This window comes from Colias croceus, chromosome 11 (assembly GCF_905220415.1).
Source record: "Colias croceus chromosome 11, ilColCroc2.1".
In the NCBI taxonomy this organism is placed as follows: Eukaryota; Metazoa; Arthropoda; class Insecta; order Lepidoptera; family Pieridae; genus Colias; species Colias croceus.
The window spans coordinates 4,810,397-4,882,485 of record NC_059547.1 but is presented as its reverse complement, the minus strand read 5'-3'; the positions used below and the strand labels follow the sequence as shown (position 1 = coordinate 4,882,485).

Below are 72,089 nucleotides of genomic sequence, written 5' to 3'. Positions count from 1 at the left end.
GAGGCATGATTTCAAATAGCACGACGTTTATACATCTCAAACGCTACAAAACGTTACCACGCCACATTTCTAGGGCATGTTTTTCTTGGAAATAGTAACAAGCAGGACGCCTCGCAATGTAAGACACGTCTTTTCCCATTTTCTTCCGCGGCAGGATTTAAAGTGAATGTGAGTGAACATGCCCGGCTTTTGTGGAGTTTTTTAAAGAAAACATCGCGTAAACGAAGACTAACTAGCGCTCCTATACATTCATTATTCAGGCCGTTAGGTCGTAAGTGCTGTACGGAGACAGTATGTCGAGGTCCGGTCAGTTATTGTGAGACGAATGTTTTAAAAATTAAAGGACGGATTGTTTGCGTTCGTCTTTTGTTCATTTTTGGGAATATTGCTAGTTGCGTTTTATTTGAGTGTGCTATATTTTTCGTGAGTTGTGAAAGAAAGTGTTTGTTTTCATACTCTTTTGTATTTTTATTCTGGCACGTGAACCTACACGTGTATTGAAATTGTATAAATGGATTCTGTTAAAAGCATTTTTAGGCGTACCTTAGCCATTTTAAAATAAGAGTTATGAAACTAAAAGCTCTTTGTAATAATTCTAATTAGAAAAGTCATCAACTTTATAGCACAATGCGAAATATAAATACAAGATAAAGTACAAAATAGTTCTTAATAGTTGACGACGCGGTTGGCGCAGTGGTAAAGTAACTGCCTACTGAGCCGACGGTCCCGGGTTCGATCCCCGGTCAGGGCAAATATTTGTGTGATGAACTCAATTATTTGTTCTTGGGTCTGGGTGTTATTATCTATATATTATGTATTTATTAAATATTATATTTATCGTCGCCTAGTACCCAAACAAGCCTTAATTGAGCTTACTGTGGGACTAGGTCGATTTGTGTAATAATGTCCTATAATATTTATATTTATTTATTTAGTTCTAACATTTATATCGCGAATATTTATATATGAAATATTGAGATATCGCCTCCCCGCTTGCACTAATATTTGACATAATTCAAAGTGTCGGATTGAAAAGCTTTGCACAGATACGGAACGGCAGAAATTCTCAGTCGGTACCTATCAGTACTGTCGGAGATATCTTGAATAGCGTACAAACGTGATAGTTGTCCTTTATATAATACTATGTGAATGCAAATGCTTATATCACGAACGAATTGACATTTCGCTGGTTTCCAGTTTCCACCTGTTATTACGTTTTGTTCGCTTCAAGTAGCTCTTTTATAACTCGCCTTTGTTTAGTGTTTGCTTTATAAGTCAGTTGTTTGGTTTATAAGGTCGGCATTAAATATTTGAAAAGTTTAATTAACGTTTCCGTGTACGAGCTATAAATAAGAGTGTTAGTATTAAAACTTAATTGGCAACCTAGTTTTTGAGTACATATTTTTATGAGTGGGAATTGGGATACAGCCTTGCTTTTGTATTGCAAGTGAGAATATGAAGTTCATTTGGATTATTTTATTTTATTTTATGGCCTTTTTTAATAAATACTCTAATTTTTGGTGGTTTGATTCGCTTGTCATGAACATTTGCAGCGAGAACGCTAGTTCCATCAATTTCACAGCTTTGCTAAACGTACAGTAACCCGGTACGGTTTGTAACGATATCGAATTTTCTATAATGTGTTATTTATACGGTTATTGGTTAAGTAGTTTGTATTACATAGAATACGGCTTATTCATTGTGCGTAATATTATAATTATATTTTTTAGATCTCTCATCTTCCATCACTAATATTAGTCAAACGTTTAGTCAATATTTGTACATTGATATTCCACCATAAACACACAAAATCTATCATAAAATATTACCAGGTAACTATTAAGCCTTTGCTGCGAAGAATTATAACTGTTCATATATTAAACACTGCAAGATAAATCATAGGGCGACAATGACAGATCGTGCGGACACTGCGTCCAGTACGTTGTAAATAAGATTTGTTTTAGATAAGTTGTTGTAAATCCCTTGCAGTGTTTTGTGTTTGATAGATCTTGTTTATAGACTACTTAACTACTGAAAAGTTGTTAAACCTGTTTTAGATTGTCAGTACCATCCATAATTTAAATTAGAAAATGTTATTTGTTTATCGTTGCGCAACTTCCTACCTACTTAGAGTGATTTTTAATTTAATTGTCAACATACAATTATAATGGATTAGAAATAGAAATGTAAAAATCATCCGTTTTGTATAATTGTAAATATTTTACTTAGTGTGGTATATTAAATTGATCAATAAATAAATAAATAAAAATGTGACAATGAACAATCGTTTAAAAATCTCTATCAGCCAACCCGTAATTCCCGGCAAGAACCTACACCAAAAAAAAACAACGAAGTTAAACACAGAAACCAATAATTAAATTATTTTCAATTGGACGGGGATCCGATTGCATGATAGGAATACACAGGGTAGGAGATATCGAAGTCCCCTCACCCCGTGTATCACGCAATTTCATAATTTCATTAATATGATACCCCAACAACACTGATCTCTAACATTATTAGCGCGGGTTCCGTAGAGCAAGCAGCATAGCAAAGCAATTAAGGCATGATGAAATGTGGGTGATCATCATCATTGGCAAACAAATGACCGTCAATAATCACGGCACGGCCCGACCCCTATACCCATACCTAGTGTGTGTAGCAGTGGTTATTTACAAACACATTTCTCGCTACACATTCTCGCTTATTATTGGTGGAAAAGCACCCAGAATGCGTAACTCGGTCAGTGTAGACGTGGATGTCCGAGGAAAATAGCAGCCATTGCTCGCTTCTTTTCAATTCGCGATTTGCGAGGCTGTTCACTCTGTGGGGTCCCCGGACCTGCCTATAAATGTATAAGCGAACACTAAACACGTCGAACATGCACAGTGGCTTCAGCCCGTGGATCTTAGTAAAAAAAACTTCTATCCATACTTTTATGTATTTACGCCAATTTCCGGTCAGCCGTTTTATTGTCTTGTTGTCATGAGAAACATACATAAGTCTATTATCTCCTAGCTATGGCCATAGGAATGGCGATAAATAAATAAAAAATATAATTTGTAGCGTTTTTTCCAAAACAATATAACTTTTTTAAATTATGAACACGTAACGATAGGACCCTCATGTTTCTCTGAATCATATACCTCTTTCATAATCATGTCATGAAATATATTACGAATGGAAGAAAACTTAGATAACAGCATTCATATTAAATCGTAACATATTTGTAATAAATAAAAGTAATTTAAATCTTTAATTTTGGAATTTAACCTACAGACGTTCGACATGAATAATTAAGTATTTTATTTTTAGTACGCAATATTGAAAATATGTGATTGTTTTAGTCATGTTTCAAATGAAAAGTTTCAAATATATTACAAGAATAAACAACATCATCATTCATTTGAATTTTAATCAAAACAATTAAAATTAACAAGCGCCTTTGCAGAATTTGGAGTTATCCAAGCATTACGTAACGAAACTATTTTGGGATAATAAACGGAATTTTATCACAGAATAAACTATCAAAATTATATCGTATCAGAGAGCGTGAACGAGTTTTTGTCTGGAGTGTCTCGTATAATTGGATTGTGTCTGTGCGAACACTTTGATGGCCAATAAAATAACACTGTGGGAATGTTTTTAATACGTCTAGTTACATTTCCAATAGCTTTGTATTTTGATAGTACTCTGTAATTATAGGAGCATTAAATGAATAGCATTTCGCAGTATTACGGGTTAATTTTTATCGGGAATCAAGGATTGGTGGGTGAAAACAGTTTTTAGTTTTGTATGAAATGAAATGAAATGAATTTTAGTTTTGGTGTTGTTGTAAAGACTGTGATAAAGATAATAACTTATTTAAATATTATAGATTCATTTTTTATTGTTTATTGGTTACAATAACACAAACTGAGTGTCGCCACCTATACACAACATGACTCAAGTAATTCAGTTATACCTTTATAATATACTTAGAGTTTGGTTGGTGTGGCCGTTGATGAAGCAGAGATTTTCGCAAAAAAAATTGTAGGCTCAATTAGAACCAAACTATATTGTATACTATTACTATGTCTTAGACGACGTATTAAAATATCTGTCGTTTTGCATACAATTCATGTGGATAAAGATGTCATAAAAAATCACAAAAACACACCATATACAAAATGCATGATTCTGACATAAAATTCAAATCCCATATTCATTTTCCGTCACTTATCTTCAACTCAAAGTGACAAAGAAATGCCGAAATCAGATTTCAGTTACCTCACATGTGGAGTAACAAGAAACTAAAGTAAAATAGGGTTTTCTTAGAATCCTCCTTTGTACCCATAAACTTAATTCTTACTAGCTGCAATGCAGGTTTTATTCGTAAGATGAGTTTTGTGGGAATTGCTCAATTGTAACTTAAGAGTGTTAATAAAGAACTTAATTATATTATTTTGTATTTGTTTTCCTATTACATAACTTGGAACGGTTATAGGAATATAAATACCTAACTCTATAGTCCCATATATTTAAACATGTTTATGACTTATTAAAGACTAGCTTCCGCCCGCGACTCCGTCCGCGCGGAAAGATTAAGAAAAATTAAGATTTTTTTTTCTACGTATTTTTCCGGGATAAAAAGTATCCTATATTATGCCCAGGATAATAAGGTATAATTATACCAAGTTTCATCGAAATCGAACCGTTAGTTTTCACGTGATGCCTGAACATACAGACAGACAGACAGACAGACAGACAGACAGACAGACAAAAATTTTTTTAATCACATATTTGGGCTTGGTATCGATCCAGTAACACCCCCTGCTAATTATTTTTTCAATATTTTCAATGTACAGAATTGACCCTTCTACAGATTTATTATATGTATAGATGTAAATAATTAAAATTCATAAACATGCTTCATTGAACTAAAACTATTGAATATTCAACCAAAAGCATGTGGAAGAGGTATAAGGTATTCTTAATTCTTATATGCTATGCTCAAAATCTTCATTATAATATAATCCATATTCAAAATGATAGTGATCGATTTTACATAACACGAATATAAATTATAATTTCATCAACTTCGGTGTAGTTTTGAGAGCTAATAAATATTTAGTCCCTTTTCATGACCAGCAACTTTGTGCAGAAGTTGTAAAGCTTTCGCGTTTATAAGCTATAGTGATAGCCTCGTAAACGTTATGTATGTTAATAATTTTCATCTAAATCGGATTTTTATAGAAGTTCCATTTGAAAATGTACTATTTTATGGTATATGAAAATGTTAAGCGTGTTTAATGAATGAGATAGATCTCTTTGAGCTTGAAGGTTTCAAATATGTATAAAATTTTGTCAATAACTTTTTATAGCGATTTGATATCGATATTTTAAAGAGTTTATGTTTAATCAGAACTTTAATTATTTTTAATTTATTAAGCGACTAGCTTCCGCCCGCGACTCCGTCCGCGCGGATGTCGGTCTTCGCGTGAATCAGGTTTATTTCTCCATTTTGAGTAACTCTGACAATGACATCTTATAAATATCTATTGGATCCAAATACGGCTAGGCATATAATAATACGCAACGCAACGCAACGTGTGTTCGCGGTTCTACAGAGCAACGTCTATGGATAAAACTGAAAAATTAAGATTAATTTTTTTCTTCGTATTTTTCCAGGATAAAAAGTATCCTATTTTACGCCTAGTATAATAAGGTATAATTATACCAAGTTTCATCGAAATCGAACCGGTAGTTTTCACGTGATGTCTTCACATACAGACAGACAGACAGACAGACAGACAGACAGACAGACAAAATTTTTTTTAATCACATATTTGGGTTTGGTATCGATCCAGTAACACCCCCTGCTATTTATTTTTTCAATATTTTCAATGTACAGAATTGACCCTTCTACAGATTTATTATATGTATAGATATTTGCGCAATTTCTGTCTGTATTCTAACTCTCTAGGTTGCTTTAAAAAAATAGCCTATATTAAACGTTAAATAAATTATTGCATTAATATCTAAAAATTACATTTATATCGATGCTGTTTTGGCATGAAAGCATAACTAATAAACATACAGACATTACAATGTTAGTATGGATTCATGTTTCGTATAAGCGTTTAGTGTATGTGACGTAAGCACATAAAATGACGTAGATGGTTTTCAATATCCAGGGTAGTATATTAGTAAAGTGATGTAAACTTTAGGGAACCCTCCGTCTCTGCCATGACGCATGAGGAATAAATTATATACAGCTTGTTGACTGTTTGTTGCTTGTCAAAGTTCAATAACCTCGATTGAGGAAGGGTAAGGAATACATTGTTACTATTTTATTGTGTTTAATTTTACGCGAGTTGTGAGTGTTATATATTTAGACAGAGACAGTTTAAGAACGCGAATAAAGTCAAATCACCAATCAACATTTAGTTGATACGTGTAATATTCAAGACCAAATATAAAAAATAAAATATATGTAAAACTTGATGATATTTTCGATTATACTGTCAGATCAAAAACATAAAATATTGAAATTGACTCGATAGAAAAAATTCACGAAGTTACCTCTAAATTTCACACTTTTACGTTTTTTACTTGACATGGTAATGCCTATTATGTTCTTTTTTTCATAAACAATTATATTGAAACATTTGTGAGAACTTTGTCCGACCACTTTTTTGTAATTACTTATAGTTTTGGTTTAATCACGATAAAACACTTTTGGCGCTTACTATATTTTTAATTACGCAAGAAATCATCTTGCATCGCACGTTCCGGGAGCTAAAAACATAATTCTATTTCATACATCAGACGCTATCGCTCCGTTGAGACGAGTAGACCATGCTCAAATTGCTGTGCCGCGCGCCGATTTTTTAATAATATTGTTTCAATATTGTTTTTTTGAAAATGGTACACAACAAAAGAACATTGAAACTTCAGAAACGAGAACTAAAAGAGATTCATATTTAAATGATATCTAACTAATTTTCGAAGATAAGTTAATATAGTATTGTAATCATATTATTAATAAATAATTATTAGTTATTTATAATAAATAATAAATTATTATTTATTAATATGTATTAATAAAAAATACCACTTTCGATTCATTTCAGAAACTTTATGCAGGTGAGTTTAGATATTACATAAATATGTAATATCTAATCACACTCACACGAATTTATGCATAAATTCGTTTCCGTGGGCTGAGTATTGACGCGACGATCTTAGGTATACAAACATATATATATATATATATATATATATATATTATATGGATACAAATATTTCATTCATAGTGTTACATCAATAAAATCAAGAAAGATTTATGGTATATTTTTTTATGAATTATTATATTATTACTTATTACCATTACTACTATGATTACCTACTACCTATTTGTAGATTCCTATGGTTGTTCCAGTAAATAACGTAAATAGGTTGTGAATAGTAGGTATATATAATATAATATATTCACAATCTGTATTACTAATCACTGGTGCAGTGATGAGTGAACTCCCATAAATAATTATTATAATCCATACTTATATTATAAATGCGAAAGTAACTCTGTCTGTCTGTCTGTTACTCAATCACGCCTAAACTACTGAACCAATTTGCATGAAATTTGGTATGGAGATATTTTGATACCCGAGAAAGGACATAGGCTACCTTTTATTGCGAAATATGTACAACGGGCGAAGCCGGGGCGGACCTCTAGTAAATTATAAAGTTATACCTGCTCATTATTTGAAATCTATCGTAAAATTAGTGTCAATAAAATTTCGTGTTTCGCGTTGTCACGTTATCACGTATTTTTTCAATTCTTTTTTTATTGTATCCCTTGAAGTACAAGGATGGTTCTCATGTAGAGAAAACGTAAATATGTACGGGCGAAGCCGGGGCGGACCGCTAATTACAAATAAAATACATATCATTCACTAGCTTTCCGCCTGCGGCTTCGCCCGCGTTTTCAAAGAAAAACCCGCGTAGTTCCCGTTCCCGTGGGATTTCCGGGATAAAACCTAGCCTATGTTACTCGTGGATAATGTATCTTTCGAATGGTGAAAGAATTTTTAAAATCGGTCTAGTAGTTTATGAGCCTATTCATTACAATCAAACAAACAAACAAACAAACAAACAAACAAAGTTTTCCTCTTTATAATATTAGTGTATGTATAAATAATTATAAAGTTATACCTGCTCATTATTTGAAATCTATCGTAAAATTAGTGTCAATAAAATTTCGCGTTTCGCGTTGTCACGTTATCACGTGTTTTTTCAATTCTTTTTTTATTGTATCCCTTGAAGTACAAGGATGGTTCTCATGTAGAGAAAACGTAAATATGTACGGGCGAAGCCGGGGCGGACCGCTAGTTACAAATAAAATACATATCATTCACTAGCTTTCCGCCTGCGGCTTCGCCCGCGTTTTCAAAGAAAAACCCGCATAGTTCCCGTTCCCGTGGGATTTCCGGGATAAAACCTAGCCTATGTTACTCGTGGATAATGTAGCTTTCGAATGGTGAAAGAATTTTTAAAATCGGTCTAGTAGTTTATGAGCCTATTCATTACAATCAAACAAACAAACAAAGTTTTCCTCTTTATAATATTAGTGTAGATTAGTGTAGACAAACACTATGAATAGGGTTGCCAACTTTTTTTACAAGAAATAAAGTACGTATATTCATAATTCATTATTCAGGTCTATGAAGATTATTAAACAGTATTTTAGCAAAACAAACATTATTTATTGTAGTGTGTGCCCTCTGACTAAATAAAAAAAATTGTGAGCGTCTAAATGTAACACATAATAATGTGTCTGCACTTTGATGCTGAAAACAGTCTTTTGTATAAGTACTTTTTTTTGTTAAACAGTAAAAAGTATAATTTAGTGAAAAACAAACAGTATTCTACTGAATACTGTTTGGCAGCCCTAAGTATGAATACACTCGCGAATGCAAATTCTGGTTTTGTGCGTGTTTCCACTTTCAACTATCAAGTGACGATTTATTTATTTGTTTTGTTTCGTAATTATTATGGTCAAATATTAATAACGAAACAAATTATTATGGACTCGATATTTTATTGTTTCACGGTAGTCGTCTTGTCGTTTGCTCAAGAACGTGAAATTGAATAATAATTTTTTTTTTTTTATAAAGTCAAAACCATTTTCTTTCAAATAAAAACTTGTTTTTATTGAAAACAAAAATCAGAGTGTTGCTAGGAATAAGTATAACATTAAATAGTAATGTTAGGATATCGAAACATTTTTGTATAGGCCTGAACGTTATAGTGGAAACGCGCTCTAAGATCTGAGTAATATACATGTCGTGGCCATATCGTAGATTTGCTCATTTCATGAAATGGCCAATTTAGTTTGGCCAGATCGTTAAATTGCCAACGTTTCACGATTTGGTCATCCACATTTGGCCAGATCGTCGATCTGGCCAAACGTGGATGGCCATTTCACGAAATTCGACCATTTTTGTTAAAGCGATTCGCTTCTGGCACTCGCCGGCCGCTGCCGCGGCACGCTCGCTTTGCTCGCTCGGCTCGTGCGTTGTTTATTAAAGTCTAACCTAACCTATATTTTATACGTTCTGGCCAAATGTCGATGACCAAATCGTGAAACGTTGACGATTTAACGATCTGACCAAACTATGTTGGCCATTTCATGAAATGAGCAAATCTACAATATGACCACGACATACACACCACTAGATATGCAAATATTTCTCCAAGCTAATTTACCTTGTACTTAAATTATACTAATGTTGTACTAATATTGTAAATATGTGAAAGTAACTCTGTCTGTCTGTCTGTTACTCAATCACTCCTACTGAACCAATTTGCATGTAATTTGGTATAGAGATATTTTGATACCCGAGAAAGGACATAGGATAGGTTTTATCCCGGAAATCCCACGGGAACGGGAATTATGCGGGTTTTTCTTTGACTGCGCGGGCGATGCCGCGGGCGGAAAGCTAGTATATAATAAATTTAATATAAACACAACAATATAACATTCATTCAAATCATACAAACAAACAGACATAAACACACAGGCAGAATTTTTTTACGGATTCGTGCTCTATACTGTTTCCCTAATATTGTTTTTTTGAATATATTACATACATACTTACTTTTTTACTGTTTTATTATATACGTATAGATTATCATCTTCACTGTTTTATATAATTATTTCATTAATATACTAACTACCGAAAATACGCGTAGAACGAGCGAAGAATATTGTGTTTAATTTAGCGTCCGATGAACTTTACGTAAGTACGATGAGCCGGGTGCGGAGTGTATGATGGAAGAAAGATTGCGCGCGGCATGGCGCGCTAGGGCGGGGCCCATAACTTTAGAAATTCTCTGCCTTTATGCCCACTCTTAACGAGTTGTAAGTAATTCGTAAACTTGATTTAATTATATTTTATACTGAGATTGAGTGATAATAATATAATAGAATTAATAAATTAAAATCTCTTTAAGAATTTTGAAGTTATACTCCTTTTGGCGCGATGGAGAAAAAAGATAAGAGTGAATTTTTACGATGCGCGCGCACACCAACACCTAAATTTAACAGCATGAAGTTAGTTCTAGGTGGTATGAAAATTGATAACTATGTTCAAGTTGTATATTCTAGTATTTTTTCCATACGCCAAGAAGTATAACTTCTAACGCGTGTACATAAGTACACACACTCTTTTTTATTTAATTATTCATGCCATTCAAAGATTTTTCTTAATTAATAAAGTTTACGTTTTATGTACCAATTATTGAGTTAATTATTATCACAGATAGATACAGAATAATGTTTCATAACAAAATAATTTGATTTCAACAGATATAGATATCAAATACAAATAATGCTCTAATTGGAGTATCCATTTCCTTGACCAATTAGGCGGGTAGTTAGTTGTTAGTTGATCAATCATTTATTTAAATTTATCGTAAAAATTATGGTTTCTGATAGTTAATGTTACATGTAGATACAAAATAAAAAAAAATATGTTATTATAATATATGTATATAGAATGTCCATTTAAAATAATTAATTAAATAATTGTGTTACATAGTATCTGAAAACGGAAAAAAATATAACAAAAAAATATTAGAAAGAACAAATACTCAAAATAAGAGTCAATCTAAACAACTTTGCAATATTTGCCGTGTTTTTACACATATCTTAAGCTGAGCAATTTTCCATACCGATATTAATATTAAGCGATTAATGAAAAAGTTCAAACAATGTGAAACTCGACGTCGTATACAACTTCTTTAAACATGTCACGAACAGGCCTCCAAGATTTTCCTTATAAACTCAATCTTGCTCCGGATATAAGCAATACGCTCCAATCAAGAGACAATAAACAAGGATTCTAATTACTTATACAATACATTGTTGAAGCGAAATCGATCACTCAAATCTTCGGGCGCGAAAGCTCTTTATTTACAACTTTTCACTTAACGATTTCATTGTAACAAACTCATTTTATCAATTGTCAAAGTTTAAAAACTTAATCCACTTAAGGACCCTTTTGGGGTGGTCGCAGTGCGCATGACTTTACCCTAGCGGGAAAACGAAGGACATTCAGTGTTAGAGCTTCGCGCGCGTAGCACGACCCGACCCGGCATTCTATGATGGAATACGAGCGTGAGCGGTGACTTGTAAACAAACTCCAAACAATTTCAAATACAATACAAATTCTATTCCCCTAATTCCAAAGATGCGTAAAAATTATGTTTCCCTTTTAAATAATGGTTGATAAAAACTTCATAGTGAAAGTGTGACTGTTGAGCTTAAACTAAGTTGTGGGTGAACGGAACGATTATTATGTAAATACGGCGATATATATTGATACAGCGAAAATGAAGATACTAACTCTGTTTATGTTGTGTGGTAAGTGCAGAGGAAGTTTTGTTAGTTTATTTAAAATAATAAAAGTCAAAATACACATCAGAATTAAGTAGGCTGTAAATTTTTAAGGGCATACTGACAGTTTACAGAAAGGCAAAGTTTTTTATTTTTCTAGAAATTCTAGAGTAATAATAGCCTGTGAATTGATGTTTTATCGTACAAGGGATATAATTATAATTATAAGATCTCTACAATGAGACATACGAGCACATAACAACAATATTTGATAACCCCATTCCAACCAATCCAACCAAGATGATCTTATCACTTGTTATCTACATTAAAATATGGCGGATTCCTTTTAAATTATTATTATTAGCTTAGCACGATATCCTTAAGGACCTTATCCTCCTTATTTATGTGTATAAACTATAAACTATACATTTTCTTAAGGAATATATTTAATAAATAATTCTTGGTCCGTCAGGGTTGTAATAAACAATAATTTGTTAATTTATTTTTGACCGTAACTCTACACGGGCCTAACTTTTTCCTAACCAAACTCTTTCTTATTTTTCTTAAAATTAAGAATTTATATTTTATGTAATCCAAACATATATTTACCTACATTTCTTAAAAAAAAACTTAATACGACACGACCTTCTTTGCGGTAGTTTTTATTGGATAATATTTTATTTATTAATTTAACACTTTATTTTGCAAGAAACACAATATAAAAAAGCTCAAAGGGCGTCCCTATTCAGAGTGAATACAGTGATCTCTGCTATGCAACCACGGGGAGAAAGGCAAAGAAGCGAAATATTATGATTGTTCAACAAAATAAAAACAAATTTTTAGAAGAGTAGAAGTAATTAAAGAATACAATAAAATATATACACGTAAGACATATATAAATACAATTACAATAAAGTAATAAACATACTGAACTTTAGCAGTTAAAAAAAATTCACAACCAACGTTCCTAGCACATTTTCAACAAAAGGCTCCCAGGTCCCAACTTCGTTCCCAATAAAAAATATACCATCATGTGAAAATAAAAAGCAATTTGAGAAATTAAATTTAAATTCGTTTTATTATTCGCGCCACATGCGAATGAAAGATTAACACGCTATTTACCGGTCCGAAACGCCATCGGATATAAAATTGAAACGTAGGTATATATGAATCTTTTACATGGCAAAATGTAGATTGATACAAATTCCAATGATATTTTTAATTATATATTCATCTTTTTTACTACTATGGATCGTTATTATTGTATTTTGCTAGTTTTACTTTCATATTTAATTGGTTTTAGTAGATATATCAAATAGTAAATACTATGTACTGTTTTCATAGTAATTTACTAGCTGTGCCGCGCGGTTTCACCCGCATTTTTCGCTCCTGTTAGTCTTAGCATGATGTATAGAGCCTTATGGCTTTCCTCGATAAATGGGCTGTCTAACAATAAAGATTTTTTTTTAAATCGGACCAGTAGTTCCTGAGATTTGCGCGTTCAAACAAATAAACAAACTCTTCAGCTTTATAATATTGTATTATAGATAAGTAATTGATGACTTACGAACGATCCTTCGAATTAGGAACAGCAAGAAAACCACATTAAAATATGATAGTGTCGGAATGGTACCGAGTATTTTTAAATCAATTTATTTATTTATTTATTTATCGATTTTATATATTGGATTTTTGTAATCGTTGAATTTCACAGCTAGTTAATATTTTTTGGCGACGGAAAATTCAACTAGGTACATAAACTTAATTTAAAATTAAAATTCATAAGTATGATTGATAACTGATAGGTAAATGAAGGAATACTCACCGAAATGAATAATCCATACTTAATATTAGATATAAATGCGAAAGTAACTCTGTCTGTCTGTCTGTTACCCAATCACGCCTAAACTACTGAACCAATTTTCATTAAAGTTGGTATGGAGATATTTTGATACCCGAGAAAGGACATAGGCTACTTTTTATCCCGGGAAAATGACGCAATCCCGGAAATCCCACGGGAACGGGAACTATGCGGGTTTTTATGTGAGTGCGCGGGCGAAGCCGCGGGCGGAAACCTAGGGTTCATTTCGGTGAGTATTCCTTAACTGTAAGGTACTCTAAGGCGTTCAGAAGGATATTATATACTTATATAGTTGATATTCCTCGTGATTCCTCCTGTAAGAACTCGTAGCTTTGAATCATCTTTCCTGATAAAATTAGCGACGGAATGGAGTTCTCTCTCAGCTTCTATTTTTCCTTTGCACTTTAACATGGATCTCTTCGAAGCTAGGATGAAATGTCTCTTTCCAAGCAATCGTGCCCTTATAGACATCATATCCACTTTTAGTGGGATTGCGGTCCAATATCTGCCTCTATACCATCTATACCTAAATATTAAGAATATAAAAAATAGGAAAACTGGCCAATCGGCTAGTCTTAATAAAAGCGGTTTGGAAACAATTCTCAGTGCAGTTTATTTTGTACTTATTTTATATCCACAGAATAGTACAATATAAAGGTAGAAGAGCAATGTCATAATTAAGTTATTAATTGCCACTTTTGTTTGTGCTGGAGTATAATTAAACAATAGGTAGACAAAGCAAATAAATAAAATACCGTGCATTTCTCTGTTAACTCCAAGGTTCAATTTATATTTCAGATAAACAAACTAAAATAAATTTTTTATTTGTAAGTTTATTTAATGTAGCAGATAATAATTAAATGAGTATTTTGCGTGCGATCATGTCTTTCCATATCTGTATAAATGTTACGAATTTCGTCATATAAACAGATAATATAATAATATGATAGTGCCTATACTGTGATATATATTCACCATCCTATACCTACATAATATATTTGGTTAAATGCAATCAATCCGTGTAGGCTTTGCTAAGGCTGTACAAATATCGGTTCCGTACCCTCACAGGACAAGATAAATAACTTTCGAGACAGGCAACTGTTGTTATACACAATTATAACATATAGGCACTAAACTTACTGTCTTTATACATATTGTCGTAGCGGTATTATAAATTATTAATAGTCGTTTGTTGATTAATGAATAATATACAAAACAGTAGAATGTATGAAATTTTAAACAAAATGTATAATCTGGATTATACATTGCATACATTTAGACTCGTTCTACCCGGACAAGCCGTAATGGCTAGCCCAGTTTCGGAATAAAGTATATATAATTTTTCTTTATCTTTGTTTTAATAAAGAATAGAATATAATATGCATTGTTAACAAGAAAATAGGTAAGGAATATAGTAGTCTCGCGTTTACATTTTTAATACAACGAGGAATGCAATTAAGTGCGCCCTAGTTTTATGGTGATAAAATTTATTGCAGTCACAGCGCATACATATTTTTCATTTCTCAAATAAAATGAATCTCGAATAATTGAAATGAAATTTTAATAATTTTATAGCGTTTATTAAAAAAGGAGTATAAAAGTCAAATGCTATACAAATACAGCGGCCCAGGAGATTTCATTAAAATTTTTGAACTCTTTGAAGCGGCTCACTATTATTACCGCGTTGAGACTACCTCAAATAGGCTTTTAGGCTTCAGACAAGCTCCATTAACAGTGCATTTATATTTGCCTACTAAAGTCGGTCGTCTAGTAACCTAAATCTCTAACCCGAGTGTGTATCGGGACCCAGTGCCAAAGGTTAAGTTTACTCCGCTCATAAAATATTTCACCATGAAAATATTAGATTAAATGAAGGAAAATTTACTGCAGTGCAGTAAATATTTATCATGTCCTGTATGGAAGAAGTTTTACAATGAAATGTGCTTTTCGTAACAAATATGCACATAAAATACACATTTATGTTCATGTTCTGTTTTAATGGAAGTGTTATATAGCTTCTCACGATTTATACGTTTGTAATGAATAATGAATTAGAGCTTTCACAGATATGACCTTTTAGTAACGAGTAATGAATAGTCATAAAATATTAAATAAAATATTATGTCATAATATGATCAACAATTTAATACAATAATAATAATCGGATTATACATTTAATAGGTGGTAATACAATGGGAATAATTATTACAATCATTATCGAGTTCTTGGTTTTATGTCAGGATACCGATAGAAATGTCCAATTGGCTTCTTAGTGTTTCCTCACCTTCCCGTTTGATCAAATGAAAATACTTTATCAAAGGTTAACAAATATAAATATCAGATCTGAAAATGATGTGAATTATTGATGTTATAAATTGCATACGATTGTTAGAAGTTGGACAACTTAAATAACCTAATACGTAACTTGGCCCTAGAACTTGTCTAACTTTATAATAGAGAAAGTGATAACACCCTAACTTTAACGTAAGCCACGGATATTTGACGTTGCAGGTTTTGACCTAAATTGATATTGCAATATAAACTTATATTTTAAAGCCACAAGAGAAAGTTTTATGAATTGCTGCAAAAACGTAATTGAATTTTAGCTAACACATTTTATTATGCTTCCCTTTTATTGAAATTGCAAAATATATTTCGATTACTAGCCACTAGCTCTCTATATAAGTACGGCTCTATATGAGCTATGTACTAAGCTCGTAACAAAAAAAATGTCACTCAGAAATAAATTAAAAATAACATCAAAACTAGTCAGTACGAAAAATGTAATCAAATAGAGTTTTTATATTATTTGTATTGTATAGTACGGGAGCTAGCAACGTTTAAAAAAAAGTCATTTTAGTATAGTTGGGTTTTTGATATACTGTTTCTCTTGCTATTTCGGTTAGAGTCCGGGCTGTCTGGCTGGCCGCAGTGGTTGCGTTTATTAGTGCGCATCTTATCTGCACAGGAAAATATCCTTAATTTAAAGTCATTTTTTAACGCGTAATTTTTAATCTTTTGCCTTTAGATAGATCCATCAGACATAATTTTTTTATTGCAAGACGTTTTTTTTGTTGTAAAATAGGTGCCATACGCAATTTTTATTTCAAAATAACTAAAATGTCATCAAAATAAGTGAAATTACATCAACATGAGTCCGCTTAAAAGGACGCTTTAACTTTATTATTTATATTATATTATCCTTTTTTAATACTTATATTGAATAATTAGTAAACTAATATTTTTAATAGATGGTTTCATATTTATTACACTTTTGGGTATAAATATGAATTTGATGATATTTTTATTTTCTAGTGTTTGATTTTACGCGAGTATTATACATTTTGAAATTAAAGACTTGAGAAAATAATACAATGAATAAATCGCGTTTAAAATCCGTTAAAAAGTCTTTAATTTCTTGATGATATTTGGTTTTTATCAAGTTTACATTAACGTCCTATTTGAGGTTCGTTGGGAAAAAGGAGGCGATATGGTAGATTATTGCAAAAAAACTGTAAATAGTAAAATGAATATTATATATAGTATAAGTAACACAGTGATTACTTATCCTTCACTGGGACTCATGTTGATGGAATTTCACTTATTTCGATGATATTTTAATTATTTTGAAATAAAAATTGCGTCTGGCACCTATTTAACAACGAAAAAAGCGTCTTGCAATAAAAAATGTATGTCTAATGGATCTATCTAAAGGCAAACGATTAAAAATTACGCGTTAAAAAATGACTTTAAATTAAGGATATTTTCCTGTGCAGATAAGATGCGCACTAATAAACGCAACCACTGCGGCCAGCCAGACAGCCCGGACTGTAACCGAAATAGCAAGAGGAACAGCATATCAAAGAACCAACTATACTAAAATGCTCACTTGTCAACGTTGCTACCTCCTAGAATAGTAGTACAATCACGTACAATAAATTGTAGATTTAATGTCATACTGACCTATAAGTACAATAAAACAAATAACCCACCTATGAAGTTTTTTATTCTATTAAAATGAATAAAATCATAATACTAATATATATACATATATATACATAGCTTAAAACATGTCATTCGATAACCATTCAAATAATATTGCTTGGTAATGGACCTTTTTACTGATATTCCTCTGAAAGTCTGAGGCTCAGTTGTAAGATGAGCAATTCTTTTCTACAAGCGTGATACGATTGCAAAACGATCGGCTGTGAATAAGTTTAGTATTCGTTTATCGAACTCTTACGTTAAATTCGTGTTATGTATGAAGTTATGTATTTTTTTAAATACGACTACATGTTGGTATTGAACATCCCATAGGTATAAATTCATCATTTTCGCTTCAGGATTCCACGCGTAAGAAAGACAACAAATAAACAAAATTTTCTATGTTCTAACTAAATTTTCTAGGCTCAATGGGTACCTAAATAAGGAATAAAGTAAGGCTAAATAAAAACAATAGCTATAATTAAGCTCGGAACGTGCATATTATAACAGTTTATCATCCTTAATATCCCATTGAATTTACTTCGTTAGTATTTCAATGTTCATACATAATTCGTCAATTGTAGGTGAAATTGTACAGTGCTTTTCTGTCTTCGCGACGCAAGTTGCCTGGCAGTCGGCCAGCGTTCGTATTTTTCATTTATTCTTTATGTATTCACAAACAATGTGCTTTGGGTAAAGTAACGGTTAAGAGAATCAGATTTACGTGCTCTAAACTCGGTTGAAACTATTTTTCTTTCATGTAACTTCCATTCTACCTTCACTATTTTATCCTAACAATGAAATCGTTATATTATAAAGGTGATGGATGAGTTTCGAATGGCTCCGTTTTATTAATTTTATGTCTAAATATTGTCGTATTGTTAGATATTTCTACTTTAATTTAATAAAAAAATGTTTCACGAAAAAATTTCTTCATTTGGTAACGGGCTATATTCATTACAAGTAAATTACGTTTTTAATTTGGGTAAAATCAAACATAAGATTATTGTCATTCTAACTTTAATTTTGGCTGTAGAGATTTATTCACAATTCCATTTAAATGTAATTTACTGGTGTATAAGTATTTTCCTCCAAATTTTATTGTGATGGAAAATGTTCTATCTTACCTGCGACAAGGGGAAGTTCGAAGTTATTATTTACTTTTCTCTTTTAAAAAGTAATCAAGTCTTACATTTGAAAATATTTTCCTGCTGAAATTATTCATGGAGCTGAAATTACGAATATAATTGGCCTTATTATTTGTGCTACGAATCTAAAATTGAACAAATGAACCGAACTAAATTAAATTTAGTTTGGAGCTGAATAAATAAGAGGAACTAATAAAAGCCACTATTTATCCGTTTTGGTAATGCTGACTCAAGGTTGCACTGCAAAAACAAGAGGACGTTGATTGTATTAATTAGTATTTCCGTGACTGATAGATCGCTAATGATAAGGAAAAGTAATCGAATAGAAAGAGGCTATACAACTTGACATTTCTCGATGTGAAGGAAAAATTAAGGAACACATTTTGTAGATTTACCTACCTACTATTTGAGACTTATAACATAACATAGTAGAAGTAGTAAATAAGCGAAACAATTGCATGTGATTCTGTGATATTAGGGATAGTTTGAATTTTTGTGGCGTTTATTTTTATTGTATTTATTTTACCCAGTATTTTAACGTTTGTTCAGTATTGTAACATTCTATTTGATATTTTTAATTTTAATTGATCGTAATGTAAATAATTTTAGTTTTCATTTATTATGTGGATTTAAATTGTGTTTTTGTTTATAAATAAAATATGAAAATAATGTCTCTGGACAATATTCCAGAGGTGGCGCGAACACCATGTGACGGCGGGTGCCTTTACCAAAAAAAAAAAAACATAATATTGAATTATGAAAAAATAACATTATACTTATCGAGTGTCTGATAAATCAAAACGCTTTCCTCATCATTTTATAGGCTTTTAAACTATAACGACGATAAACAGTTTATGATTTTGGCGATTAAAGCGTAAATGTATATAGGGCCTTTATTCTTTAAAGGGCTCTTCACACAGACACTTCGACAGCCCTTCTTGTCTGCTATCCCTCGTAGTGAAACATCCTTAACGAGACTTCGTCAGCAGTTTGCTGCTAAACCTTATTTGGGATGCTGATATATAGGTATTAAAACGTGCCTTAAACGGTTCTTATGAGGTACTCTTTACACTAAATAAGCATATTTTATTTTTAGCATTGACACGGCAATTTATACTCCTCATTACATGTAAAATTGGTATTCGAATAGTAAAGGTAAGAGGGAAATGCTTAATTTACTCATAGCTATTTTCAATGTACCGCTTTTGATATCTAATTTACTTATGAATGGAAAATAAACGTTTTTGTGTCGGTAAATTTTCCAAGTATAAAACCATAAAAGTAACTTACCAGCGTAAATTCGTCGAGCAAATTTTAAGCTAAATATATTTCAGTATGCTTTTGCGAGAGACAATAGGAGACGGCGAGACAATCGAGTTTGTTACAACAAAGGCGTCAAACGTTTTAAAATCCAAATACCGAAACGGTTGTCTACATTGTTACAAAACAAATGCAGTTTTATTTGTTACTGCCATTGACAAACCCGTCGATTGGCTTCGATTATAGGTTAAATTGTTAATTCCATTGAACCGTAAGAAATAGGAAACCGCCACGAGTTGGCAAGCGGCCAGTCGACGATTGTGTTTTACTGTGGCGATTATTTTCTCGGGTGCTCTGTTCTCTGAACCGACTTGCTAGAGAAATTTCACATGTAGCCCGCTGTAATGACGAACCTTCATTTTTAAGATGTGCTCGTGAAAAACAAATGAGAGTCTGGCAATTCTAATTTTAGTACTGATGAACTGGGTTTTAAGAGTTTGGTAGTGTGTCAGGGATTTGTAGTATTTAGAATATTTTAGGTAGGTACTGCTTAAAATAAAAAAATAAAAATTTTAGAAACAAATTTCAGTGTATGGTCCATACTAATATTATAAATGCGAAATTAACTCTGTCTGTCTGTCTTTTACTCACGCCTAAACTACTGAACCAATTTTTATGAAATTTGGTATGGAGATATTTTGATACCCAAGAAAGGACATAGGCTACTTTTTATCCCGGGAAAATGACGCAATCCCGGAAGTCCCACAGAAACGGGAACTATGCGGGTTTTTCTTTGACTGCGCGGGCGAAGCCGGGCGTGAAACCTAGTAAAAAATAAATAGAAGTGCGTATATCCCTATATATTATGTTTTGTCCCAAACTTGTTTGTTAAAAAGGCTTCTTCTCGCAATAGATATAAGAGGCTTACAGCTATCGGTGTTCTTACAGATTGTTTACATTTAAAAGAAAACGTTTGTTCCCTTTTAACAATGCAAACACCAATTTTACAAACAATTCGAAGTTGGTCCCTTTTCCTACTTTACATCAGAAGCTTACATATTTTCCGTCCTTAATCCCATGTTTTGAAATGGACAACATTATTTACAGTGTCATATTAATGTTCCCATTCAAAGTTGTTATCATTGTTACAATTAAATTAAAAAAATAAGGAAAATAATGGGGTCCTAAAAATTTTTGTTTTTAAAATTGCAAAATGCTATTGTTTTTTACTAGGTTATGACTATGAATACACTTTTGAAGAATAAACATATAATTTCCTTTTTCTACTTTTTATTTACCTTATTGTCTTTCAATATTTAGATAAATAAAACTGAGCAACATTTACATTTTTATGTAGAGGCAATTAATCAAGTAGGTTGTAGCAAATTCATATCTTGAAACCTGAGCTTGAAATAAACATTATATTTATTTAAATAAACTACGCGAGTACCTACAAAGACACATACTTCATCATTATAGAGCTTGTATATGAATATTTATTACATTATTTTCACATGATATAGAAGCATCCAGAACAACAAGCATTACGACAAATTCGTCCCCCCGTACATTATGACAAATCCCACGGGAGGCACAAATGTGAGTCCCATGTATAATTAATTTTAATCTATCCTTTAAGATAAGTCACATTACCACCTGACAGAATTACGACGTGGTTTTGGACTGAGTAATCCTCGCCATAAAGCTGTGACGACACTAACTCATACAATTTTCAACAAAACACGACAGTGGCATTAATTTTACAGTTTCATGTCCTAATTAACCCGTTTTACAATGTAGGGGTCATAACCCTTTGTAGTACAGACTAAGGTGAACTTCAATCTGTGTGAGGTCTACGAAGGTCTTGTAATATACGAGTTTATTGTTTGAAGAATTGACTGACTGATAGGGATTGGCTTTATTGGATCTATTTAACTTTGTACATTTGGAATACAAGATAGACAGTTGTCATAAATTAAATATTACGTAGGTAGCTAATTTATGGGTTTAGGTGGATGTAAAACAAAAGGAAAATCTAAAATTTTTATGTACCTATGTATGCTATAGTTAATTGATATTCGTTACATCATACATGTTCAATACAATGCTTTTAGAAATGGTTCCATTTATTTATATAAAAAAAAATTTCATGTGCACTTTTTGTTTCCATTATATTTATTTGCTAGAATTTCTGATATAAAATTTACGTCTCTATCGGATTACCGTGGACTCGTAACACTTTTATAGGATTAGAATAACGTACTATACTTGGAAATAAATGTTAATATGTTCAATATGTAGGTAAAATAACTATTTTTATTTATTATCAAACAAATTGTACATTTTAATTATATTCGAAAAGTGATTTTTTTCTCTATAATGTCTTCACCATAAATCAATTACTTTTAACAAATGAAAATAGTTAATAAAAGCTTGTTATATAAAATTTTAACTTGTACCCCTATTACTACGTAACATAAAGAGGAAAACTGAAACCAATATTGAAGGTTTTTAAAATAAAACTGTTATTACGATTTCATGGCAATAAATCTTACAGAATAATGTATTTTATTACAATATGTATTTTGTATCGTTGTCAGGGGAAATATGCGGGATTCGAATCGATACGATATCAGGTTAACTGAGTGATGAAAATAAATATTATTTTTATGTAAAATATTGATTCTCATTCATAATAGGAAAATAATTCCAACTGAAAGGATTCCAATATAATCACGGACTCTTGATTAATTTTGTACGTATCGTAATTTGCGAAACGAGGATTTTGGGTAACATTCTTACAGAAAATCTGTTACTAACCAAAGATAATTATTAGATTCGGAAAATTGTATTTATTTGTAATTATTTCTAAGAAATATTTGATTTATTACATATCTAAAATGTTTAGTAAAAAGGCTGGTAAGAAAAAATCTTGTAAAGTTATCGTTTTGTATTTTTTTTTTATGTAACGTTATGTACGACATTAATTAGTGATTTTTTTAACTCAAACTTGAAACATTAATTATTTACGCGTGAAAGTCAATTACTTTATTTTATTTCATACTTAGATATTTTATGATACACCTCACTTCAAATAGATAAATTACTGGAACTTTCTAAAGAAGTTTAATCAGCCCTGAGATGAAATGACACTTTCAGAGAGATAGCGTTAAGGCTTTTAAATGGTTTGTAAATATTATGCATTATCTTCTTGGAAATTAATTAAAACTTATAATTTTAAACTTAAAATTTTAATTAATTAAACTTATACGAACTTTACTGTATAATTTTCAACCTTTAAAAAAAAGAAAGGTTTAAAATAATACTCAAATTCTAGGTTTAATGAACACAATATATTCAAATTCAAGAATATTTTTATTTCAGCGTAAATCTAAAATAAAATCTGTCCATAAAGAAGAAGAATGTACCTATAGTCCTCTGATATCGCTTATTGTAATAAAATTAAAAACTTATCGTTAATCCACGAAGTAATTCATTAAAGTAATCCATAGGCTTTATAAAATATCCCATTTCAAATATTAACTAGTCTTAGTAGATCGACCGATAAAGCATTCTTGCGGCACATTCCGAGCTAGGAATTCGATTAGATAACACCTCTCATGCTATGAATTATTCGACCCTTCATTTGATCTAGATGCCTAATACAAAAGGTCTATAGTAAATTGATCATTCCAGACTTATTTTTTTGATTGGAATTAGATATTCGTTTTATTTTTATGTGGTATTTTCTTTTACAAAAGTGATTCTGACGGATATATAATAATAGATGTGCTATTAGTTTGAAGATTTTGGGCAAACTGGAAAGTCAGGAAAGCTTTTAAAATGCCACTTTGTGTCTGAATTTTTAAAAACCGTGAATATCTTGTGGATGGCGTGACCTGAATTATGCAGTATGAGCATTATTAATTCCCACACGTAATAGTAAACTATTAAAATGGCACAACAAGCATTAAGCCGATGTCAATGTGTCGACTGTATAATTTTTATTATAATTCCGTACGTATACTTATGGTTTCAAAACACGCTAGTTATAATAACACTAATAGATTAATATAGTAACTACAATGTGGATCATGGCATGTACTCTCAATGGAGACCCGTGTCCCAGCAGTGGGAACATAATGGGCTGATGATGATGATGATGCTGAATTAAATTGTATTAAAATCCCACCAAAAACATAAATGTAAAAATTGGAGCCGAGTTCAATCGTTGACTTAATTTGCCAAAAAAAGAAATGAGATCTAAATGTGTGCCAAGTTCTGCAGACAGTCCAGAAATTTATTTACAAAGATGTATTAAGTTCTTAGGTTGACTGAAAACTCAATTGTTTTATTTTCCCTTACAGAACAATGTTTATTCCAAAATATAACTTTTTTAATTTGAATAATTAAATTATTTTCACAAAGCAAACAACTAATGACCTATTGAACCCCATAATTTGATGAGGCTAGTTTTTAGAACCTCACAAAATATAAACAGTATGTAAAACTAGCCTCATCAAATTATGGGGTTCAATAGGTCATTAGTTGCTTGCTTTGTGAAAATAATTATATTATTCAAATTAAAAAAGTTATATTTTGGAATAAACATTGTTCTCTAAGGGAAAATAAAACAATTGAGTTTTCAGTCAACCTAAGAACTAATTACATCTTTGTAAATAAATTTCTGGACTGTTTGCAGAACTTGGCACACATTTAGATCTCATTTCTTTTTTTGGCAAATTAAGTCAACGATTGAACTCGGCTCCAATTTTTACATTTATGTTTTTGGTGGGATATCATTACTTTTTGTACAGAAAATTACTCTGCAAATTTGATTTACTTTATAAATATAATACTTTTTATATACGATTTTTTTTTCTTGCGGTTTCTCTGTATGGTTTGTTTAGTATTATTTTCTATATTTTCTTGTATGTTATGAATGTCAGCGCACATTGCCCCGTCATTATCTGCAATTTTTTAAACTCGTTTTCTGTTTAAAAGATTACATGATTTTCTAAACATCCAGCGTGAATTTGTACACACACTATTCTTCTTCTTCTTTTTTTTCAAATGGCAATTCCCGATCCTAGTGAGGACGTATTCTGCCAATGTCAGGTTTTGAACGGATGGTCAGTTTAAGTATGCAAAGATCGTTGTAGAAGAATCGTCGCCTTACTACATGACGTTACGGTATTGCCATGACGCGATCTTGAAATTTTACTCTAAACGCGCCAATATTTTTATTACAATTTTCTTTTATTTTACGTTTAATAACAGTTTTGAATAAAGAAATCATGCAATCGAAGTAATCCGCCCTAGCGATACTAGCACGAGTGAGTGTGATGTCAGAGGCGCTTCGAATCTACAGATGTTTCGTCCTAAAATATGTAAACTTCAATAATCTATATCTCAGTCATTTATTGATGGATTTCAAAATTTTTTTCGGCCACTGATTAGTTTTGATCTATTTTTTAAGACTAGTAAGGTGAATATACTATTTTCTTTTTTTTTAAACTTTTCCATTTTTCCATACAAACAAAATTTATGTCATTGAAAAAAAAATTAAATACAAATAAATTCAGTATTTTCTGATTTTTTCCTTTGTACACTCACTATTACCTAGTTGATTACAAAATTTGAACTTTCTAGGTCATCTGGAAGTGGGTTAGGTTTTGTATATGTCTATAAGTCAGTCAGTCTTAAAAATTGCGATTTTTGGATATTAATATCTACGCAACTGTTTAATCTGTATTTATGAAATTTAAGGTTCTTGTTTATCTTGAGGTCCTCTTGATATGTACCAAATTTGGTTTATATAACTTAAATAGTTTTCGAGTTATAAGGGGGTGAAAAGTGGCTCGAAATGGTTCGTGTAAATATACACACGGCTGCTGCTCGCCAGTTCTCTTCGCTTGAACTCGGCTTGACACGCTGCCGCGCGTCTAGATTAAATTATAGAATGCTTTGAGTACAACATAGTTGTTGGGCTTTGTTTATTTCCACGGAATATAAATGAGATGACAGTTTTTCGCAGAAGTAATACAAAGCAAATTTACTATGTAGATTGTAGATGGATCCAATAAAGTATTTTACATAAACAAACTCACGTCGTGTTACGAGAAAAATAGCACACTATATTATGCAAATGTTTTTGCACGAGGCTCTATGTAAACAAAATCGTAATTATGCGTCCGAAGCAATATGTTTCGGCATATCCTTGAGACAGGCTTAATAGGGCGAGTGAAACAGTGACGTGTAGCTCTGAAGCCAGTACTGGGAAAATTGGCCCGAAGCCAGCCATAGCGACAATTACACTTTTTGCCTCAGATAACATTTTATAGACGGTCATATTATTATTAATGAGACGTCTTTAAATAATGAGGAGTCTATTTATAGCGGCGTTAAATTATTGTCACAAAGAATGGTACAAACATACAATGCGAGACAATACAAGATTAATTTATTATACTGGCGTGCTTTCACAACTATTTCTCATTTGACGCAAGTAAACACTGCTAAAATTGTTTGTTAATTTTTCTTTTATGTCGCTGGAATGGGGGTTGAAACTTTATATAATATTTTTTTATGTGAAGTTGAGAGAATTCAAAGCTTATTTTGACCGAGTTCTCTGTTATTATCTATTATAATTTAAACGGATAAAATAAACATTTCATCCTTATACACAGAGATAAATTAACAAAAGGTTAATTAACACAAAATAATTAATTTATACTTTATTACTATCCTGCAGTCTCTAAAACTAGAGCTGTAAATTAATACGTAAACAATAACAGCTATAAATATTAATTATTCGCATTGCATTTACGCATTATGCTAATATCGGATATTGTTAATGGCTAATTAATTAGTTTCTATATTCGTAGCAAAAATACACGAAAGCGTGTGAAACTATAAACGTAGTAAGTTATATAGTATGATATCGTAATTGGGTCACCACAAAAACGAATTAAGGTCGATTACACACTGCGCTATGTTAATCCCGATGGTATTACGATACACGTGACTGCAATGTCACAGTTTCGTTCTACAATATTAGCCACTTTACATTTCTACTAGTTAAGCAGTTTAAATTCTCTTTATTCAGAACTACAGCGCTCCGTGAGTTGTTTTTGTGAGATATTACAGTTTTGGGAGCGCGGTTTATTTTTTAACGTTACAAATTTTCTTAAACAATTTAAAACAATGATCCTCAATTTAGATTTGTTATAGGAAAAGCATAATAAAACTAACAAACGTTCTTTTGTATATTCCTGGTATACTCTCCTTATCTATCAAAAATGAGGAGATCCGCAAAAGAACTAAAGTCACCGACACAGCCCACCGTATTAGTAAGTTGAAGTGGCGCTGGGCTGGGCATATAGCCCGCAGAACCGATGGCCGTTGGGGCAAAAAGGTTCTTGAGTGGCGACCACGTACAGGACGTCGCAGTGTGGGACGGCCTTCAACGAGGTGGACAGACGACCTGATCAAAGTGGCGGGGAGCCGCTAGAGTCAGCTGGTGATCGGTCGTTTTGGAAATCTTTGGGGGAGGCCTATGTCCTGCAGTGGACGTCTTGAAAGGCTGGAATGGATGGATACTCTAATAGTTAAAACTTATCTATTTTGTTTTATGTTCAACCTTACTACAGAAACAGCATTGTTAAATGACGTGTAAAACACGTTAGGAAACAAGGCGATTTAGCCAATTAATTGAAATTGTGTTGTACAAAATTTTCCAATTTCGTCTTCGATCAACAGTTTAACTGTTTAATATTTTTTACTAGCTTCATAAGCAATAGGTCGGTGTAAAAGATGATTTTCTCTTGAATAAAAGTTCTTTGTCGAACTGAGCTGACTGACGAGTAAGAAGTGAAAATATGGCAAAGATAAAAAGTCTGTGAAGGCGGAAAGCTTTGTCACAGACAGAGTCTTTGCGCAACGACTAAACACTACTAGGCGAGTAATATGTATTTGTCTTATCATAAATGTGTATGGATGAATCCTCGTTAAAGTACTTAAATTTTGTATGAATAAATTTAAGCATGATTGTAGCATATTTAGGCGTAATAGATAATTTGTCACCATATAAATATATATTTTTTATTTGTTTAATAGACACATTTTTTTGTTAAAATAAACATATTATAAGTAGATAATTTGTAACAACAAACGTATACCCCGATATTATTAGACATCTACTTAATAATAACAATAACTTAACTTAATGATGTAGGTAATAAAAAAAGATAATATTACTGTGGAGTATCTACAGCTCTCATTGCTCATTGCTAAAACCATAGCTTATTAATTGCCACTATTGTAGTTGTAAGAGCTATTTAATCTCACTTAATCCTAGAATAAAAATAACCTAATGACCTCTGTTTCACTAGAATCTACTCGAGGTATTATAGAAAATGTCTTGCCACAGATTTAGGTCACGCTCACACCAGGGAGGTTATCACCTTCACAGAAAATTAACAATATTATATTACTCTGAATAGGGAATAAAATAAATGGGAAGATACAACAAAAACTGTGTATAGTTACAGATTAGATAGTGTATAGATTCCTTTAATCCCGCCGCGTGATTAAATTATGATGAAGATAAAGTAAGCGATTTTTTCGTTTACTTGCTCCAATGTCTATCTGCAAATAATCTTGGGTTTAGAGAGTATTACTTTTGCTAAAAGCGTAAACCCTCATCGGAGATCTGATTCCTAAAAGAGTATTCGTAGTCTTATAAATGTTATATTTCCTAATGGATAAATATTGTTTATATTTGTAAGTCTTTGTCGTAAACGTGTCGTATTTATTGTGTTAAGTTTTGTGGCTATTAGAAATATTATTTGTATTATTTTGATGTGCCGTAATCGTAAAGTTTTTTTTTAAATATATTCAAATTATTTATTTATCAGAATTGTGGTAATATAATTAATCCCTAATAAAGTCTACATTCTCTGCTCATTGCTTAATATCGTAACTAGTAGAGAAAGTATGATATCGTGATTGACATTCCAACTACTTTACCTCCTTATCCAGGACAAAGAAGTCATTCTTACCTACTACATACATCGAAATACTTCGATAAACTTCCAAATTACCATTCCTTAGTCATTCGATTTCAATGTTATTGCAAGACGATAAAATTCTGAATATCTGGTAATGCATGTAAATGATCTCCTTAGCAAAGGAGGAGGTAAATCTGATGAAACTTCGACTAAATTAAAATTATGCGGTCTGTTCCTTTATCTGAGGTAAATCCCAATCCCATTATTGTTTATTCTATTTTTCCTTAATAGTTTTTACTAGCTTACCGCGCGCGGCTTCGCCTGCTTTTTCCAAAACCTAATATTAATTATATACTATAATCTTCTTTTTGAATCTCACTATCTAATAAAAAAAAATCGCATCAAAATCCTTTGCGTAATTTTAAAGATTTAAGCGTACAAAGGGACATAGTAACAGAGATAGTGATTTTGTTTGTTTATTAACACAGTTTATTAATATTATGTAGTGATATAATAAAACATTTCTAGAAATACATGAAATAAAAGAAAAATCTGAAATAATCGATATCTGCAGGTATCAATTATTTCAGGTTTTTTTTTTTGAAAATTATCTGCATCTGCAAATTATCTTTCGTTCCATCACTATACTTTTACTTAACTTTAAAACATTCATCATCATCATGGTCATCAGAATATTTTGTTCCCACTTTTTTCTGAGAGAGAACGTATTTTAATCCCTTACAACCAAGGGCGGCGAAGTATGTGTCACATACGAGTATTTTTAAGCCTTTCGTTTCTATGGATTCTCGATTTTATCACGATGGTTTTCCTCGTATATTTTAATATTGGCAATGTTTGTACAATTTAATATTTAAATATAATTTTTTAGTTGGTCTATTCTCGAACTCCCGCTTTCTGATTTCAATCGTAGACCCTTACTGAGCCCGTTCTGCTCGTTTAAAACTTAATCTGCTTATTAAAAATAACAATGTAAAAATCCTGACGTCCTACGTCAAGAAAGAGCACATCTGACTGAGGAACATCAAAGCATATCCACCAATCGGATTGCTGGATTATTGAACAACAGGAAAACAGGCAATGCTATTGGTGTTCACTGATCCGCTTATTCTTCATAATCTCTTCCTCTGAGAGAATGTAGCATGTCTTCACGTATCTGTTTACTTTCCTTGTCATGTTTTTACGACGTACAATAATTGCGAAATTGGTCAGTATGTGAACGTTAGTGTCCTTTGGGAGATTAAACAAGCGCTAACCACGTGGAGCGGTAAACACGCAATTCCATTTGCTCGATTCTAATAAATTATTTTCACCCTTGCTATAGCCTAAATTACTTCTAGGAAAGCTAGTTAAGTAATAGGCAATAGCGTAATTTAAATTAAAGTAGTGTTTGAACGCACCCCATTTTAACTTTGTTTTATCCAATAAATTACTCTGTTTGTTACATTAAGTTTATTTATATAAAATTTTCTATAAATGAAAATGTAATAGTGTTGAGCGTCATTATAAAAGGCGACTAACTAATTTATTAGAACCTATTAAAGTCTATTGAGTGTCAATTATCAAACCAATTTATCAGCCATGACTAGAATCAAATTAATAATTAATTTATCAGCTATTCAACACTCTACAAAATACATTGAATTGTAGCGATTTAATCTTCCACAGCCAAACGTATTTTGTTAACAACCTTCATTTATTGAACTATAGCTATAGGTACATATATAAAATTGTTCCTAATGAGCACAGTACAAATTAGGAAGGTAAAAAGAAAAGAAACGGAAGTGTCTATCCGTTCACTTACTTATTTATATAAGCTGCTTAGACGCTACCATAATTATTATTCAACCTTTATCCGGGGCAAATCGAGTAAATTTGTTTCGAAATTACTTTTATTAAAAGCATTTCTTTCCCTCCGTCGAACCGAAGTGCTAAAGTAGACTAAATGGACTGGAATTTCCGTTTGAAGAATAAATTATCTTGAAGTTAAAACGTAAATAAGTTTGAAAATATGGTTAAGCGTTATTTAAAAGATGTACCGACTGTTCACAGATGCACAATATTATTCTGGTAAATGGTGTATGCTAATTGTATTTTGTTTTCTTGGAAAATTTTCATTAAGTGTCCTTCTGAATTTTGAAATAATGTTTATGAATTTTGCAATGCAGTTATTATGAGTTATTTTCGGTCACTTCCGTTGTAAATGTAGTTAACATTGTTGGTCTAATGACTTTTGAGTAGGTAGGTCTTTGTCTCTTTTTTTTAAAGGTCTATTCTTGAACACATCAAATATTAGTACGGAATTGTAATGATTATGAATTTTATGTTTAAAGACTTTTATATATAATAATGCATCTAATATGAATACTAAATGCGTCATAATATTATCTACTTTCAAACCAGTGTTCATTGTATAGTTGTTACTTTAGTTACAAGAATGACAAGAAATTCTGTTGTTGTGTTTATTCATGCTATAAACAGACTATTGTTGACTGCTATGATGACTTTATTTTATTATGAATTATTTTAAAGGGCTTTTAATAAAATGACGTAAAAACCCATAATATACGTACATCACAATATGTATTAAATTCTAGGATTAGTCTAGGATGATAAAGAGTCATTACTATTCAATACAATTTAATGAAATTCAGATAAATGTTAATACTTTGTTTCATGTTTCAAGCAAATAAATCATAATTAGTATGCACCTACCTAGTACCTATCTGTCAAGATATGAGTTTATTAAAGTGAAACTTTTATTACATCGTCTCAAACTTTTTTGTCTGTGAAGCGCATGTCGCGTGACGCACGATACGTACGATTACGATTACGAGTTAAATGTCTATAGTGTGAAAAAAAAGTTTCACTTTTACCGTGGTTTCATAAAAACACACAACATTTTTTTTTGTTTTTGTTCTATTAAATAGAGGCAAGTAATTATTATAAACCTTAAGGCGACTACACCACCGAAACTAGCGCCCCCCCAACATTTTATTTTTTTACTCCTAAACCAGATCAAATTTAAAAAATCTAGCTCGGTACTTTGCTAGTATATTACTTGTAGTATTTTTGGTATTACTTTTCATTATTATGCATTCGGTAAATTAGGAGAACTTTTGATTACCAAAAGTGGCCACTTTTGGCGGTAATCAAAAGTTCTCTAGAATAATGAACAGTTAGAATAGTGAAAAGTAATACCAAAAATACTACAAGTAATATACTAGCAAAGTACCGAGCTAGATTTTTTAAATTTGATCTGGTTAAGGAGTAAAAAAATAAAATGTTCGGTGGCGCTAGTTTCGGTGGTGTAGGCCTCTTAATAAAAATATCTAAGTATCTTTTTCACAATATTTTCCTATTATCAGATAATGTGAGGTTTCCATAAAAGAAAGCGCAGAGCTGGGAATAAACGTTAATTTAATTATATTTAATGTTCCCTTAAGTGAGAAGTAAGGTGATAGTCGCCATTAAGTGAACCTTTTACCGAAATTTGGGATTTTGTTAAGAACACAAAACCTTTGTCTAACTTCCCTATTTTATTATGTACCTGCTTAATGCCTCCGAAAGTTTAACGTGGCTTTACGTTTGGGTTAACGCTGATTTAATCGTAATTAAAATTGGTTTATTTACTTCGCCACATTATTTAAACAAAATCAATATTTCCACAAATTTAAAAGTTGTAAAAACGTAAACGTAATTTTTTTCTCTACTGTATCAATATAAATTTTAGAAGGTCAATATTTGGGAAGGTTACCTACGCTACAAAAATTTATTTGTATCGGTAAATCATTTATTCTTCTTTTAGTTAATGTTTTTACAATGTGTTTTTTTATTTTCTTGGAAGTAAACTTTGATTTACCTACTTATTATAAATGAAAAAATAATATAAGAAGTGTTTTGAACACAATTTTTTTTTTCAATTACGTTCTAATGTAATGTAAATAATGCAAAATATTATTTTGGGCGACTTTTTAATTACAACCACCAATACATTTTTAATTACAATGTGACCAAACTAGCACCTTTAAAAGACTCTATTAATAATTTATCACAGGGCTTATTCAAACTTAATATATAAGTAGCACCCTAAGTTCAATTTTAAAGGGTATCTACCAGTAAAGCACGATGTTTATCAATGACGCCCCCAATTTTGTGGCGACCCTCTTTGATTATGAACGTATAGGGCTCTTCGTGACTCATTTTACAAACTGTATGTGTTTTTAGTTTCCTTTATAATTTTATGTTTATGTGGCAGATAATTGTATACAGTATGGTAAGGTTACGACAGAACAAAACGAACATAGGTTTTAATTTTACAATTTTAAAAATATTTTTAAGCAACCGACAGTTGTTTTGAAATACATTTTAATAACAAATTTTACTTGTATGTAGTTTTACAATTTTTAATAGATATAATATGTAACTCGTTAAGTTTAATATAACTGTTTAAGATGTCCCTAAATTATAAAATTATTTATAGAAAATAAAAGGTGTGAACTATCTTGTTGTGCACTTCCTTTTTAATTTAAAAAACAATGAAACACCCAGAATGCCAAAAGCTCGGGGGAAATTTTAGAGAGTTTTTATGTAAAAGTCCAGAATTGGAATACCAATAACATTTTCACTACGAAAATAATTTTGAAGCAAATATCTTTTTTATGTTATTTTACACTATATATACTTATTGAACTATAAGATATCTTGGACGTCAAATAATATTTTAAGCTCATATTAATATTTCTTTTAGCTAAAAATAATACAAGAAATATTATTCCATACCGTTAATACTGTTCGAAATATATGTGTATTACCCAAGCAGAATATAATATGTTTATTGTCCTCAATCTATTGTATGAGCACTTATTTTCTAGCTGAACAATAATTATTTTAGAGTCTCGCACTGTTATTTATATCACTGCAACAATAATATCTTCTTCTTAAGCTTTTTTGTTAAGATTTCAAAGCATTTTATCCAATTGTTTTTATCTATACTATACATAATAAGTATATATTTAAAATTATATTTATGTATGTTTATCAGCTATCTGGTTTCCATAACACAAGCGAAAGCTTATAGTATGGGATCAGATCGTGCCGTGTGTGAAAATTGTCCTGAAATATTTATTTATAATTTACATTTGAATAGAATTGGCCTATATTGGCCAAATAAATTATTGATCTATAAAAAATCAATTATTGATCTGAATAATTTCATTTGTTTCTAAATTTTAGAGTGAACAGTTATAGGTTTGTTTGAGTGGACAAAAAGAAAATTAAATTTACAAATAGAAAATCACAGCAAGGAATTCATTAAAAACTAAATAGGAAGAAGTTATTACCAATTTCCAACAGCAGTTTTTCACGTTAATCCATTAAAAATATTCAAATACACATCTGTCTTACCTTAATTCTAATATTAACAACATCATATAAAATATTTGCCGAGTTTTGTTTTTAATTGCCAATCTAACATACTAACGCGATTTTTCATAAAACCTGACGCTAGTTCACAAAGGTTAATTAACTCTCGACCCTTTTTGGATCAACCTGGATATTATAATCTCAATGTTATTGTTTAATTCGCTTATTTCGACAACAGAATTGAAATGAATTTCATTTCATAGAGCTTTACATATATATACTTTACATATATATACATAGCTTTACATATTCGCAAAACTAGAAAAACAAATAACAAATCACTACATAGTATAAAACAAAGTCTCTTTCTCTGTCCCTATGTTCTTTTGTATGCTTAAATCTTTAAAACTACGCAACGGATATTAATGCGGTTTTTTTTAATAGATAGAGTGATTCAAGAGGAAGGTTTCAGTATATTATAATTTATTAGGTTTCAGACAAAGCGGGCGAAGCCGAGAGCGGTAAGCTAGTATAACAATAAACAAATATACCCTTTACGCTTTGTGTAACCTATTCCAAAATCCCAAGTAATACCTAAAAAAACAACTAATTATAGAGATATTATTAAATTACAAGTTCATAAGCAGGATCTCACATTCGAAAGATTACTATCAAATGGGTACAATGAATAATGATGAACTTATGATACCTATTACCTAATTATAGTTTTCACATTGAATTGTAAATTTTGGTGAACACTTGATAGTTTAATTCAATGGTTAATACCTACTAAATGATATAAACAATCCTCGTTCTAAATTATAAAACAAATATTATATTATCTACACTAATATTATAAAGAGGAAAACTTTGTTTGTTTGTTTGATTGTAATGAATAGGCTCATAAACTACTGGACCGATTTTAAAAATTCTTTCACCATTCGAAAGCTACATTATCCAAGAGTAACATAGGCTAGGTTTTATCCCGGAAATCCCACGGGAACGGGTACTATGCGGGTTTTTCTTTGAAAACGCGGGCGAAGCCGCAGGTGGAAAGCTAATCATACATTATATACTCATACCGTCTTTTATACCTACATTAATTTTCTTCAATGACAACACGCACGTCTCTATATCATAATATGATATTTATTAATTAACTTATTAGTAGCACAAAATTGAAAATATTTTAATATCGTATAATAAATGATAGTCCTTATATTAAAATTGCTAACTAATAGGAATTTTATTTTCAATATCAATCTCTTCGCCATACATTATTGTTGAATAGCTGTACGCCTAAAGTTTTCATAAAATACCTCAGATCAAAGAAGATGAAAGTCATTGACTTTAGTCTGTTTGAAAGGAATATTTTACTAGAGTTTAGGTCAAAGTACTGAAACGTCCATTCATATGAATTAATTTTTTCCTAACATTTTAAAGCTTTACGTGTGTTTTGAGGCGTCTCATAAGTGAATGTTTCCAAAATGAGTATACTATTATACATATTATAATATTATAGTCTATAGTATAAGTACCTTAACCATATTATTTTAATTTAAATATACAATTCATTGAAATACAATAAAAATAATTGGTGATTTAAATCGAAATTCAGGTCTAGGAAGCTAACAAATAGAGTAAATGTAGTATAAGTTTATGAACAAGTAACACGCATATTGTTAAAATGGGAGATAATAATTGTCTAAACTTTTTCTATCGTAACTCGCACGAAATTGCAGTAATTAACTAGTTCCTGTATAAAGTGGAAAAATCTCACAACAACCTTTTAAAGTGATTATTATTTTTAATTAATTCCATAAACATGTTTTAAAAGTTCAGAGCTTCCGTGTTCAACTTTTATATAGCGTTCGAATTGCGTTTACAAATACGCCAACATTTTTAAATTCATTCAACATGTGCGGTCATTGCTTCTCTATGCTTTAGTTTCGGGGAAAATTATGTTTTGTATCAGGCTGGCCACTCACGTACCTGCAACAGGGGCAATATTGGAACAATCTTGGTTGGTCGGCGCTCGGAGAGAACCACTTTCTCTAAATTGCCCCCTGCTCCAATAATGGTCCAATTCCAATATTGCCCCTGCTGCAGGTACGTGAGTAGCCGGTTTAAGAGAATAATTAATGTATTTATTTATTTATTTATTCTTTATTGTACATTAGGTTTAATCTTATTTTATAATATCTTAATGAATTTAAATGTACAAAAGGCGGCCTTACGGCTCTAAGCCATCTCTGCCAGGCAACCTTAAGGCAAACTAATATTTACGTATGGTTTCGTAACAAATATCGCAGGTCACTATCCCACATTAGGTTGAGATATAGCGAGTCATTTTCTTACATTACCGTCTCCCATTTCTCGCGACGCTATTATCTTGTCACAGTCCAATATCGCCTACACTCAAATTACATACTTAGTGACGGACAATGTCCTTCGAGGCTACTCCATTTGCTTCTTCAACTAATTCAATCTAGCGCATCCGAATATGAATAGATAATCCGAAACGCTATGTTCGCTCTTAGTATGTAATATTCTTAACAATAGAGATAGGTTCCCACTGGAGCTATCTTATGTTACTGGGAAGGTATTATTCTTTTAAGTCTATTGTCTGTAGTCTGAAACCAGAGTTTAGTATTTAATCAAATCAATTTTAGGATTCGTTTATTTTTACATTTTAATGGCACAAATATTAACTCCATCATGAACTTAGTAATAAATCAATAACTTTACAGGTAGGTATTTTATTTCACGATATCGAAAATATTTATAAGTTTTTTATTTGCGATAGGCAGTTATTAGTTTAAGGTTTGATTAAATTGCTACTTTAACTAGGTGTATCGGTATGTTTTGTCAACTGATTAGTTTAAAAAAATCTTATTTTTGTTGCGTGTCGCATTAACAAATATCATTTTTCCGGATAAGCTCCTATAAATTGTTGAATTTTTTGTCAATAACACAAATATACCGTAACAGACCATTAGAGTTACCTAATAAGTAATAACGTAAAAGTTTTCACTCATTAACTCAGCTCTCTGATGAAAAATAAAAGTAATGAATCACAAGTATCTAAGACGGTCACAGTATAATAACGAATGGGTAGTTTAGGCAAATTAGCCATGTTTGCTGAGACCGAGCCCCACCGACCTCTACAAATATTGACTAACTTCCTTTATTATGTGTATTCAGAACATGATTTGTGAGTTAGACGACACTTGATTAAGGATATGACATTATTTAAAATATTTAATGCATAAAAATTGATTTAAAAATAATTTGCAACTTGATAATAACTCGCTTGTTATGTTTATACGTGTATAAAGTTATTTTAATGGCCGGTAACAATATATTTTGTCACAAAGGGCTTATAGGCTATGTTATGACCCTATATTTTAATTTTTATTGTATTTTACTCGTTCTACAATATGACCTAGTTTAAATATATATCATCATAATAGTTTATTTATTCCGGATTTCTTCAATAGTTTTTGTGCGGCCTAATTATGCAGCAAATTATAGAAGTATGAAACAGAGTAACTCTTGTACTTACACTAATTATAGTACCATTGATTAACAACAATCTTTAAGAGATATATTTATATAAAAACAAAAACAGGTGGCACTCGGGGACTGCCGCGGTAAAGCTATTGCATAGCATGCCTTCAACCCACACCTCCGTGCCTGTCGGAGTGGGGAGCGTGAGGTTTTTCGTTACGCTATTTCTGGATTCGGTCCCCGCGCTCAACGCCGCGATAGAAGCTATGCAATAGCTTAATAATTTAAATTTAGCAAGCAAAGTAAACAGAAACAGAAGCAAGAATAAACAAAAATAAGATAATTGAAACGTATTTATTCTAATAACGAAACAAGGAATACAGCTTACATTCAAATAGTGAAAATTAATTTTGCAAAAGGAATATCAAACTTCTCCTAAAGTTGATTTGCTTTTTTCTGTCCCGCTGTCTTCGCTTATTGCTTTTCAGAAAATTCATTACGCTCGTACTTTCACAAGTGACATAAATGTTTCAGATCCATGTTTAATTACAAGAATCATTGTGACATTGGGAATGTTAGCATTCTTTATTTATTAAATGTTATTGAAAAATCGTCTCTGACAATTACTATTCTAAGAATATAATAAATGTAATGTAAATATTATGTTTTCTTTGAAGGTTAAGTGCTTGTTTCTTTGATATAATATTTTTCTTTTAATTGTTCTCATTTACTGTACTCCTTCATTAACACTCTTCAAGTATTCGAAGAAAAACATAATTGTTTACTGTCTAACATGTTACGAACGTATAAAAAGACCACTGTTAAGAAAAATAATTAATTACATTACAACAATTAGTAAAGAATTTCAAGTTAAAATGGACAGCAGGGTGAAATAAAATATTTTCTTTGAGTATCTCCATTTTTCTCTTGAGCTCTGCATTACTCGTCCAATTATTTCAAAGTTTATTTACGTCAACCTATTTTTATGTACAATTTTAAGTAAACTCTACAATAATAAATATATAAAATATATATATACTAGCTATCCGCCGCCCCGGCTTCGCCCGTGGTACATATTTCGCAATAAAAGGTAGCCTATGTTCTTTCTCAGGGTCTAAAGATTGTCTGTGCCAAATTTCATCTAAATCGGTTGAGAGGTTTAAGCCGGAAAGCGTGACAGACAGACAGACAAAGTTACTTTCGCATTTATAATATAATAGTAGGGATATAATATATTACCTTTTTTAATCCATAATATAATATGTTGTATTATTTTTAACACGAAAGTTTGTAAGATGGGTGTATGGTATGTTTGTTACTCTTTCACGCGAAAATCACTGAATGTATTTTGGTGATACTTGGCATATTTGAATAACACATAATCATCAGTCTTAAACGTTTTCGACCGACGCCCTTAGTAGCCCTTAGTTAGTCAATAACGTTTTTGGCTCATTTTTGCAGTCAAATATATTAATTTTACCAAAGGACGTTGGTCAAAACTCTTTTGAATAAATAACAATAAGTTTGACATTGCTCTACTCATGCTCTACTATTCGTTTAAAGTTACGAGCTTAACCTAAAATAGTAATTAAAACGCCAACATGTGTAAAAAACAGTTGTTAAATTAAATTAACATTGCCTAGATGAGTTTGGTATTTTATTAAATCATTAACCCCGCCACGGGATCACGGCGTGTAATTAGGTAAATTGTGTACACAATATAAATTATAATTTTACTTCTATATTATTTTAGGACTGTGTGTAATGTACGATATAATTACCTATTGTAGAAAAGGTTGAAGCATAATAGACATGGTTTATTTATATTCTAGGAGGTAGCAACGTTGACAAGTGAGCATTTTAGTATAGTTGGTTCTTTGATATGTTGTTCCTCTTGCTATTTCGGTTACAGTCCGGGCTGTCTGGCTGGCCGCAGTGGTTGCGTTTATTAGTGCGCATCTTATCTGCACAGGAAAATATCCTTAATTTAAAGTCATTTTTTAACGCGTAATTTTTAATCGTTTGCCTTTAGATAGATCCATTAGACATACATTTTTTATTGCAAGACGTTTTTTTCGTTGTTAAATAGGTGCCAGACGCAATTTTTGTTTCAAAATAATTAAAATATCATCGAAATAAGTGAAATTCCATCAACATGAGTCCCAGTGAAGGATAAGTAATCACTGTGTTACTTATACTATCTATAATATTCATTTTACTATTTACAGTTTTATTGCAACAATCTACCATATCGCCTCCTTTTTCCCAACGAACCTCAAATAGGACGTTAATGTAAACTTGATAAAAACCAAATATCATCAAATTCATATTTATACCCAAAAGTGTAATAAATATGAAACCATCTATTAAAAATATTAGTTTACTAATTATTCAATATAAGTATTAAAAAAGGATAATATAATATAAATAATAAAGTTATTACTTACCTTTTAAGCGGACTCATGTTGATGTAATTTCACTTATTTCGATGACATTTTAGTTATTTTGAAATAAAAATTGCGTATGGCACCTATTTTACAACGAAAAAAACGTCTTGCAATAAAAAAATTATGTCTGGTGGATCTATCTAAAGGCAAAAGATTAAAAATTACGCGTTAAAAAATGACTTTAAATTAAGGATATTTTCCTGTGCAGATAAGATGCGCACTAATAAACGCAACCACTGCGGCCAGCCAGACAGCCCGGACTCTAACCGAAATAACAAGAGAAACAGTATATCAAAAACCCAACTATACTAAAATGACTTTTTTTTTAACGTTGCTAGCTCCCGTACTATTATGCATTGATTCCGGCAACTCCTTGATTAGTCTTTTGGTATGTCATTGTTCAAATTTAATTTATTTTAAACGAAACATTTATGTGAGTAACTATCGTGTTTAAAGTGCATGAATAAAGATCTATTGAAATGTAGTTATGTCATAGATTAATTAATAGTTACTGGTTTATACTCTGAAATTTTGATTTCACAGTTAAAACATTTGATATATTTCCGTACATAAACTTCTTAATGAAACTCGAGTACATTTTAAAGTTACATGGTTTTTGTATTATGTTGTCAGTCATAAAAAAAACAGCAAGTGGCGCAAACAGACCTCGAGGGAATGTGTGTGACGCGAACGTTAACATTTTTTTCTAACTTCACATACAAATGGTAGTATGTAAAATGTTTAAATACAGCGAATCGATTCGAGTTTTTTACGAAAAATTACACCTTAATCCGTATAGTGGTTTTGCATGAAAGAATAACAAACATAATATGTAATAATATAACAATGGTCTCACACAATTTCAAACAAAAAAAATGTCTGAGGTCACATTTGGGACATCCGATTGGAACCAAGTTCTTTTCCCTTTGAAATATGTAGTATCGGAGATATAATTAAATAAATATTTAGGATAAAAATGATTAATGAAATAAGTGAATGGAATACATTTTTGCTGTAGTAAAGAGTCGATAGAATTTTTCGTCTTGCCCCTTTAGCCAGAGTATCGCGTTATAAGGAGCTTCGTTCTAAAAAACGGCGTATAATAATTATTATTTTGTACTCTTCAACTTAATATATCAATATTCAAGAACCATAATTCAACAATCACGTCCGTTACATACCGTCATACTATCAGAAGCATAATTTACGTGACTATAGTAGTTTATAGTACTGCGTATTCTTACAATAAGCTGTTATCTGGGTCTGCAGTAAACAGTCGGGCATTTTGACTAATCCACTGTATGCAATGTTTCATCTATTATCATTAGCCTATTCACGGCTAAGCGCTCTCCTAGGATGGCCCAATGTAGTGGGTTAGGTTAATCTCCACATTCGAACAATGGAACAAGATGCCAAACGTTAATGTATAGCCGATTTTCAGTTACAGATTTGACTTGTGATAAATAGATACACAGAACCAAGTGTTACGCCCTCTTTATATACCCGATTTTCTGAATAGTTTTTGTTTTATTTTAGTATGAACATATGTGTACATTATTATTTAACATACTATCAATTTTACTTCTATGTTAAATTATAATAATTTATTAACTAAATGTATAATTATTAATACACATATCTAACTAGCTATAACAAAGTTATTTTTTAATTAGGTAGCGTACATAACAATCCTCATGAGTTAGAATTCAGATTGATGCTAAAATATTATTTACATCTCAATTTTCCATTGAAATCTGTAAAAATTAAATGCTTGACGACTAAATGTAAAACGAAATAATTTTACCTACAATTTGATACTTGCAGAAAATAACGAATTTGAAATATCTGTAACGAAATAATGAAGCGCCGGCACAAAAATACTTATTGCTCAGTATTTGCGAGATTTATAATAATGGAATAGAATAAATGTTCCAGTTATGAAGTTATTGCGTTTAATAAAATAGTGTTTTGTATTTAAGCGTCACGATATTAAAATATGCTTAAGATTTCCCGCGATCCCCTTTTATTCCATTCATTAAATATTTGTATTCGTATTTACGTATTTTCTTCAATATTACGCTTCTTTAAAACTTTTTTCTTTGAGGTTATTATTTTGGTACTAATTTAGATATTTCATTGTTTTGTTTGCAGATGGCACAAGTTTTTCTCGGGAAATAATCTAAAGACGTTTTTCATCGTCTCTTCCGATTCACACTGTGTCCTTTAATTAAAAATCCTTTAAGCCTCTACAGATTCTTATTTATTATGCAATATAATAACAGATGCTCCTATTAAAAACGACTGCATACTGCTTTGAATTGATCTTGTATAATTCTCGATGTATAATTTATTTCCATATAGAGTCGGAGTTTATAATCAAGAACCTTTATACATTGCCTTATTAATTAAATAAACCGTCTTGTACTTTTTTGCGCTAAGCTAGGTTTAGGTAGGCTATTTTTTATTAATTTGTACTAAATACGATTGTTTAAGTAGGAATACAAAAAATGAAATATGGATAATAACAGTTGCTGATATTTTTTACATTGTATTGTTTTATTATAGGTTTCTTATTTAATTAAAATCTTGGTATATCAATAGACATAGAAACATTTTAATTAAAACACAAAAGCTCATATCCGTATGCAGGCCTGAACAATAAAACGACATTATATTTGGCAATAAATCATTAAAAAAGTAAAATAACATGTTACAAACACATACATATTTAAAACTTAAATATTTACATCTATATCAAAGTCAGTAATCTATATCCTCCGGGAAAAGGATTACTGACTCAGTATAAATATTACATAGAGAATGTAATGCCGCTATTCTGTTGGAATAAAGATGGAAAATAGGTTATCTTTTTTCAACCGACTTTCACGAGAGATAGAAATGTGACGTGTTTTTTTTTAGGTACTGTGTTGGATATTTTGTTCGTGTGTTTTATTTAATTGTACATGTATATTTTTACCGTATGCCTTCTTAGAATTATGCGTATTCATCCAAATATTGTTTAGAGTTATTATTGTTACTGTCAATGCTTTTACAAAATCATAAAATAGAGAAGACAACTTCAAGAAAGGTCTAATTCAACATAAACTATATAACTATCAAAAATACTAACTGAATTTGGTTGTATTCGTTGCCACATAACATTAGATGGTCTTCTCCATAATTTGACACCGATTCATATCGTTAAGCTATACTGCAATTCACTAGTAGATCTACTTTATAGTGGTCGATACATATGCAGACAATAATATTATGTATATGTGTGCATGTGTGTGCGTATGTTTATATGTGAATGTGTGTGTCGCTACATTAATGCAGTGTGCGTGGAGACGACATAAACACAAGTTAGGTTGGCACTCGTGAATTGAAAGGACTACTAACTTTAGCGAAGTTAAGGTTTGTTCAAAGTATGTCTTTAGGTGGAAGTATGACCCTTCTAGCAACTCCCGCGTCACTCAGGGATATATAACTATTTCTTAATGTTTTAACACAATAATTTATATTTGTTTATTATCTTAGGCCTTGTTACAATGAACAAATGTAATAAGTTAACAAGATTTTATGGTCGTATGACTAAGAATTTAGGTAAAAATTAAAATTTTACAAATGTTGCTGCTACCTAACAATGTGGAATATATTTTATTTTTATCAACAAAGTGTTATCACATATATTACTTTGAAGATTTGCAGTTTGATAGTCAAGAATCCGTATGCCGGCTAAATATCAAACTGAAATGTAATGTAATATCTGAATATATGCAACAATAAAATATCCAATAAAAGACAAAATACCCACTGTTTTCAACCGATTACAAATAACATCCTTTTGTTTTCAGCAATAGCATCAGCACACAAGATCACACAGCTGAAGGTCCCTCTATACGCAGACCCGCGGCGAGCCGCAGAGCTCAGCTGCCACTTCCAGATGGACGACCAGAAGCTGCATTCTGTCAAATGGTACCGAGACATGCACGAGATATTCAGATATAACCCTTCGCAAAAGGCATGTATCGATTATTCTTATAACTACATGTAGAGAGAGGTCTGTTGTATTTAGCAGGATAGCTCGACTCTCGATGGAATATTTTGCTTATTATTATATCGAGATAGAGGTTCATTGCATTTAGCAGGATAGTCCAACAGCTTTCGAGTGGAAAGTTATGTTGTTATTAAATTCCTACAAAAGCAATTAGATAATAACAATTTCAGTCGTAACATCAAACAATAACTATCAATACCTTTTACAATTTGAAATATCATTGAAAAGTTTTTAGCTCGTAAAGTCAGCGTGTAAAAGGCTGGTCAGAGATTGAATACGGTCAGAAGGAAAGGTTAATTTATTTAAAACAACTTTGGAAAGGAGTAATTAAAAAAGTTTTCGACAGTTTTGGTACATGTTGAAATGTTTTATTCTTGTTTTTCTATATCAGGTACTGTGATTTTTAAATATCCGATTTCATATGTATTTCAATGTTTATGTTTCTCGTAAATGTTGATTAAATAACGATATTCTATTAAAAATTTCGATCAATTGAAAGCGATCTCTACTAAACCATTGTATCTACGTAATGTACAAATTTGAATTTAACTAATTTTAAACTTTTTTAGTTCTTACTTCTTTCTATTAAAAAAATTCCGTTCCTTGTGCAAAATTTTAAAACACTGAAAAATAATAGGGTGCTATCAGAACTGTAATATGAGCGTTCTATAGCACTGGTTCGAAGAACGTTCATATTTTATGAAATACTAGCTTTCCGCCTGCGGCTTCGCTCGCGTTTTCAAAGAAAAACCCGCATAGTTCCCGTTCCCGTGGGATTTCCGGGATAAAACCTAGCCTATGTTACTTGTGGATAATGTAGCTTTCGAATGGTGAAAGAATTTTTAAAATCGGTCCAGTAGTTTATGAGCCTATTCATTACAATCAAACAAACAAACAAAGTTTTCCTCTTTATAATATTAGTGTAGATATGAAGTAGCATGGTAGGATTTAATTATTTTATACAAGTATACGTTAGTTAGCTCTTGCTTAGGTGATCAACACGTAGGTATGTTATTAAGCGAAGGTGAAGTGGTATAATATATGCAAAATAATGCATCGAGAAACTGACGCTAGCTATATACTTAATAAAGCTTGTTTCATAAAGCTTTTATTATGTAAATGTGTGTAAATTACTGTGAAGTAAATGGTGAATGTGTTACGAAAATTGTATATACTTGTGTTTATAATGGAAACGTATTAATGCTACTTGTTTAAATAAATATAATGTCTAAGATATCATACCTTATTCTGAACGCTCACAAAATAAATATTAAAATCAATCATACATAGATGAATAATGTATTTCCAAGGCGTTATTTTCTTAAGACAGATGTAGGTAAATCAAAATATCAATTTTTATGCCTTACGTATACATTTAAATTTTAGCTCAGTTACATATTATTGGCCTACATTTTAATGGAACACAGAACCTCCGTCTTTGAAGTCGCTTTATACAGATAATAAACTAATCAAGTATTTTTGTGAACAGCCCCCGATCCGACTTTTCAACGTAACGGGTATCATGGTGCAAGGCGGCGAGTGTCAAGTGGACTCCTGCATGGTGCGAGTGATGCCCCCGCCACTAGCCACCAGAGCTGCCTACAGCTGCGAAATATCGACCGAAGGCCCCAAGTTCCAGATCGCTCGACAAACTAAGCACATGACAGTTGTTGGTTAGTTTGCTTTGTCTTAGTTTGTTGTCACGATATGCGGGCGAAACTTGGGCATTACGCATCTATACGTGTTTAGATACAACGCCATTTGGCGTAATTGGTTAACGATATACATCCACTAGCATAAAGGAATACCGTTATGCGAATATCGCCCTTGATAGCGAACCGAAAAGTGTAAAATTGCACGATTGGGATGTAGAGAATGCCTTCAGGCCCCCAATGTACCGGATTCACAAGCAAAATTCAGTGGCATTTACGATAATAGTGATTCTTTCCAATCTTCTGAAGAGAGAAATTCGCTCCCGTTTGCAAATCGGCTCAAAATATGATATATACAGATATAGGGCGATTTGCAAATTTATTTTCGGGTTTTTTTGTAATCGGTTGAATATTATTTGCTATAGTACTTTTTTAATATATTCTCATCTGTTGACTGAACGAACTCTATGGAATACGTATTTTAACATTTCTGAGGGGAAATGTTATTTTACTCGATAAATTTTTTACAGCCAGTATATGCTTTCCTTGAATTACCTACACGTTCTATTGATTAACCAACCTCAGATAAATATAAAACTTCTTTTTGAAAATTTCCAATTTAGATTTGAACTTCAGAAACACCATAAACAATATTGCATAATACAAAAGAGGTTAGATTAATAGCATATTAAAACGCACCTGTGTGTAAGAAATACTATCTCAATATAAATTATTAAGTTTTACTAAAGTTCATATTTGCACCTGAACAAAGCAAAGTTTAATTAGATAAGAGCAACTAATAACATTACATCGTTGTAATATCCATATCTTAACTCGGCTCGAATATCTGCTAAAGCAAATTTAGCGTGATCAGGCTTGGTGGTTGTTGAAACTTTAATTACTTACATATTCTCGTAATACAATTTCAGGGCACTTTATGTTAACGTCCCTGTCGAGAATTATCTCCACCATTCAGCAATTTCCTCTTAATTTAGCTCATACAGTTTACGTATAAACTTACGTCAAAGTCGGAAGATCTTACGGTGCTTTACATATTCAAAGCTATTTTCCTTCCAGCGATGCCGGACAAGGACCCAATTATAATCGGAGCTCCCAAATTAGTGAAACCGGGAGAACAAATTCTCCTCAACTGTACGTCAGACTACTCATTGCCGCCGTCGGATATAAATTGGTATATCGACAACGACATACAAAAGGTTTGTTAAACAAAAGTTCTATTAATTAAAAGTAATTTTCAGCTGTGAAAACTCCAATTTATTTTACTGAATGGAAAATATTGCGATGTACACTTTAATGTGAACCGATTTATAACATCTAGTATCTGTCGATGCATTAAATTACTTTCTGGAACCTCATATGATCTCGATATTGCGCGTTTATTTTAAAAGCAGTTAAAACGAAGCAATATTAATTTAACGTGTCATATAGAGAGCGTGTAATTACAGTGTACATATTTATTTTGTAAATATAAAATAAACACATGTACAATGTCGAATGGAACGTGTATTAAAGCTGATATATGCTTTAAAATATGACGTAATCAAAGTGGATGTATGTAGACAGTTATGGCTTGTTCTGATGGGAAACTAGTACAAAGTTCTCGTAGTATCTACATGTCTATCTGCAAATCTCGTATCACAGAATGGCATGCACTCAAGAGATGGCCTAACTCGATTTAACTGTTTACTCTCATACTCCCTAATGGAATCAGGAATCTAATCTATTTGGATTAGGCACTATCAATTATAGCGATTGCGTTTCCCAGATTTATTGGGCAAATTGAAACAAATGAGCATTTAATAAGTTACTAGCCCTTTTTGTTCGACATGGTAGAAATGAGAGGATGTTTTTGTATTATTGGCATTGTTATTTAGAAGAATGAAAAAATAAGAAGTACATTTCAGATGAGGTTAGATTAATTTGCTCGAATGACTCCAAATTATTTTTTGATGGATTATATGTTCTTATTGATTATCTTTTTGCTTCACATACTCGTTGGGGTTTCGATATAAATTCTATAACATCTTGGACATAAATATTGAAGCGACCGTTCCTTTGAGCAAATAATTTCAAAATTCTTAGCTTTTGCTTCATGTTAAAGCGAGAGCTAGGTTCAATTTCTTAAATCCCGTAAGTGAATGGGGATAAAACGAGGGTCTGGCTTTTTACACTGACATACTCCCCCTGGATCATATACAATGGAAAGCTAAGAAATTGGAATACCTCCCAACCTTAGATATGTATCAGACGCTGGCCCTTCAATATTATATACAGTATTAGTAAAATGTTATAATTATTATGTATGGTTTTATTAAAGTATTATATTATCTGTGGTATCATTAAAGCTTTTGGGTGTGTAATGTGTAGATTGGTAGTTTTATTGTATGAGAATTTGTTTTTGAAAGCTTAAGAAAGGGACAAATAAATATATATACTGGTACTATACATATACATATTTGCATATGTGTGTACAACACACATATTATTCTAATAACCTCCTTGTAATTTCTTAATAATAAAATAATAATAGTTTTTTATAATTAATAAATCAACTAATAATAGTAAACAGAACAAAATAGAAAAATTTATTATAGCATACCTAAATGTTAAAAGTTATTTTATAATACTAGTTTATAATATCAAAGAACCTTCATATTATGAAGAGAAATACAACGAAAACAACGACTTCATAATATTATAACTTGTTTCAACAATGCTAAGATACGATAATACTATTTGTCAATGAATTACATCAAAGAACATATATAACAGAGAATACCCACTCTGAATGGAGTTTCCAATGTTTTGTTTGCCGGTAGAGCTCATTGTTAAGAGACTTAGCATCCAAGCCACTCTAAATCTTCTCTAACGGCCTTAAAATACCTTATATATTACAACGGAATGCTCTTTCTTCCGCATTAGTAGGAAAGTATTTAGTTTGCCTCTTACGTTCATATTGGATGCAGTAAAATAGTATTTACTATTATTGAGTTTGATTAATGGATTAGTGAATTAAGTATTAAAAATGAAGGTATGTTTTAGTGGCATGCTTACATATTTCATATATTATAATATACCGACGTTTTTCTTAAGTACTAGCTGTTCCCCGCGGTTTCAACCGCATTGCTCCGCTCTTGTTGGTCTTAGAGTGATGATATAGCCTATATGAATGAAGCCTTCCTCGATAAATGGGCTATCTAAAACTGAAATAATTTTTCAAATCGCTTTAGTAGATCCTGAGATTAGCGCGTTCAAACAAACAAACTCTTCAGCTTTTTAATATTAGTATAGATTATGAAAAAAATAGCTAGCTTCACGTGGAATAGACGTCTTGGAATAGACGTCGGAATAGGAGTTTAATTAATTTTCCATTGCTGCATTTTTGAATCTGCCTAGTTAAATACTATCCTGTAGTTCACTCTAATTACATATAGAGTGCAAAAGTTTATTCACAACGAGCCATTGAGCAGTGACAAAGTTTTACTCCACCACGCGAACAAATACAGCGTAAAATACACAATATTTTTATAATACTTTTTAGGTCCGGCGTTTTTGAAAAGCTTAATCCTATAAGGCGAATTAGATAAACCGCCACTTAAAACAACTATTTAGATCTCAGTTACAAGTACAGGACGTTTGGAGCGATCTTGATAGCGGAGTCTTTGTTGAAATAAATTGAATGCTATTATGCTACTTGAGAGCGCGCCATTGGCTTGAATCTTTGAGCTCTGCTTCGATATTGCGTGAAATGAAAAGGAAGTAACGTGATGAAACTCCCGTCCGTTGATGCACGTATGGTTCTATTGCAATCTGTAAGCGAGTGCTGTTTGGAATCGTGAAGTTTGCCTGATGAAAGCCCGACTTAACGTGCCTATGGAGGGATTTTCACACGGAGATTTTTAAACGTGTTTGTGTAGATTGTAAGCCCGCTGTATGCTGAATATTGTGTAGAAGATAAATATAAATCTTTGCATGGTTAATGTAATAAGAAATAAAAAATGTAATTAATGCCAAACAATCCTTGATACTACTTATACAAGAACATTCTCTCATTGCATCACATGAAGTAGCTAAAGATTTAACCATATCAATATTTAGAAATAGGAAAAAAACCAGCAAAGTTTATGAAACATTATGCAAAAAATGTCAATATTACATGCTCTCTACTACCATATTTACCGCCTACAAGATAAAATTAAAATTCAAAAAGTTGGTACATATTTTATGTAATAGTCCTTAGCCGGCACATACTCAGCGTTATCGATGACTGATAGCCACTTGATGTATGCATAACTCGACGGTTATGACATGTTTTTGAATGAGGTAACGTTGGAAATCGTGTGAAAATGAGTTGGGAGATTAGTCACTTGTCTTGTACGAACACTGGTTAGAAGTGGAGCTATACATTCTGAGTTTTAAGTCTGACGTTTTTAATATAATCCAGCTATATGAAAGCGGATTCTTTGTACGAAACTATACATATAAACCTTTGCTACATATTGTATTCGGATCCTTTATCGTGTTATTTTATGAGTAAAGTTGAATATTATACCTGAATATGTTACTGCACAAACATACGAAATAAAAAAATCCTGTCAAAATTAGTGTATTTTCAATATTTTATTTCTTACATTAGGACTCTACCTAATAAAATAGCACTTTTTAATGGCTTTTATTTAACTATAACCAATTTTATATACAGCCAGATATATTATTTATTTATCTATTTATCTATATTTCATTTAACTATGTAATCTTTTTTATACAGCCAGAGCCATGGCACCGTACGGAGCTGAGCGCGCCGCAGCCGGGGGGTCTACGCGCATCATGGCGAGTGCTACGCGTGTCCGTCCCGCCGGCAGAGAGCGGAGCGTTACGCGTGCGATGCGAAGCGATCCTCATGGTCGAGCCACCGGTCGTAAGGGACACGTCGGCGATTATAACGCTGTATTCGCGTACCCAATTGTCGAAATATGTGTCGAATAGAGGTATGTGTATATTGTAATGCTTTAATAATTCATATATTTTTTGTTTATTATAAAGCTGTCTAGAAATTAAAGAGCGTGTGTGCCGAGCACTCGTGTCTGCAGTGAAACTTCTTGAAATTTTACTCTCTACGTGCCTAAAGAAGTTTCATTTCAAAAACAAAAGCAAGTACATATATTCTAATAAGTACATAAGATGTTATATTCAGCAGTATTATCTTCCGTTCAGTGGTATACGCGTGAAAGATTACATCCATAGTATGTCATTTTATAATTATTTTGCGTTTATTATTTTAATTAGTTCGTAGAACCCCCAAAGTGATGAAGCTAGATAAAATGAAGTAAATTGTTGTAAGTATTTGAGCCTTCGAGTGTCATTGAAGCCTGTTGAAAACATATTTTAGAGAATATCAAAGGAAACCTAACTATTACGAAGTAAATTTCTTCGCGTAATAAACTCTTTTACATGTCTACGTTCCATTCAAATATAAATATGACCAAATTGGAAATACAAAAATAGAGAAGTTATTTAGATTTGAATTATATGAAAAAGTAACATCGGTGAAAATAAAAAGGAAATTTATGCTGGAAATTTTCATTCAAACTTTCATTTTTTCTCGAAGTTTGGAAAAAGGGCTCTGATTTTATAACTTCATTTCCACAAGTGAATTTTTATTCGGAACGTTTCAACGAAGTGAACTATTTTACGTTTGTCACATTACGTAAGATTTAGAGCTAACAAATATATTTAAAAAATAAACTTTAAAACGGATGAATGCATCGTTATAAATGTATTCATTTATTATTAATCCCATAATTTTAAGAACTTTACTACTGGGATAATACACAATTATTTCTAATCCATACTAATATTATAAATGCGAAAGTTACTCTGTCTGTCTGTCTGTTACTCAATCTAAAATAAATAAATAAAAAATAAAAATAAAATTGTTTTATTTCAGGAAATGTTGGGTTCCCATATAAAAGTAATATATAAAAAAGATTAAGATTAAAGACAATTAGAGCATCATTTATAGTTTTTTCTTGGCTTTATAGGTTTATCCCTAGCATAATATGGTGAGTGAACTTTGCACCAGTACAGAAGTACTGGATTGTCATAATAGTTAGAGGCAGCCACCAGAATACTATTACTGGAGCGTCTCATTCTCTCCCAAAAATTTGCGATTCGAGATCTCATTAAAGCTCTGAAATCCGGGACCCTCGTCTCCAAAAACATGCCAGATGCACTACAGAACCTGGGCAGTTTCATGAAGAGTCTGTATGCGTTATTATACTGCACTCTCAATGAAGAAATCGCTTTATTTGTGAAGTTGCACCACAATTGACACGTATACATGCACATGGAATATGTTTTAAATAACAATTTTTTAACGTCAGTAGTGCACCTGGCAAATCTTCGCGCCAGCATGTTGCTCCGGACTGCAAGGGCCCTGCGCTCTCGTTCAATATCTGAATCGTCTCTTAGATCCCCCGTCAAAATGTGACCCAAATATTTAAATTGTTCCACGATTTTAACAGGAGAACCATTCAAAAATAACCCAGGTATTCTCTCCGGTCCCTGTCCATATCTAAATACCATCAATTCGGTCTTTAAAGCGTTATACTTCAAGCCGTGAGAATTAGCATAATTCTCACAAATTGAGAGTAGTTTTCTCAGACCCTTAATTGAGGGGCTCAGCAGAACCATGTCGTCGGCATAACTTAAATTGTTTACGCACACGTCGCCAAGATGACATCCAACCCTGGTTCCCCTGAGCTCGCCAATCAATCCATCTATATAGAGATTGAACAGGTCCGGAGAGGTTAGCCCTCCTTGACGTACTCCACATTCTAACCTATACCCGCTAGACATGGAGTCGCCCCATCTGACATAATTTGTTTGATTTCCGTACCAGAATCTCAACAGACGCGCTACACTGTAAGAAACTCCTGTTGCTTCCAGTTTATCCCAAAGAATACCATAATTTACCAGATCAAAAGCTTTACTAAGATCTAAAAAGCAAGCATACACCGATGTTTTGTGTTGCTTATAATAATTTATGGTACTCTTTAGGCTAAAAATAGCGGCGTCCGTTGATAGTCCAGGACGAAAACCAAACTGTGCTTCATTAATATTTAATGATCTCTGTATTTCAGGATGAATAAGACGCTCCAGCACTTTACTTAATATAGTTCCTAAAGATATAGGCCTATAGTTAGACGAATCGCCTATAGATTACCGCTTTTATTTTTAGCAATAGGCACAACTATTGTTCTTATCAAATTTTTGGGCAAATAAGAATATTTTATGCACTTGTTGTATAGGTTGCACAAATGTTCGACCAACTTCTCACTTCCCCAAATTATATGCTCAATGCTGAGACCGTCATAGCCGGGTGATTTCCCCCTTTGTATGCTTTTTATGGCTTTTTTAACATCTTTATGAGTAAATTTTATGCATGATTCCTTATCTATAGTTACTGGCTCGTTGTGATTGACGGTCTCAACACCGGGCACACTCTTGACAGGGAGAGGCTTAGTTTTGAATTTATTAGCAAATATCTCTGCAATCTGATCTGACATTTGCACACCATCTACAGAAACCGATCTACTCTCTCTACCATTAAGCTTTTTTGTAGTTTGCCAAAATTTTACGAAGTTTTTGTTTTTACTGCATGTAGCTAATATATTCATCTTAATACGATCTTCATTTTTCTGACACCACTGAATTTTATTTTTAAATATTATACGGCTCTTTCTCATATTATCATATAAAGGTCCATTTAAAGGTTTAAAGTTTTAAAGGTTAAATCTAAATAATCGCCTAAACTACTGAACCAATTTGCATGAAATTTGGTATGGAGATATTTTGATTTGACATAGGCTACCTTTTATTGCGAAATATGTACCACGGGCAAAGCCGGAGCGGACCACTAGTTAATAATAAATCTAATCTAATATATAAGTTTTGAGTATTTCTAAACGCACCAACCAAACACACGACAACAAAGAAACAGTCGTACCGCTATCAAGCGGATGTCTTAATTTATTATGAATGGAGCGTCTATTCACTTGTAATGCAAGTAGCATTGAACGCTAGATGGCCACTTAATAGCTCTTAATTAAAGGACGGAAACATACGGTTGCGCTTGTGCACGTCCGCCGGCTAAGTTTTTTGCGATAAGCGCAGTGAAGTAGCATCGAGAATGTTCCTATGAATATGTTGTATTACACCCTCTTTATTAAACACTAAATTAACTTTTAATAAAGGATGTAATGTTACATTTTACTGAAAATAGTCCTGAAATAGAAAGGCTTTTAGGTAATATGATTAAGTAGATACAGTATAAAAGGTTGTTGTATTTCTTTTCTTATGTTGAAATTCCTTTTTTATTTACGATTGGAAAATTCTAGAGAACAATATTGTTAGATGTATATTATAAACGTTTGGTTGACTTTCTGAGTTACTATAAATACTAATTAAATAATCTACAGCACTTGAGAGAATAAAAGTTCTTTTTTAATTCATATAGAGATAAACGGCTCACATAAGATACATTGTTTAAAAATATACTCTTTGTCCATTCAAAAGCAATTAAAACCGTTAATTACCATATGTTATATAAAACTATGCATACGCTGCCAGTTACCACCAAATAATACAACCATTTAATTCGGCCCCACACGAAAATAACTTAATAGTGACGTGGAGTTAATGCAATTTCATTGCATTTATAAAAGCTACTGCTGGGTAATTATGTTCAGTTATGTTAGAGTGCAGTGGTTTAGTTAATTTAAGTGCTTAATCCGACTAAATTTTTAAACGTTCGTGAATGCAGCGTATACGAGAATATGTAGGTTGCATGATTAAAGCTAGTAAAACGTATGAGTCAATGACTGCTTTATACTTTTTGTTTTAAACAGGTCATTAAAATAATTTAAAACACGTAGTAGAAGGGATTGTGCGTTTAAAACCAATGTGGATTAAAAAATACGTATAAATATAGGTACCTATCATCATCATCATCATCATCATCACTATATTAATTATTATTCTATGTTTTCTGGTAACATAGTATTCTGTTTATTATCTAGAATAGAACCTCCAGAATAACTCCATAACTATTTTTATCATGATTATAATATTGACAGATTAATAATATGACTGTTTTGTTTCAGGTATCAATATGGAAACTCCAATTATAAATGTATTAGTGTGTGTAGTTCTGTGGACTTTAAAAGAATTATCAAAGGTGAGCTTATGAGGCTAAGTTTGACTGTGGTGGTGATATTAGTATAAGGATGTAGATAATGGGTCGGCCTCAACGTCATTCCTAGTTTAAGAGCTGTTTATTTTAAAAATCATAATTTCCTTTTGGAACACAACATTGGCTTTATATCTATGTCTCAATAATTTAATAGATAAGAATACAAAGTTTATTCTTGTGCCAAATTATTAGAATTTAATCAGTAGTTCTATTTTGTTTCAGCTCTTAGGCTATAAGTGACTATAAAGTTATACTTGGGTGTATGTATAATGAATTTAATTCACAAGTTTACCGCTAAGTTGGTAACTATACATGACTTATTTTTTGTACATACCAAAACTTATTTATATGTCGATGTATGTCAAGATATAAATTATTTATTAGATAATTAATATAAACGAAATAAAATCTAACTAGTCGAGTTATAACTGTCTTAGCTAATTCCTTAGACGTGTCTATAATAAGTTTTTAGACTACTGTCACTATATGCACTATAAAATTGCTGCGTATGACTTATAAAGTATGAAATATATGTGTATCTTCCTATCCGTCGTATGAAAATAAAAATTTGTTTGTACTTTTAATATTCTTTTGTAAAAATTCACAGCACACTAAAATTATAAACGTACCAGTGTGAGAGTCTTAATACGATTTAATACGTACCACACTGAATTATTGTACGGGTTGAATGTATAATAAAACTTGAATTTATATCATGTTTTATTTAACTGCACTGACATTATTTTTATGACCTAAACGTATTCGAAACAAATCCAATTAGGAATTCTTTGACCATCTAAAAGTACATTACGAAGCGGGCGGGAAATTATATGACTGCATTCAAAAATTAATGTCCCCTGGCATTGGTATAGGAGTCTGGATTTATTTTGGTCCATATTTCGCAATAATAGTTCTGTCCACGTTCTGTCAGTGACCGCTATAACCGTCTATCATGGATTGTGCACTGCCGCAATGGGAAAACCATTTTCTAGTTCATGTAAAAAATATTTTTCTTCCGTTGCTACAATGAAATATTTGTTGGCACATCTTTTTGGGTTTTTGTGTGTTCTTTTGTTCTTAGCTCCTATTTGTCAGCAAAGAAAGTAATTTGAATGGTTAAAATTGGTTGTAAAATAGGCAATTAATTAAGTTATTTAACACAATTATAAATGAATGAACTTATTCACATCATTGTAGAAATACATATTACATAATGTACCATAAATAGAAAAATAATTAATTAGACTTCTAAATAACACAATTAAAACTATTGTTTGGCAATCTAGTTTCTAGTATATAATTTTTATATTTTGTGCAATGTTATATATTTAAATAAGCAAACAATTTCGCCTCATGTTTGACGTCATATTAGAAAAAAATATGTAGTTCCTTGAAATGAATATACCTATAAAAATGGCTTTCTCTATGTATAATTTGAACAAAAAGCATTCAACCCGTACAATAGGCGTTTTAAAAACACACATGTCGCCGTTTTGTGATTTAATTAGCTTATATTTAAATACGTTTTATACTATGAATAGGCATTAATCTATGGCTGTGTTTCACTTAAGGTACGTCAATTCTTTGCACGAAATCATCTCTTTATCTTAATGTACAGTAAATGGATATTGTTTTGTTTAATTTATTGTAAAATTTAAATGGATACGTAAATAAATATGATATGAAATCGATGTATTTTATTACTTACCACCTTTTATCCTTATTAAAAATTGTTACGCATTTATGTATTAATAATAAGCGGTAAAACGTAATAAAAATGAAAAAAAAGAGATATACATGCATTTTATTTTTTATTATAGGTAATATGCTATTTTTGAATACAGAATATTTAACAAACAAATGATAGGATATTTAAAGATCGTTCTCGATATCGAAAAGTAGCTCGAAGAAGATTCAATAGCTTTTATTGGAATTCTGAATAGAAATTAACAACAAATTCTCAAAAGTTACTGAGAAAATATGTGTACTGCTCCGCAGTTTTTATTTTGTAATACAGTTATCTGATTAAAACTTTAGCTAAATGGATACTTACTAATTATATATTCCTATAGGTATTAAGATTAGAAGGATATCTATCACAAATCTAACATAGAGCTATAAACTAATTATCACTATTGTTATGCGTAATTAAGGTCCAGTTGGTACCTATAGTATATTATTTTATGTTCTCATTTAATACATAATATATGAAGTGTATTGTATAATGTTCATTGAACTGAAGTGTCTGTATGCTTTGTCGATTAATAATTAGAAAGAATACATGTTAAAATGTTAAATACTCGTTAATAAAGCTTTAAACGAGTTGTTTGCAGATACTATGTGACAATAGACCATATAGGTACCTAAGTATTCGTAAAATACACATCACATTTAACATTTCATATTTCAGAGGAATGTATACTAATATATCTAACAATAGGAAAATGTTCCCGTGGTTCTACAATTAGATGTATGAACATTAAATGTCATGTTCTACAAGTGTTCTAAAATCTAACAGGTGCAACACATTCCGTGCCAAAAGCATATTTCAAACTAACTCTTCATTAAAATAACAATTTTATACGAACACAATGAATGGTACAAACCTCTGCCTGAAAAATACAGGATAAGTAAAGCCTAGCTGGTTTATTCTTTTTTGTTTTCTGAGTAATTGGTTTATAATACTTTTATAGCGCGTCTGTAGTATTATAATTATTATTAATCGTAAAACTGGATTAGTAACAGTTATATACATACTATGAAATAAATCGACAATATTTCTTACATATTGAATAACATTTTGTACAATCTTCTGTAATATACAATTCAAAATTAATCGCTCTATAAGAGGCACTGGAGCACGTTTACGATATCAAGACGGTATGTTAACGAAATATAACAATATTTAATCCCTTGTCTAATGAGCCTCTCTGTTGAATAATCTGTCGAGATCGATTTTTCATTCATAGCTCATACATATTCAGGCGATCCTGTCGCCTTTAGCGACGTTCGGTAATAGATTGCTTAAGAAGGCTTCACAGTGACGTCAGTAAAACTACGCTGATGTAATGCAAGTCAAATGAAATGTTTGCGTTAACCTTAAATCATATTTCGTTGATTGTGGCCAAAATTCAATGAAATTACTCTCTTTACGGCCACATAATTTATTCACTGAATAATGTACACAGCGGGGACGATTAAATTCCATCGTAAAATTATAGGGATTACAATTATTATATTTGATGAAGTCAATTTTACTGTTCAACGTAATGTAACAAAGGCGCAGTGTTCCAATTGTGTGGATATTTTACTGCTTATAACTTAGCGTCCGAAATGATCAGCTAAAAGCATTTCAGGAGGTCCATTAAAACAAAACAAGTCTCCAGAGAGCGCAAGTAATTTTGTCGTCGCGTCTCGGATCATATTATCTGTATTACTGATACAAATGATCCGCAGTTCCGTCGGGACGTGCCAAAATGGCTAAATTAAAACGAAGTACACTTTGGGTAGTAAAATTTGGTGCGTATATAAAAAGCCGCAGATCTGCTAGCGTTCGCCTGGCGGCCCTCCAGCCTGCGGCCTGTCAACGGAATAATTTTCACCCGTTTTTGTTAAGATATTATAAAAGGGATAAGTGTTCGTTTGAAATTGACTCGCTCGCCTTTGAAAGCGGCATTTTTTACATACATTTAAATAAAATTACTCTGCAGAGGAATTTTGAAGAAGTCTAACGTTTAAACCTAAATTTATAGATAGATACTTATAAATTTAATTTCACAATTAATTTCATTTCTGATGTGTTACGTCTGAGAAGGAAGGAAAGTTCCATAGGTACCTACTTATAAACGAAGTGCATCAGGTAAGTTATTACTTAAGTACCTTTCAGAAACGTAGTCAAAACAATTCTCATAGATGTGGAAATACCTTAAATAATATGTGGTATAAAATATAGTGGTGTTATGATATTATACAATTTAATATAACGCCTTTTATAATATTATCGTTTCATCTCGAAACAAACACAATACACATTTAATATAATATGTTTGTTTTACCTGGAAGAGGTCTGTTTATCATTCATATTTACGGCCGTGTTTATTTTGAATTTGTACAATATTATATTATGAAGAACAACATAATCCTAGCTTTATTTGAGTAAAAGTGTGCGCTTTGAAATAATTATCTTATTATCTTATACCTACGATGAATAATAACTAAATCTAAGGAAATAAAATGAAATCAGTTACGTATTATCTAACATTCATAAATAGCACACACAAACACCAGTAAAACGTTACAATTTTTCACACACATTATAAACTTTGATAATAAACGTTACACAAAATGTAACAAGCGAAATAAAACAAAAAGCACATGATGAATTAGGAATGTTACGTCAAAAACTACATTTTCTTTGTTAGAAAATAGCAGAAGCGATACATCTTAGCTTGAAGTAATGCTATACTTCCTAGACATGCAATAAAGGTTAGTCTTAGCTCTTATAAGTTATGAGATGCTCAAACCGACCTCAAGAACACTTGTTTCGTTCACCGGTATTGATTTATAGTATTTCTGGATAAAATATTCCTGTAGAGTGTAGGATACTGAATATTATGCTCAAAGTAATCTGAATAAGTAGTAAGCAGTTGTAAATTAAAGTTTCGTTAGTCCGATAGAAAAATCTCAAAGATTTATTGATTCAATTAGACACCTAGAAGAACTTTTTCATCGTCTTAACATAATAATTTTTACCATTTATCTACCACCAATTCAAAGCAGTTTCTACAGAGTAGAGGCGGCAGAAAACTCTACCTATACAGATAATTATGATGCCAAACAACGAACATAAGTAGGTTATAGTATTGATTTTGTTAATGTAATCTTTGATAAAATCTTCAATATCTACCGAATTAAAATATAGGACGTATAATAATTTAATGTATATTTTACACGACCCGTCATGTACTGGGCCACTTTCTTATTCTCATTAGCGTTGAGCACAATAATTACTTCAACTTTGGCTTGCTTTGATATACCAACAGTATGAAAACTTTAAAGAGCGGCGTATTTTTATGAGCGTCGTAGTACAGTCGAGTACAGTCGCAAACGGGTACGCCGATAGCTGCAATGCGTATTGCTCCATAGCTGAAAAGACGAACTTAGTATTTATTTATTTATAGAAGGCTCAGTTACACAATATAATCCAAAACATTTACATAGACTTTTTTCAACTACCTAAATATTAAAATTATATCCCAATTACATCTAAACACGACAGTTAATTGAATACAATAAAATAAACGGTGAATACCGAATGCAATATTCAATCATTTATTAAGCGCCGATTTTTCAATCCTTGGTTAAAACTTATCCGTCCAATAAAGTACTACACGATAAAATGTCACCTGTAAACTGTCATATACGGATAATTAGAATACATTTTTGAAATGGTTGTTTAATACGTAATTCGATGAATAAGTTTTAACCAAGGATTGAAAAGTCAGCCCTTAGTCAGTGAAATATATTCGACATTTAAATTAAAAGTATGCTTTAATTGCTGGATAAATCAAAGTTTTGCTACAAATTAGGTGACGCCTGGACAAGGGTTGACCTTTTGTCTCAGATAAGCGTTAGTGGTTACATATAAATCGTGTGATAATTGTTATTATGCCTGTGACTAAGAAATGAGGATGTCTTAGACCCATTTTCCCTCTTTAGGATAATTAGGAAAATGTGTACATCAAGGGTTGAATGTACTGAATATAATATCTATAATATCGGTGTTATAAATTTACAAATTTTAACACAATTCCATCATTTTATTTATAAAATTTAACACAACAAGTTTAATTAAATATGTGAAGGAATATTAATTTATTGTTTGCAGATTGTTTGTGGACTGTAGATTTGCGGCGTGAATATTTACCTCCTATTTTAAGATTTCATCTTTTATGTTTGCGGAAAAAATATTGCAATATGTAAAATTAAATAAAACAACAGCGACAGAAGAAATAAACATGTTTTAAACGCTCCATCGCTCTATCATTAAATAATTATGAAACCATCTCATATTCTGATTCATACAATAATAAATGTTTTTTTATGATATCTGTTTTTAACGCCGTGTTAGCTGAGTTCAACTTCTTACTTCCAAAGCATTAGAGTTTTATTTTAGTTTGACCAAAACCTCAAGTAAAGGCAATAAATCTTCTTAAATTTACACCTTTTCAACGAGTAACAATTTCCTTCAGACCGTGCAAGGACCGTGCTAATTACACTCACATACATCACACAAAATTTTCTTCCGTCTAAATTTTTCTTAGTAAATTATTTTTCTTAAAAGAAAACTAGGAACCATACTACGTTATTTTTTATTACAATCGTCTACAACTAAATATGTGTATCAGCTATCACTCTTCAAGGCAAAATGTTTTTAAAAAGACATTTTTTTTATTCACCATAAACCCCTGACTAATAATAATTCGTGGCGCGAACAACCTGAATAGAATAATCTAGAAACAAACCATCTCGAAAGCAAATTACAAGTGAAAGAAACTAGCGGGCTGGGCGCTTGAACTATAAAATATTTGCATCCAAACGAGGGAGGGGCAACAATAAGATGGAAATGCAAAATCTCGCTCCCAGTAATGCATACTGTCGGCCCCCGCTAATAGCTAACGAACAACTCGTATATTTTAAAATGAAAATCCGAATTAGCTTTCACGAGGATTTTGTCGAAGTAATTTATTATTCTTCTGGAACATGTGGTTAGTTTGGATTTTTATAAAATTTTAGTTTTCTGTGTTAGTTAATTTTAATATGCTAGTTATGTTCCGGAATAAGAAATACTTATCATTTGTCTTATTTTTATGATATTATATAGATGGTATTTTTCTAGTCTACATATTTATAATACAACATAAAGATGTGATAAAGATACATGTGATTTTAAAAAATCAATCAGTCAAATCAGTCTATAAACTTAAACAAATACAACATGTACAAATGTTAAACCATATTTTCTAGAACGAATACAATTGTGCAAAAACATCGTTCCCAAATATGAAATCTCAATAGTGTTTGTTGCAGGATCCTCAAATGTCAACGGCTGATATTTGAAACTTTTCTTCCACGCAATCTACATAAAAAATGAGCTAAGGGTTCGTGGTGACCCGCTGGTAAATGAGAGCCTTTTGAGCTGTTAATATTATTTGCATATAAAATGAAATCAGACAAAAAGTTATATTTACCGCGATCTTGAAATCAGTTATTTTTGTTCACGATTTTGTAGGTTCATTTAAAACAACTTCATTTTGAATGTTAATCCTCAGGGAGAATTTCTTTTTGGTACATGTACTCGAGCTACATATTATATACCATTCATTTTTTCTACAGATAAGTAAGTATTTGTGTGAGTAATATTTTTGGGCTTAACTAAACAATTACAAAAAAAAAAAACAACATTCGTCCAATGATATTAAAACAGCTGAATAAAATTCACGCAGAAGCACTTTTCATTTCCACACTCAATTATAAAGGCAAACATTTTGTTGAATGACATTTTTAATCCAAAACGATTCTCTCGGCACTGTTTGTTTATTATGCTCGTAATGAAATGCGAAAATTGAATTATGTTCCATGATTTTTTAATAATGGCCTCATTTAGTATTTAATTTCTTAATCAATTCTCCATTGGCTGTAATTTGCTTGACATTTATGTTTATTTGATATAGGAGAGATTAAATAATTTTATTTGAGAAAGGAAGTCAGTTAGCAGCTAATTACGTTTTACTGTTGCATACTTTCTAATTAGAAATATCCATTTACGTCAGAGTATTCGACCGTCGTACATAATTAATGTTCCTGTACGATTCCTAACATCTATGTGTGGATATATCCTGTAAGCCAAAGGACGGGTTTTACGAATATGTTTCAAACGACATGTTTTGTGCATGTAAAATGAAAATAATATTCTCTGTTAAAGGTACTATCATAAACTTTAACATAAAAATATTATTTTACATCGATATATAACCATATATTATTATGATTTTGTTTTTTATATTATTAGATAGGTAATTGTCTTATTTTTTTATATATAAAACATATTCTCGCCCCGGGCCAGATATTTAAACCAAGGTGGAGATTAAAAGAAAACAACCTTCATTAATAGACAATAGTATTTACAGATACAAATAATGTAATAGGTAAGTATAAAGTTTACCAATAAATTATTAGGTAGGTACCTACAAGAAGTTTTAAGTTCGCGGAAAAGTTATTTTTAGCAAGACAACACCAATTAATAGCTTTTATACCTAGAAGTTTCTTTATTATTTTCCTATTTGTATGTTATATTAATTTTAACTAATAGTTAAAGAAATCACAATAATAAATATGGTTCAATAAAGGGAAAAAACTTGGTTTAATAAGATTAACTCATTAAATTATTGTCACCGATACAAGTTAAACAACAAGCAGCGACGAGTACCTACAATATGGAGGTCTTCAAGAAAAGAGTGAACAGGTACCTTCTAGAGATGTGCGTTCTACCTTAGGCCACATCTCAGCTCTCCATCAGGCGAGATAGTGGTCAAGCGCTTCCCTATCATACAACTAAAATAAAAAACCTTAAAAACAATCACTTCATTTGACGAACTGCATGCACATGAGCCAGAGGATTTTTTTTCTCTACCCTTAAGTTTTCTTAGTTTAAATTTTTTGGGATACCACCTAATAGCGTAAGTATATTTATTTATTTGGCGGGCTCATCATAAGGCGGATTCAAATAGAGCCTCGCGAAAGTATTGCTGACACGAAGCAGCTCACTCAGTGCAGTGGATATGGTCCGGTGGAGGCACATCAATACCGAGCCAGCCATATACTGTTTCATTTTCTATCGCTCACATTACCATCGATGGGATTAACTCTTAAAGGACTTACACAGAACTCATTATTTTAAAACCATAATGAGTTCTGTGTAAGTCATCATCTTTCAACTTTTTAGACTTATTTTAAAAAGAGATATCTGATAACGAACAGCCAAGAAAATAAGCCAAGAAATATTGGTGTTTTCTTGAAAATATTATTTGTCGACAAGTAATATAAAGAAATAGTATTATACAAATAATGTTTGTCCCTCTGGTATACGAGACAAGACGTAATATTATTATCTATAAGTTATTTGCTGTAATTTATTTTATTAAAGGCATACTTAATATTATCATTTTTCTCAAATAATGTTGTCGTTAAACTCCTAACATAGGCAATATACTTTTTTTCTATGATGGTATGATAATTACTATGAAAATTAGGACAGCAACTTGAGGTGATTTTCACTAATAAGTAGCTGATGTTATGTGAAATAAAATAGGCTCCTTTTATTTCAAATAGTTCACTAAACAATATAATTATTATCGCGTACAAATAGTGGGCTCATTGGACGGTGAGTCAGACAAAAATGTATTTAATTACCTACTTTGTAAAGAAATGTTACTCTGAATTTAAAGATTTATAAACATGTATAACTGTAACCATTCCTAGCACAATAACGAATAATTTCGTGAATCATACTTATTACCAAAACAAATGCAGTAACTACGCGAAAACAAGAACGGTACGTGTGCAAACAACAATGATATTAATTTTTGCATTCTAAATGCATATTCTCCGGTTGAAGTAGTTTCTGTAAGTAATTACTTTGCTTTCAGCTATAATATATGGAACACAGAATTTCTTGAATGAATAAAAAATATTCGTTTAATATTCGCGAATAAAATACGTGAATACGACGCACTGTTACGGTGAAATGAACAAGTCAGAAGGCAATTAAAAATATATCGAATGGGCAGCGTTCCTCATTGTATTGCTAAACAATATTAATTAATTCCAGGAACTGACATCGCAGTTAATAAGACCTTTTGCAACTAATTAGGGGTCGTCAAATTACATACACGTATTTATAATCATGTTTTTACTTATGTTTACGAAAATTTGTAAATGCTTACAAGAGATGATAATAACTCAGCAATTTGTCTTTTAGAAAGGGATTTATAAGAAAGTAAGTACTTTATTTAGCCCTATATAATATTTACCTTAATACAGGTGACAGCCTCCAAACATAGTAGGGGAGAGGGGGGCATTACGGGGACGCGGGGCACGACGGGGCCATCCACACTTACAGAAAACTATACGGTCTAGATGTGTTTTGTTTTCGCTAATAGGTAGCCAATTTGTATCTCTGTTAAGTCTGAAAGTGACCGGCGAAAGGCTGCGCACGTTTGATTTTGAATAGGAAAAACGATTTTCAACGTAATTTCATGTAATTTTGAGTGACTATGAATACGCTTATAAAATGGTAAGTTTTTATGTTGCTACTATCATGTATTTGCTTTGTTATTGCAGATAAGTTATTTATTGATATGTTTTGAACAAAAATACTCTAACCCTCACTCATTTTATTTGATTTGTTATTTAAAATAATGTGAGAATTGGGGCATAACGGGGACATGGCTACGGGGTACGATGGGGTATCCCGTTATGTTAGAAAAAACGAGAACAATTTAAGAAAACGAAGAAATGTTCTAATCCAAATTACCCCAAGTTAAAGAAGAACTCTAAGAAACAGAAGACCCAAAAAGACTCTTCTGAAGAGAATACCGACGAGGATACCATGTGCATGTACTGCCTTGACGGGAACCACACTACTTAAGGTCTTCGGAAGGTTGGGTGGCTTGTCAATTATGTGGACGGTGGGCTCATATATCTTGTGCTGGTGTAGATGACGACAATACAGAAGAAATCCACATGTGCTTGTATTGTGACGCTAAATAAATACGTACCCCATTCTGCCCCTACCCTGGGGCACGATGGGGTTTTCATAATAGTTTCAAAAAATTAAAATTATAACGTGATATGATTATTTACATCACCAAATTCTATGCCAAATGATAGTTTAATAAGTAACCAAAGTGTTGTGATTCATTTTAATTAATAAATACATTGCGTTGATCATGTTACTGTGTATTTTCCTTAACGTCCCCATTATGCCCCCCTCTCCCCTATTATGGTACATCAATAGACATATCGATTAAACTAAGTACCATTAAAAATCTTAAACCGAACCTACATTAGCCTAGATTGAGTTGGCTGTTAGATTCTAGATAGATCGGTTTTCAAGTCACAATAAATAGACGTTGAATAACGTATGAGGCATTCCCTTGTTCGAGACATTTCCAATTCCCCGGTTAGGGATGTCAAATCAAACGGCCTTGTGTGAATTTAGGCGAACTTTTCCCGTCATTATTTGGTAAGCGGTTCATCCAGGTTATGTAAACACGCCTTCATTTCGGGATAAACCGAAGAAATATACGAGCCGTATGAAAGAATAATGGGATAAAAAAGCTTTAATGTGTGTTACGGAATACAGAGTTTTGACGGGAAGTTGCGTAAGTGGTATTATATCTTGTCAGAGTAGAAACTGGAATATTCGTTTATTAATATTTCATACTGAATTATTTCATACACTCGCTGCTGAATATTTGGGTAACCGAAGTCTGATTAAACTGAAAATACAGTTTGATATTTTGAATAAATAGCATTATATTTACTTTTATTAATAATGTCAAGGTTAATTGTCTGAAATACTGTACAATATCTATAATACATTTATACGTATAAGATTTTAAAAAAAGGTTTGACAAAAATATTAAGTTTATTTCTATTAATTTTATTTTACACGCCTTCAAAACATCGTAATCTAAATTAATCTAAAATACGAAATTGTCAAGACAAATTAATTAAAAACACTCCAAATAGTTATTAAAATTAAAATCCGCATAGAATTCGTGAAGAAAAACTCGTCAGAGCTGAAATAACAGAAAAAGAACGTTAAGTAACACAATTAATTACTCGCGGTAGCTGCAAGTTTAAAATCAGTTACGATTCACAGCCACCGCTATGAAAACTTTCTGAAGTCAATCTGCATAAAAAATTAGGTGACAACCTCTAAGTCTCCGTCCGTTTTGAGTGGTTAATCCGCTTTACATGATAAAATATGCTAGAAATAGCTGTTAGCATTGTAAAGCAACGGTTTCATTTGCTTCCATTACGTGGAATAACACTTTCTTATGTTCCATGAAATTATTAGCCTCTAATTAACTTGGAGCGTATGTGTGCATGCAAAACTAAAAAGAAGACTAGCAGAACACAAGTAAAATCAGACAATCGCCATAATATTGTAACATATTGAAAGAATATGAACAAATAGACCATAGGCCATGGTCATACAGAGTATTATTGTACTCATCCCAAATATTTATAAAAAGCATAGTTTATTGCCATGATAATAAATTTTTATTGAGGACGTGTATACCTAGTAAAACGTAACGAAGAAGAAAAACACCATCATAAAGGAACGAAATAAGCAGTAGCAAACAACATAGTGTAAGCTTTTGCGTAGCAATTGCGTAGTAGTTTCGTAGCATAATAATAAAAAGCCACTTCATTCAATATGTATCTACTATATTAAATTGTATGAATTCGATATTTTAATTTACAAAAGTACCAATGAGACAGTACAATTGTAGCAAGATTTGTCACTTAAAAAAGAGCACAATATTACGTATTTAAAGAATGCATAAACAGCAAACTAAACATATAGGTATAATATAAAATTTTACTCTAAGCTTACAAATAGAGTTTGAGTTAAAATTATATATAATTTGAATGCTTTTTAAAACGATACAAAGAATAACAGACCCTAAAAGAGTTTAAATGATGTAAAATATCGGTCAAGTGACTGTGCGTTATACCTGTGTACGTAGAGCTTCTACAGGTAAGTGTATGACGAAAATGAATATTTTGTTAGGAATTTCATATAGATAATGTACACGCCTTCAAGTTCATAAAAATTACGCTGCGCAAAGGTGAACTTTGCAGCATTTTGTACACAAATAAGCTATGAACTGCGTTATAAAAATGGAATGATATTATTATTTTAATTATAGTGACGTCAGGAGTAACAGCAAGGTATATTATACGTGGAATAATTGTAATATGATAGTTACAAGATACGTCAATTAATAAATGAGAACACGAACGAGATTAAATATCAGATTTTAATTAAATCTTTGTTCGACTATTCAGTGGTTTAACTTTCAATAAACTTTAATTGGACTATATTGCCTCGCCTTTCTAAACTGAATTCCTTCCGTTACGCTATTTAACTTCTCTTTGCATAATAATAATACGGAACTCGTGTTTTTCTTGATATTATATTTAGAACAAAATTAATTGTTTTGAATGTTTACGTTTAATCTGTTGTACCTTCGTCAAAATTGATTAGGGGTTTTGAGAAATTTTATCTCTTATTTTCAAATTGTTTAAGCGGCTTAAATATATATATTTTGTAAGCCTTTAGGCTAGTAGCCTGTTAGACAAATAAATAGGTACTATTTTTAGGGTAGAACTTAGGTAGGTCTTGTAGTCCCAATATTAAACAACCGAGGTGCTAAACAAAAATAATATCGAGTATTTTGACTTCGCGAGGCTTCTCTGTGGCAACCCGGCTAATGACTACTATGATTATTTTCTTATAAGGTACTTTCCTTATTGGCAAACAGTGCAACACTCAACATTTTACTTCCTTACAAATCAATATTTTCATATTTTATGTTTATTATTAGTTAAAAATTGTTTTACCAGCCCAGAAGATAAGAAGAGCACTATGATTATCATACAAAATAATACTTCAACCATAAATGTGACTCCAATCTAAAACTTCGTCTAAGGAGAAAGAATTCAATGGTGTATCTAAGCGTTCAATCCACCCTGGCTCTATAAAATACATTTCTACATTTATAAGAAGACCAGTTCGTTGGTTAACACTTAATAAAATTTTGGGTTTAGATCAAAAGGAGAATTTTAATGAATGCTATAAAGTTTTGTTAATTATCCTTGGTAATTTGAATACAATGCAAAATCCAAGATCCTTTGAGAAATATAAAATGAGATTCTTTTATCTTAGAATTTATAAAGCCATTGAAATAGTAGATACCTTTTTTGTAATTTAATGTTGAAGCGCTAACTTTTTGTTTGTTTGATTGAAAAAGATAAGGTTTCATGAAATTCCTTTAATAAAACGCGTAGATATTTGGCGAAATTAATGTAGGAACTGTGTACTTTAACAAAAACTATTATGGAATAAATTTGTTTGTCGCATTTTGCTCGTTCACGCGTTGAAAAGAAGTAATCTAATTCCCAGCCCTCATTTGTCGGGTCCAGAGTAGTTGATTCGCAGAGCACTCAAGTTAAAAAAATAAATAAAAAGTCGCTATTCTAAATATTACTGTATAATATCTGGTTTGTTATGCTTGAATTTTTTATTTATTTTTAATAATTTTTAATTAGAATTTGGTTTGAATTATAGGATAGCATAAAATTCGCCTCGAATTAGATTCAATTATCCATAGTTATAAGTCATTGCAATTGAGATTTTTCGATTATTGAAAATTTATGCGCAATCTCACTAATACAGTAATCAGAGGAACCGTCAGCGATCAGCTCAAATGCTAATGATCCAAGATCTTACGTTTGGTTAGCCGCATTACGTACCAAAGCGGATTTGCATTGTGAACAAACTATAAATACTCCGTTTGTCAAATTGAACATCGATTTCCGTTACAAACGTCCCGTCGATTAAACGGCGCGTCGAAGCAGAGCGCAATTTTAAATGCCTGCGGTCACCGCGCCGGCTCCTAGTATTACACTAGTGCGATTTCACCCGAATTTCGCAAAGCGTTAGTGTCGACCGACGTTACCCATTCATTTGGCCTTTCCATTAAAAGGGTGCTTTTAACTACAGCTAATTTATGCAGCACACGGTTCTAGGGGACAGATTACAGAGTAGCGTGTCCGGTGTTCACGGTTCGGACACGAATCACGCCTATCGAATGCTACGTTGTGGGGAATTTCACTAACTTGCTTTGTCGCTCTTTAAATTAGGCTGCTTTATTATTCGAGCGCTTACTATTTTGAGCGGGACGTTCTGTTGTCTTTTGTGAATTGTGGAATTTGTCTATTGTCCTTTCGTTGTCGCGTGATTATAATATGTAGACGAATACGGATTGTTTTACATTTAAATGCTACGGTAATGTATTTTCTAAACAAATCTTACAAATTTGAAACAATCTTGAAATAAACATTAGAACAAAAGATAAGCTACTTATTACTACACCTTTTAATAAATATGTTCTCTATATTTTAGGCCTAAATATCACACAAACAAATTAAACAAATGCTGCTACACACTTACGTAGCACCTGTAGCATCTTTGTCCACAAAAATACAATATGGAGATTCGAACGTCGCGTCCGCGTCGTTACAAAAACGCAACTCTAGCTGATAATGATGCTATGGGAAGACGTGACTTTATATTTTATTTTAACACTATAAAATATGTATTGCACATAATTTAGGATTGATATTAAAGCTGGTTATAAATAGGGCAATAAATAGTAATTAATATTTGTCTCCATTCATATAAAAAAAATTCAATTAATTATTGAATGGTCGTGACATCTTGTCAAAGGTCAAGCAAATACCCAAAGAACTCACAAAGCTTTTATGATGACTTTCAAGCAGCCAGGCGGTATGTACCGAGCTCTAGGCACATTACAAACCGCCTGTCAGTACGAACACAGCTTTAGAAGCGTTATCCCTATGACGAAATGATCATGGACGGACTGAAACCTGAAAACAAGCTAAACCTCATTTAAAATCAACCAATATAAAAACTTACAAGAATGTCTTCTGTAGGTAAATAAAGCACCAATTTATTTATCTTAAAATTAGGTAATTAAAGAAGACAGTATAAAACTGTAAAAATAAATACAAATTTCACTATAATTTCGTCACTTACCTCTCAATATTGCTGTCACTTGTAATTTGTTCCGGAGCCGACAGTATTCTAACAATATTTTGAAGATCTGAATATAATTATAACTTTCTCAATTTTACGTCACTAAGTAACGGTTTCGAAGGGCAATTAACAAGAAATTGGCCTAATTCGGAAAATGTTTCACTAAAGTAGCTGTAAACATAAATTGTAATAAGTATCTCGTCAACACAAAAAGAATCATTAATCTCATTAATATAATCTTCTTGTGTATGAACGTTGAGTGCGTTTCAAAATTAACCCAAGGAGTTACCACAATTTCTACGAGCAGTATTATATTTTCTAGTGTGAGAATATGACAGAGCTAGCATAGGTCGTCTAGCGCCATCACATTCCTATACTGGAAATAATACTGCTTTGAACCATCATGCTATCCCCTGAGACAGATAACCTTATTATAAGGCAATAAGCTAATAACAACATTCATTCTAGCTCCAGCCGTCAATATCAGCCAGTATTTTGATTAAATATAAAATTAAACAGATATAAGGAAACGGTGGAATTGAAATCGGGTTCGCAGCCGTCAAAAGCGATCCAGTTCTCTTATATTGGAACAGCTCTCCCGCGACTGCTGGAGAATTCCCTGGATTCAATCTATGTAAAGTATTTACGAATGACGGGAATTTATTTGACGTGCCAATTTAAAGTTTTATCTACGTCCCGCCTC

General features: G+C 31.7%; 1 protein-coding gene across 1 annotated transcript; it reads left to right on the top strand.

Annotated features, from left to right (window-relative positions):
* The first annotated feature begins 11,613 nt into the window (after nt 1–11,613).
* On the top strand, nt 11,614–57,161 carry LOC123695540. The gene is made up of 6 exons (XM_045641417.1): nt 11,614–11,911; nt 44,342–44,508; nt 46,034–46,217; nt 47,274–47,413; nt 50,986–51,205; nt 55,382–57,161. Exons 1-6 carry the CDS (start codon nt 11,881–11,883, stop codon nt 55,465–55,467), a joined length of 828 nt encoding a protein of 275 aa, XP_045497373.1. The 5' UTR covers nt 11,614–11,880; the 3' UTR covers nt 55,468–57,161.
* The last annotated feature ends 14,928 nt before the right edge of the window (nt 57,162–72,089 follow it).

What these genes read in the sequence shown, in the direction of transcription:
- LOC123695540 (XM_045641417.1), top strand. Translation starts at nt 11,881, where the DNA reads ATGAAGATACTAACTCTGTTTATGTTGTGTG. An exon ending in AACTCTGTTTATGTTGTGTG is followed by an intron (nt 11,912 to 44,341) that starts GTAAGTGCAGAG and finishes TTTTGTTTTCAG; the next exon opens with CAATAGCATCAGCACACAAG. An exon ending in TAAGCACATGACAGTTGTTG is followed by an intron (nt 46,218 to 47,273) that starts GTTAGTTTGCTT and finishes TTTTCCTTCCAG; the next exon opens with CGATGCCGGACAAGGACCCA.